Source organism: Malus sylvestris, chromosome 17 (genome assembly GCF_916048215.2).
Source record: "Malus sylvestris chromosome 17, drMalSylv7.2, whole genome shotgun sequence".
Lineage (NCBI taxonomy): Eukaryota > Viridiplantae > Streptophyta > Magnoliopsida > Rosales > Rosaceae > Malus > Malus sylvestris.
The window spans coordinates 8,972,169-9,042,268 of NC_062276.1; the positions used below are offsets into that span (position 1 = coordinate 8,972,169).

Below are 70,100 nucleotides of genomic sequence, written 5' to 3' on the forward strand. Positions count from 1 at the left end.
GAAGAAAAATGAGAAAAGATGATATGAGATACTTTTGCTTTTGAAGAAGTAACTTTCCACATGCTTATTCTTGAACTGGGCTGGAGGTTTTCTGGTTTCCTCCAGAGTATAAGGCCGACTCAAGAATTTGAGAGTCAAAACAAGTCCATCAAATCTAGAGTACGTTCGACCCTGATGATATGGGATACTTTTGCTGTTGACAAAGTAGTGGATGTATCGGCACGTGTTTTCTTACGCTTGTCTCCACATGCTTCCTTGTATCCTTCTCACTTGCCCTATCTGTTCCTCAGACAGATGTGGTATCTTCTCTGGAAGCATAAGATGTTGAAGATGAGTACTTGAGAGCAATGCCAGGTAAGTAATCAGGAAAGGGGTTTCAGGCAGTCAGTTCCTGACTAAAAGCTTGATTCCAAGTCAGCTTGATTCCAAGTGCTGACTGATTGTTTTCTTTCTCCTTGTCTTGCAGGTAAGAACAAGGCTGATGTGAAAATTAACTTGACACACAAATTAAACCCTATGGATGACAATTGTAGTATATGAGCAAATAGGGATCGTTCTAACCGGGGATTAACTAGGGATGCTAATCAATGTAAAACTGACTCAAGAACATAAAAATATAATGTAGAACACTAAACTAGACTCAATTAATGCAAAACTAGGGTTTAAAACACCTAAACAAACTAAAAACTCAAAACAGCAACTAAAAGGCTCAAAACTGCCTTAAAACCACTTTATGGGCAGTTTTGAGTACCTAACACTAGTTTGGACGAATTTGGACTATGACTTGACTCAAAACACTTAAAAACACAACTAAATGGATTTCTAACTAATCTAACACTTTAAAATAGATGGGGGAATGATTTTGACGAAATTAAAACTTTAAAACTCAAACTTTAAAAACAAATGTAAAGCAAAACAGATTGTGATTAAATAGAATGGTGAGAAGCTAGTTAGAGGGTTCCTTATCCACACATGAACATATGCATACAACTCAATCTCCAATTACTCTTTCAACAAACCATGAATGACAATGCCCCAAATTAACTAGATTGCACCAATTAATTCTCAGATTTCCCTAGATTCATTGAATTGAATGGAATACGCATTACAACCAAATTATTATTATCAAGGACCCTAACTATGGAATACGCATGATAGAGACACATATCAAAGATCATTAAGTTTAATGGAAATCATAAGCATTGACGAGGCATTCATAACTATGGGATACGCATGTTACTCTTGCCTAGGATTTACTTAACACAATCGTGACTAGCGACTTTCACTACTTATGAATATAAGTTAATAACGATTAGGTGAAATTCCCTTATACCCTAGCATCAAGTTTAAGCATGCAAATTAAGTGTCGACCCTCAACCCACATACATAAACAAGTTATCAATCAAATAGATAAGTAAATCACATTCACAATTTCTGAAATCATAATTGGAAGAAATCAAATCATATAAAACATATGTCCATGGCTTCAAATTCACCTCTAACTAAAAAGAAATTAGTTCCACATGTCTAACATAATTGAAAAGCAATTTAAATTAAACATGAAAACAGAAACAAGAGAAGAAAAAACTCTTAAAACTCCCAAAGATGCAGATGACTTGCGCACAAGGCCCTCATTCATCAATGGAATGCACGACAAGGCTCTCCTTCTTCTCCAAAAGGTGCGGCAGAGATGTGTATGGATGTAGGATGGGGTTTTGTGATGTAGAATGGTGATTAGGGTTGCGGCAAGGTGTGTTTGAATGGTGTGAAGGGGTGGTTGCGGCAAAATTTTGGGACTTTGGTGATGGAAAGGTGCGGCAGAAATCAAGGTTTAATTTCTGGCGTGAATGGTTATGTATGAGAGGTGATGATCTGATCTAGGGGTTATAATGAGTATATATAGGCATCCAAAACCCTAGGGTAATCAGATTAGGGTTTCTAGAAGCCCAAATCCACCAGAAATTAGGTTAAAACAATCAGATTTTTAGTGGGAATAAGGCCTAAGGTGCGGCTAGGGTTAGGGTTTAGAGATGGGCCTTCTAGAATGCCTTGCAAGGCAAGGAAATCAGATATTCTAGAGGCCTAGGTGCGGCTAGGGTTAGGGTCCACAAGGAATTAGGGTTTAGGTCATCTAAAAGCCCAAAACCAAGAATAGAAACTCTCGAAAATGGAAACCTCCAAGAATAGAAACTTCCAACTTTAGAAACTTTGGTTTCCAAATCTGAATTATTTGTTCTTCACTTTCATTTCTTCATTTCTTAAGCTCATTTGACCTTCAAACTCGTCCAGTCCTTGTGCTCCATTAGCATACACTCCATTCTAGCTCAATTTTGCTCTAAAATGCTCCATTTTGCACTTCTTTGCATACTTCGTCTCTAAACCTGAAATTGCACGAAAATGACTTTAAACACTAAAATAACTAAAGAAAAACAACATAAATGCTTAAGAACAAGCCAACTAAGTCGCATAAATATGCTCCTATCAAAGGCCAAAGGAAAAGACAGGGAAAAAGCATGATATGGGATACTCTTGCTTTTAACCCTGATGATATGAGATATTCTTGCTCTGGTGTAGCTTGTTTGCAGAGGTATTATCGGGGGGGGGGGGGAAGAAAACTGAGTATTTCGAGAGGCTTCGTTGGGAGTGCCCTCTCAGATATGAGGAATAGTTGAGCATTTTTGTAGGTCTGCCTGTCCGTTAAGGATGAAGGACGACATATATTGGAGTCTCCCTAACAACAAGTAGTAATGCTATTCCTTTACCCTTCTTGGTCATAACAATGTAATGGGAGCTGCAAGCTTCACGTGTTTTAACTTTGTCAGAACACTTTGAAAAAGTGGTTTGTGGTATCTGGAAAGCTGATGTTGCGTGTGAAGATTGCAGACAAACTTTATCCAAGGAAATCGGGCTCTCGAAGTTCGGAGTGCGGTGCCTCTTAGGTTTTCGAACAAGCAATCATGTCGAGGATCTGACTCTCGAGATTCGAAGAACGGTGCCTCTTCGATTTTTGAGAAAGCAATCCTGCTGGAAGTCTGGCTCTTGAGATTCGGAGAGCGGTGTCTCTTCGATTTTTGATAAAGTAATCCTGTTGGGAGTCTGGCTCTCGAGATTTGGAGGGAGGTGCCTCTTCGATTTTTGAGCAAGTAATCCTGTTGGGAGTCTGGCTCTAGAGATTCGGAGAGCAGTGCCTCTTTGATTTTTTAGCAAGCAATCTTGTTAGGAGTGTTTTCTCGAATGTGAGTAAAGGTTGGGCATTTTTGCCAGTCTGCCTTGCCACGGAGCATAGAGTTTGACACACATAGGGACTTTCTAGTTATCAAGCAGTGGTGCTGTTTCGTTACCCTTATGGGTAATAGTAGGATAGTTGGACCTTCAAAATTTATGTGTCTAAACTTTGTCAGAGATCTTTGGCAAAGTTATCTGTGGTACCCGATGAGCTGATTTTGAGTGTGGAAATTGGTGCCTCTTCGAAATCTGGAAAGTGGTTCCTCTTCGATTTTTGAACCAACGGCTATGTTGCCCTTTCTTTGCTATTCATTTACCCTTCTTGGTCATAGCAATGTAGTGGGAGCTGCAAGCTTCATGTGTCTAAACTTTGTCAGAGATTTTTGGCAAAGTTATCTGTGATACCCGATGAGCTGATGTTGTGTGTGGAAAATGGTGCCTCTTCGAAATCTGGAAAGTGGTGCCTCTTCGATTTTTGAACCAACGGCCATGTTGCCCTTTCTTTTATAAAGGCACCAATTGTGTGCAAGAAGTACATTAAGAGAGTTATTGCTTGTAAAAATTTCCCCCTTATTTTTGTACTTCGGAGATTTATTAGACCTCATTTCTCCTTCATCATTTCTGAAAATGTCTAGCCCATCTGACCGTCGTTTTGACTTGAACTTTGGTGAAGAGGCAGCTATGTCTCCTCAAGACAACATATGACGCCCATCCTTCTTATCCCGTACTGGTCCTTTTACCGTTGGAGACTCTGTGATGAAGAATGATATGATCGCTGCGGTGGTGGCCAGGAACCTTCTCACTCCCAAAGACAACAGACTACTTTCCAAACGGTCTGATGAGTTGGCTGTTAAGGATTCCCTGGCTTTCAGTGTTCAGTGCGCAAGTTCTGTGTCTAATGTGGCCCAATGCCTATTTGCTCAAACCCGCCAAGTTGAATCATTGGCGGCTGAAGTGATAAGTCTCAAACAGGAGATTAGAGGGCTTAAGTATGAGAATAAACAGTTGCACAAGCTCCCACTTGACTATGCTACAAACATGAAGAAGAAGCTTGACCAGATGCAGGAATCTGATGGTCAGATTTTACTTGATAATCAGAGGTTTGTGGGTTTGTTCCAAAGGCATTTATTGCCTTCGTCTTCTAGGGCTGTACCGTGTAATGAAGCTTCAAATGATCAACCTCCGATGCCTTCTCCTTCTGGGGTTCTGTCCAGTACTGAGGTTCCAAATGATCACCCTCTGGTGCCTTCTCTTTCTGGGGCTCTACCGACTGCTGAGACTTCTCCTAAGCAACCTTTGTGAAGGCTCCCTCTTATTTGTTTATTTTGACTCATGTATATGTACATATTTGTAACTTATCGGAGATATGAATAAATAAGCTTTGCTTCATTTCAACGTATTGTGTTAAATACATCAAAGCCTTCTTCACTAAGTTTTTTGAATTTTTTCTTTTGTTAAAGCTTGTATGTTGAAGCTTTGTGAGTGAAGCATGTAGGTTGAGGTGTTCCTTTAATTTCCCGAGTGAGGAAAACTTCTCGGTTGGAGACTTGAAAAATCCAAGTCACTGAGTGGTCGTGAAACTTCTGAGTATCAAGGTGCAGTAGCATATGGTGGGAGTCGAGGGAGTTGATGAAGGAGGTGTCTTGCTAGTAGCCAAGCTTCTAAAGTAACAAAACTTCACCATTTTCCTTTCTAAGCGGTTGCCCAAAACTCCTCCTTCATATATATTTGTTATGAAAGTTGTTAGGCCCAAAGACGAGGAGGCCTAGGCAATTTTTTTTTATTTTTTTATTTTTTTATTTTTTTATTTTTTTTGCGAATTTTCGAATTTCTGAATTTTCGAATTTTAGAATTTCCAAATATATATATATATATATATATATATATATATATATTTTAAGCTTTGTAGGTGAAGCTTTGGTGTTGAATTTTGGTGGTGAAGCTTTAAGGTTGAAGCTTTGTTGGGTACCATGAATTGATTTTGCTTCACATTATCTTGATCAAGAGTGTGTGAAGCTTTTGTAGGTGAAGCTTTTGTGTTGAAGCTTTGTAGGTGAAGCTTTTGTGGGTGAAGCTTTTATAGGTCAAGCTTTTGTGAGTGAAGCTTTTGTGGGTGAAGCTTTTGTGGGTTAAGCTTTTGTGGTTCAAGCTTTTGTGGGTGAAGCTTTTGTGTTGAAGCTTTTGTAGGTGAAGCTTTGGAGTACCATGAATTGATTTTGCTTCACATTATCTTGATCAAGAGTGTGTGAAGCTTTTGTAGGTGAAGCTTTTGTGTTAAAGCTTTGTAGGTGAAGCTTTTGTGGGTGAAGCTTTTATAGGTCAAGCTTTTGTGAGTGAAGTTTTTGTAGGTGAAGCTTTTGTGGGTGAAGCTTTTGTGGGTGAAGCTTTTGTGGGTCAAGCTTTTATGGGTTAAGCTTTTGTGGTTCAAGCTTTTGTGGGTGAAGCTTTTGTGTTGAAGCTTTTGTAGGTGAAGCTTTGGAGTTGTAGCTTTTGTAGGTCATGTGGGTGAAGCTTTTATGGGTTTTGCTTCACACTATCTTGATCAAGAGTGTGTGAAGCTTTTGTGTTGAAGCTTTGTAGGTGAAGCTTTTGTGGGTGAAGCTTTTATAGGTCAAGCTTTTGTGAGTGAAGTTTTTGTAGGTGAAACTTTTATGGGTGAAGCTTTTATGGGTGAAGCTTTTGTAGGTGAAGCTTTTGTGGGTTAAGCTTTTGTGGGTTAAGCTTTTGTGGGTTAAGCTTTTGTGGTTCAAGCTTTTGTGGTTGAATCTTTTGTGTTGAAGCTTTTGTAGGTGAAGCTTTGGAGTTGTAGCTTTTGTGGGTCATGTGGGTGAAGCTTTTGTGGGTGAAGCTTTTGTGGGTCAAGCTTTTATGGGTTAAGCTTTTGTGGGTTAAGCTTTTGTGGGTGAAGCTTTTGTGTTGAAGCTTTTGTGTTGAAGCTTTGGAGTTGAAGCTTTGTAGGTGAAGTTTTGAAGTTGAAGCTTTTGTTGGGTACCATGAATTGATTTTGCTTCACACTATCTTGATCAAGATAGTGTGAAGCTTTTGAGAATTTGTAGTTGTCCTCCATTGATGAAGCTTTTGTTGGTGAAGCTTTTGTGTTGAAGCTTTGTAGGTGAAGCTTTGGAGTTGAAGTTTTGTAAGTGAAGCTTTGGAGTTGAAGCTTTGTAGGTGAAGCTTTGGAGTTGAAGCTTTTGTAGGGTACCATGAATTGATTTTGCTTCACACTATCTTGATCAAGATAGTGTGAAGCTTTTGAGAATTTGTAGTTGTCCTCCATTGATGAAGCTTTTGTTGAATTTCCTTTTTTTTTTTTTTTTTTTGGGAAACTAGCAATTTGAAAATGTGGGAGAGACAACATATACAAATTTTGCTTCCACACTGTTGAGCAAGAGATTGTGATGCAAGCCACAACTTGTAGTAGTCGAAGGTTTGGATGAACCATATAAATGGAATTTGGTTCGAACAGTCTTGATCAAGAGTGTGTGAAAGCTTTCTACGAGTTGTAGTTGCCTTTCATTGATGAAGCTTTTGTTGGCACCATAAATTGGTTTTGCTTCACACTATCTTGATCAAGAGTGTGTGAAGCTTTTGAGAATTGTGGTTGAACTCATTTGATAAAGCTCTTGTTGGCACCATAAATTGGTTTTGCTTCACACTGTCTTGATCAATAGTGTGTGAAGTTTTTGAGAATTATGGTTGCCCTCCATTGATGAAGCTCTTGTTGGTACCATAGATTGGTTTTGCTTCACACTGTTTTGATCAAGAATGTGTGAAGCTTTTGAGAATTGTGGTTGAACTCCTTTGATGACAACATATACAAATTTTGCTTCCACACTGTTGAGAAAGAGATTGTGATGCAAGCCACACCTTGTAGTGTTTGCATTGTTACAAAGGAGAAATGTCTGAAGCAAATGCAAAAGGGCTGAATAGCTTAATCTTCATATGCCATGCACTGAAGTTGTTGTTGGCTTGCAATAAGACTTTGTTAGTGACTATAACTCTTGTTGGGCATAAGTGCTCCCTTAGTTGAGTTGTAAAACATGAGGGTTTTTGATTATTTGTGAATGCTAGGAGTTCACATGTAAAAGTTGTAACACTCGTCTTCTGGTTGGTGGAATGAATGGTGAGTTGCTTTCATCACCTGGTTGGTGGCACGAAGATGAGTTCCTTCTTCACCTGGTTGGTGGCATGAAGGAGAGTACGGGTTGTATATTTTATCACCTGGTTGGTGGCACGAAGATGAGTTCCTTCTTCACCTGGTTGGTGGCATGAGTGACAAGTTGCCAAATGATACTAGAGTACGGGTTGCACATTTCATCACCTGGTTGGTGGCATAAAGGAGAGTACGGGTTGTACATTTCATCACCTGGTTGGTGGCATGAAGATGAGTTCCTTCTTCACCTGGTTGGTGGCATGAGTGGCAAGTTGCCAAATGATATTAGAGTACGGGTTGTACATTTCATCATCTGGTTGGTGGCATGAAGGAGAGTACGGGTTATACATTTCATCACCTAGTTGGTAGCATGAAGATGAGTTCCTTCTTCACCTGGTTGGTGGCATGAATGGCAAGTTGCCAAATAATATTAGAGTCCGTGTTGTACATTTCATCACCTGGTTGGTGGCATGAAAGAGAGTACGGGTTGTATGTTTCATCATCTGGTTGGTGGCATGAAGATGAGTTCCTTCTTCACCTGGTTGGTGGCATGAAGATGAGTTCCTTTTTCACCTGGTTGGTAGCATGAGTGGCAAGTTGCCAAATGATATTAGAGTACGGGTTGTACATTTCATCACCTGGTTAGTGGCATGAAAGAGAGTACGGGTTGTACATTTCATCACCTGGTTGGTGGCATGAAGATGAGTTCATTTTTCACATTTCATCACCTGGTTGGTGAGAATAAGGGCAAGGTGTCGAGGCACATTGTAGCAAGTGTCGAAGACACAAAGTATGTTGAACCCTTTCGAAGCACAGTTGGCTTATGTATGGATGTGTTGGAATGTATGATGTTTATGTATGAATATGTTGGAATGTATGATGTTTATGTTGATTGATATGAGTGATGCTTATGAATGTTTTGCTATGCATGAAGGGATCCATGCTTTTGATATGTGAACCATGTTGGTTGTAACACTTAGTATCACATACTTTGTGTCAAAGTACGCATGTTGAAGCTCTGAGTTGGAGTATAAGGGTAGGTCAGCGTAGACCAAGTGTTCCAGTGTTAGGAACGTAAAATACTCAGAAGAAGTTGTCTGAATTCCCTCTTCTTTAAATATTTGCCGAATGGCTTGTGTGACAAAAGATCTTAAGCGGTTGAGAGTCAAAACATTTGTAATGTGTATGCCTTCTTATAATAGTATTTCCTTCAATACCTTGTCTTCCACTTTGAAAGAGCGAGGCTTGGCCCCATAGTTATAATAGTCGACGGTACGTTCACCCCTGGTTGTCTTAATACAAACTTTTATCCCTTTTATTGTAATGGGATTGCTGAAAGTAAAAATCATTCATCTTACCAAGAGACATATACATTTAGTGACTTAGCGAGTAGCTAAATGAGGCAGGAGATGATGCAATGGGTGTCTGAATGGCCAAGATCTTCTCACTTGGTAGAACTTGACTTCCATTTCCCACTTGTTGATAGGGGTTAACCATATGGGGGTTCCCTTGGTATGTCATTGCTTCGGCGGAGGCGTGGTTGTAAGCCTGTGCCATCACCTCAGAGTAAGTCTTCCAAGTGTTGACATTGATCATGTACTTGAAGAAACAATCATGTAGACCTTGAGGGCAATCTTGTCATCTGCCTTAGCGCAGCGAGAATACTCATGGCTGAAGCGACCGGCATACTCTCGTAGTGACTCGTTCGGCTTTTGGCGAATAGTGTACAAGTCATCTGTAGAAAGCAAGCGATCGGTCTGGAAAATGTGTTGAGAGACAAACAGTTTCCTCAGTTCCTCAAATGAGTCTACTGTCTCAAGTGGAAGACAGCAATACCAGTTTAGAGCTCCGCCAGAGAGGGTGGAGGGGAAGAGAATACATCGTTCTTCGTCGGTGTTCATCTGATATGCCATGGTGGACTCAAAGAGGTTAATGTGTTCAATTGGGTCCTCCCTTCCAGTATAGAGTTATAAACCAAGCTTTTGTTTTGTCTTCGATTGAAGGGGGTGTCGAAGATCCTCCTTGTGAGAGGGCTAGACCTGGGTTGGTTCCAGTCAGGTATCTCAGCCTGACGTTCGGCCTTCAACTTGTTTACTTCTTCAAGGAGCTGTAGGACAAGGGGGTCCTGAGTAGAGTCATGTATCACTGGAATTTTCTTTCGTAAGTCTCCATTGCCTCTTGGAAGTAGGAAAGTTTGAGCAAGGGCATGTGGTTTTTTCTTGGACTCGCCGTACTGACTTCTAGGGCGAGTCTGTCGAAATACCTCAGAGTCCCATGTACCTTCATGTTCCTCTAGGACCTGTTGTTCCTTCCCTAGATTGGCAACTGGCTTGGGTCGTAGGAGGGGGCCGAGTCTTTTAGAAACCCTTGGGTCATTGATCTTCGAGCATATATGGAGAGAATCCTCTCGACATTGCTTTAGGAAGTCTCGGCAGTCATGATAAACAACTTTCGATCCTTTCAACCCTTATGCAAGAAGGTGTCTTCCTCCACTTCTCCTACTTCTGGTCGAAGTATCTGGGTTGAGAGAAGTCTCATGTTGATCAATGTTTTGATGATTAGCTCGCTCTTTATCAGGGATACCCATGTCGAATGGAGGTGACCCTCCGTGTTGGGGGGTATCCAAATGATGGTTGATGTCCACAGGAGCAACGAGCTCGCGTGTTTGAGTATGCCTAGTTTCGTGGAGTGTCTCAAAGAACTTCTCATACTGCTCTTGGATGACCTATTTCTTCATTGCTATCTTATTGTTCTGAGTTTCTAGCTCATCGACTTTAGCTTTAAGAGCAACCATTTTTCCTTCCTTCTTTCGTTGCTTCGCACTAGGTGCAAGATGGGTGTCATTCTGTGTGTTGTGGCTTCCTTCACTCCCTATGTTAGAGAGGGATGCCTGGTCAAAAAAGAGTGTACGAATGGTGGAAACCAGCTTGGCAAAGCTGAAGAGAGTGGGAATAAGTGTCGTTCCCACAGACGGCGCCAAATGTTGATGCACAAAATCAGTGAGGACTTTGGTACAACAGAAAGTGTTAAGTTTGTGACCTTCGCTAGATTGCTCCGGTCACTAGTGTGGATAAGTATGTAAATGTATAGAGACAGGGAAGCAAACACAAGATGTACGTGATTCACCCAGATTGGCTACGTCCACATAGTAGAGGAGTTCTTATTAATTGTGAAGGGTTTACACAAGTACATAGGTTCAAGCTCTCCTTTAGTGAGTACAAGTGAATGATTTAGTACAAATGACATTAGCCAATATTGTGGGAGAATGATCTCCTTTTATAGAAGATAGTTTCTAGCCTTGTTCTGACATTGACACATGTCGTGTTGTGATTGGCTTCTTATGTTGACACGTGTCGCGCTATGATTGGCTTCTGATGTCGACACGTCTCGCTCTGTGATTGGCCTTCTGGTTTGAGGGAAACTCTTCTGGGTCATTGACGGTATAACGTTGACCGGTGCTCGGTAGTTTCGGGATTGGTCAAGTATGGTACAAACAACAATCTCTCCTCAAATAAAATGTCCTAAATCTAATCCCCACCTTCCTTCTGAATATGGCTAACCACCAAATTCGTCCATCCCACAAGAAAACACCTCAAATCGTTTAATTAATGATAAAAGGCGAATGAAGAAGATGGTTGAACTTTGTAAGTTTATTAAGTGTGCTGTTACCACTTAGTCATGCGATATAGTGGTATTCCTCTTCACTTGTAAGTGAGAGGTCTTAGGTTCAATTCTCACCAAAGGCGAAGTTGAACCACATTATTATGGCAAACCCATTGTAAGGCTTAGCCCACTCCACACCACATTTGCATAGATACAATCGTTTGTTCAAAAAAAGTTTGTTCGTAAGTTTTTTGTATATTTACATTTTTTTTTCTTTGGATTAATTCTAGCCGTTGACATCTAGAAATTTTTTTAATTCAAATGCACCAAATTGTGTCAAGTGGTACAATATATAATTTTCAAAATTATGTTGTCGTTGGAAATCCAACGATCCAGATGAGAAGACCGTTGGAAATCCAACGGCTAAGAAAGGCAGCTAAAGAGAGTCGTTGGGCATTGTAGTGAAGCACATGATGGCCTGGCATGAGTTAGCTAGACAGCCCAATGGGCTTGGTGGAGCCCAGCAATAGCCTTCCATTTTTTGGACCGCTGGACGGGGGTTTTTGGGGTTGGGGCAATCAACCCAATTGTCTAGGCTTTTGGGTTACCGTTGGGGCTGCTTTAAGTATAATGTTTTAAGTTTAACACTAGTGAATGGCGAGTATGACTAGTTTAATGTGTGACTTATATTCCAAGTTCCCTGACCCTTATTGTAAATATATTGTTATATAAAAAAAATTACAAATACGGAAAAGAGAGAAAAAATTAAAAGATTCAGCCATGGCATATAAAGAAGTCAAAATTATACCAAATCACTTCATTGCATAGCATAGAAAAACTCAAGTCATATAAGAAATAGCTAGCAACAATATTCAAGTCATAGTTTAAATTTGAGTCTCTAGAAAATTGTTTCAGTAGTGCTCTCTGGAGATTTCATTGCTGCCTACGTTGGTTTCCAGCTTCTCCTTGCTGACTTTGTTGCACAAAGCTTTACGTTTCTTTTGAGTCTCGGTTGGGAGCTTCACCTCAGTTGCCAAACCAACAGCCTGAAGAAATCTTATCAAGTACCAAGTAGTATCAATCTGCCACCATTCCAGACCTTGTCGAGCTGAGTATTCAAATGCATGGTGATTGTTATGCCAACCTTCTCCGTGCGCTAGCAAACCAAGTAACCTAATATTTAATTAATTAAACAATTCAAACTCTCATTACTTGATTTATTATACGTTAAATTAACCATGAAAATTGGAAAATTAGAAGGTAAAAATACGTACCAGTTGTTTCTTGATGAATCTCCAGTATTCCATACTTGCTTTCCCCATTTATGACAAATCGAGTTTATTGAAAACGTAACGTGAAACTGATACACAACTCTCACACCCTGAAAATTGCAAGGAAATTTCATTTTTCTATAGTTGTATTCTGGATTTAATAAGGAAGCAATTCACCAAATGGAAAACAATACTTCTAGGCAAGTTTACCATGCCCCAAACGAGAAATGGTAGTCCTCCTATGGCATACAGCAGAACTCCAAGAGCCAATGAGTGAAAGGGGTATGTGCAATGAAGAAATACATAGTAGGGCTGCTTTTTTAAATCTCCAACGTTGTCTAGTCGTCCTTCATACTGCGAAATTTTGAAATTGATATGTTATTTGATTTTTCTTTTTACTAACAACTATATATAAAAAATGATACCTTGGATGCGGTCCTTAGTCTTTAACACTCTTTGATTAAAACCTTAATGATATTCAAAATTTGATCAAAGTCCCTTGACTTTGTACACCTCATTATATTACTATTAATATTTATATTTTTATAGTTTTGACATTAATTGTTTGATATTTTATGAGATTTCTAATCCTATAAATTTAAAATACCTCATTATAATACTATTAGAAACAGCTACAATAAAAAAATTCAAACATTTTAATTGAATATAATGGATAAAAACTATGTAACAATAAGAAATAATAAATGGCAAAAGAATGTATCCATAGTGTTAAAAAAATTGGTACATTTCACATATAACAAAGTGGTACATTAATAAAGAAGAATGGGTACATTATAAATAAATTAGGGTACAAATAAAAGATTGAAAAATTATGAGTACAAATGAAATTTTAAAAAATATAGGCGCAAAAAGAAATTAATACATGGGTACAAATTAAAACTAAACATAAAATACTACAAATTAAAAAAAAAAGGTTGCAAATTAAAAGTGGGTACAAACTAAAAGTATAAATATATGATACAAAGTTTAGCCATAAAACATAAATATACCATATGTAATTTTTCTATCATTGATTAATTATACAATGTCACGTGACGGTAAACACAAGGGCACAAATACAAATAAAACTTTAAAAAATATGGGCACAAAAAGAAATTAATATATGGGTACAAATTAAAACTAAAAAGAAAATTGGTACAAATTAAAAAAAGGTTTGCAAATTAAAAATGGGTACAAACTAAAAATAAAAATATATGATAAAAAATTTAACCATAAATATAAATATACTAATTGTAACATTTTTAATACTAAATGAATAATTTTAGGTAAAAATAATTTTTTATTGAAATAATTAATGATGTTATTAATACCCAAGGACCTTGATAAAAAATTGAAAAGAAATAAGGTTTTAATCAAAGAAAAACTAATGAAAATAACTTGAAAACTTTGAGTTTTAACGTTAAGGACAAAATAAATTGTAAAGTGAATAGTACAATGATTGACTTTTTAGTGTAAAAATGTGATTTTTCGTTAAAATGAGTAGTACCGTGGGCTTTTCGTTAAAACTCTCTTTAATCAATGAAATAGCAAAATGAAGGATGAGAACTTAATTTCTCCTATAAAAAAATTGCAACGTTTCTTAAAGACACAAAAGTGATCATGTTTGCTGACCATTCTTTAATACAAGTGGTGATCAACTTTTGTGTATGCATCACGGGTCATATATATATATATAATATAAAATATAGAACTCTAGTATAATTAAGGGCTTAATCAAATAATATTTATTTTAAGCATGAACGTCATCATATATAAACTACAATTGCTTATTTGTACACGAGAGGTGTGTTTGTATGGGAGAGATATTAAAGAGAACGCATACACTTCCAAATCGAGAACGATAGTCGAGGATCCATCCAATATGACTAAACCACAATCCTTTAACAATGGGGCTATGAGGGTCGTTCCATGTATCAGTAAACTGGTGGTGCATCCTGTGAGTGCTCACCCATTCAAGCGGACTCCCCTGCAAACCAAAACCATAAATAGGTTTTCTACTAAACCTTACAACAAATTAAGATAAAGATTTTTAGGTCAAATTAAAATTTGAGTGTTAGCATGCGTCGTCCGCATAAAATGAGTTGATAGTAAGCCGCTAATGTATATATGTGTCTTACAATGCATTAGTGGCTCTATCTGAGAGCGAGGGAGTTTAGAACAAACCTGAAGTGCGAGAAGCGCGCAATAGGCAAAAGAGTATTCGAGCCACTTGGGAAGCTTGAAACTTTTGTGGGAGAGATTTCTATGGTAAGATAGAGTCACACCCACACCGGAGATGGTATTCAGTGCGACGGCCAACCAAACTGCACTCCAGTTGAAGTGGAATGGAGCTAGAAGAGCAAGGCAATGCAAACCAAAAATGACAGCCACAGAGCCCGCGTCGAGGAAGTTCCATTCCCTCCCAAGAAGTTGGAGCCGCCACTTGGCCAACCAGAAGTACCACTCCAGCATTGCTATTGCGTCTGCTTCTTTTCCTTTCTTCATCTGGAGGCTGTAGCTATACTAATTTTGTAGGGAAATACAAACCTAGCCACTGAGCTTGTTTTATACAAACCCTAGCCAAAGTCAATGGAAGTGATACAAGTCACGTGGCGTGCACCCATTTCTCTGCAAATAAAGTTTTTAATATATTATATTCACACACCCCAAATTACTTCTCCCACTTTGATAAAAAAAAATTTAAAAAAAAAATTACTTCCCTCATCTCCTTTTAATTTTTTAATATTCTTCTATCAAGTGTTAGTGGTATGTAGAAAATATTAAAAAATTAAAAATATATGAAAGAAGTAATTTAAGGAATGTGAATATAATTTCTCTAAATCTTTATATGAAAATGGACTGCATGGGAAAGCGTGGAATGAAACAGAATATTTTCCATCCATTAACTATCACCACCAAACCTTTATGTTTTTGGTCACCAAACCGTCCAAATCTTATCGGACTACAATTTAATTAAATTTGTCAGACTGTTAATTATTTCAGTCAAAGTATGAAAAAAAAATTAATATTTCACTTTAAAATCAATAGACGATACAAACGCAACCCCACTAATTTATAAGCCAACGCAAAAACTATTTGTCCCATAAATGCACGTAATTCATTCTCAATAATTCACTTTTCGATCATTGGTTTTTAACACAAAATATAACAATTAATTAATTTATTTTTGTTTTTATAAATACCAAATCTTTTTGCTTTTGGCAAAATTGCAGTTGATCATAAGTTGAGACCAAGTCCACCCCTAAAAATGCGCTAGCATCCAGCCATTTAGGTTGGTTTGAGAGTGAGGTGCTTAAAAAAAAAGCATCCATAAAAAAAAGTTGTGAGGGTTTTAGGTGTTTGGTAAACTGAAAAAAAAGGGCTTGTTTTGGAAGCTGCTGTGAGAATAAGCTGAAATCAAAGAAAAAAGCTGAAGCTGCTATTTGCAGCTTTGGAAAACTGGCTTTTTTTCAAAGCACACGGAGCTATAGTGCTCCTTTAATGAAAAGACCCACTATCAGACTGTTTTTTTTTTTTTTCCAAAAGCACTTTTACAAAAAAGTTTACCAAACACTCTGTTGATTTATTTCACAGCCGCTTATTCTCACAGCACATCCGCTTATTCTCACAGCAGTTTTTTTTCAAAGCACAGCAATACCAAACCAGCCCTTAATTCACTCAAATGAATAGTGATTGACCCTAATAAAAAGGAATTGGCCAAATGCATCTCCACCCATAAAAAATGTGTTGGCACAAAGTCTAGTCAATTCGTATTAAAATATTATTATTTTTTTTTATAAAATAATTAAAAAAATAGTTTTAATTTTAGATAGGATTTTTAACCAATCTTGTCACGCCCCGATCCCGATATACGTCCAGGATCGACACATGACATCACCAAATACCCGTATCTCAACCTACCCCGCCTCCGACATATGTACATAGCATAATTCAAGATCCAAATCTCATAGAAATTTTTGTATATTTTATGGCTGCATCTAACCTCCTCGTTAGACTGCCTACGTACCCTCAATAGGGATCAAGTCATTCGTAGTTCATTGTTTCACTACAATCGAATATTCATCACATAAAACGTTTTGTCCCAACAATATACCACAATGCGTATTATGCGATATATCAAAGAACAACGACGAAACACAACATATTTTCTAGCCATATTTATCAACAAGTCTAATCATAACAAATACAATGATATCCAACATAACAATCCCACATGACGATTAATAGGGCTGGGTTCGGTTCTTTTCGGTTCGGTTTTTTGCCAAAACCGAAACCAAACCGAAATTTCGGTTCGGTTCGGTTCGGCCCAATTTTTTTTCGGTTTTTTTCGGTTCGGTTTTTTTTTCGGTTCGGTTTTTTCGGTTCGGTTTCGGTTTTTTTTCGGTTTTTTTTTTTTTTCTCAGTAAAATAGATCTAAAACGAGGCAATACTGCATCACCGAATACTACAATTTATACATTTTGAAATCACACCACCTGTCAACCACCCACAGAAAAGGATCCTATGTTTTTACTTGATTAACCATCATAGGCAGCAAATTCATTGTATATGATGATGGAAAAGAAACAAAAACCCATAAACATCACTCCTTTTCTTGTTCTTTTTGCTTTTCTGAGCCAAGAGATAAACATGAGATATTGAAACATCAATACTCAAACCAGAAGCCTTCAAACATGAGATATTGAAACATCAGGAAACTCGTCTTTTAGAAGAGAAAGAAAAATAGGCAGCAGCTGCTCTATAGTTGCATCCTGCAGTGAGAGGGAGAAAAATTAGCTTCGAAGTAAGAATTTGAATTAAATAACAGCCCCAAAATTTTCTTGCCTTTCCTAAAACTTGTGCCATTCCCATTATTACTGAAGCCAATGCAGAACGAACGTGCTGGGAAGAATCTGTCGACAATTCCTATGGCAGGCAAACATAGTAAGTAAAAGCATAACAGTATTTAGAACTGCCTAAAAACTACAACAAACTTCTTAGGGAAAGTATAACCATAGGTTAAGTGAGATGTGCAACCTTTACGAAAGGAAGGATCTGCTGAATGGCAAGTTCTGGATTCACAATTCGGCAAAACTTAGTTACTTTTCCTGCAGCATGCTACTAAACAGGTCTACCTTCCTCGAGAATCCAGAACAAAATTGAATACCACATAGTCCAACCACCAGATATAAGTATGTACTTTATAAAAAATCTCATGTTTAACCACCAGTTCGACACACACAGAAAAAAAAATATGTAAACATACAGAAAGAAAAACTTGTGAGGAGTCAATACCTGGAGGACTTTGGGGCCGAGGAGGTGAGAGGACTTTCGGAGGGTATGCGGGTCGGGCAAGGACCTGGAGGAGATGGATTTGAGGTCCATGTCGGTGAGCTCCAACTCCACCGAATCCACCACAGTACGCGTGTCATCGGACAAGGCGGAGTGGATCAGGATCATCGCCTTCACTTGCAGCGTCGGAAGCAGCGCCGGAACTCCCCCCATCCATTTTTCAGCGCCTGTTTACCACGGCGTTTGATTTTTGGGGAGCGAGAGACTGAGGAAGCGCAGCGGATGAGAGAAAGAGAGGAGAGATTTGAGAATGAAAAGAAAATGAATGACGGCTAGGGTTTGTGAACTTTATAAATTTTATAAAACTTTAAGATTAGAATGCCTATAAATATTATACTGGTACAATTATAGCAATACAAAGCCTACAGTCAAGTTGGTTTGAAGGAAGCTATCCCCACCTGGACGGAAGGGGTTCGAATCTCCTCTCCAGCAGGTTTTGAGTATTTATATTTTATTTTCATATTTCGGTTCGGTTCGGTCCGGTCCGGTTTTCATACCTCAAAAACCGAAACCGAACCAACTAAATTCGGTTCGGTTCGGTTCAACAGATTCGGTTCGGTTTTTTTTTCGGTTCGGTTTTTTTCGGTCTCGGTTCGGTTCGGTTGTCGGTTTTTTTCGGTTTTCGGTTTTTCCAACCCACCCCTAACGATTAACATTTCCACTTCATCCATCACATAAATCATCATGTTTCACATATCACCGCAAATCATAGTATGCAACATCTCAAAGAACGGTCAACGAAGCACAAAGTTATTATCTAGCCACATTGGTCAACAAGTCTAATCATAATGGCAACAATCACAACCAACATCATTCACAATCACATCAATCAATATCACATATCATAGACCGAAATGCAGGGCTAGAGCGACACAGTTTGGCCAAAGACTACATTTCTGGAAAAGGGGATTTTGGACCATCCAACAGAATCAAAGCACCAAAGGGGACTCCGGACCATCACTCAATGGAATCCAAATCAGGATACGATTCCGGACCATCACTCAACGGAATAGCAGAGTAGAAGGGATTCCGGACCATCACTCAACGGAATCCAAATCAGGATACGATTCCAAACCATCACTCAACGGAATCCAAGCAGAACTCAGTTTTAGACCATTCAACAGAACTGAACGAAAGTCCAAGAAGCATAACTACGGCTCGAAGGAACAAGACATGATTCAAGTTAGTCAATTCACGAAGACTAAACGAAACGAAACAATGTCGAGCAACAAATCCCCATCACAATGGGTTATCGGTCTATTACCAGACCTCACATCACCCAAGCAATTCAATAAGAATTTCAATCACATGACACAACCATTTCCAATACACAAGTTAAATCACATTTCACTACATCATACCAATCACTATGTTTCCAACATTATATCTCAATCCATAGCTTGTAACATATCAAGGAATCACAAAGCACAATATTAATATTTAATTATGTTAATCAATCAGTGAGATAGCATATCATTTCACGAATTTAATTAAAGAACTCTACATAATTCCCTACTTGGGTTATGAATAATAACATGGTAATTCTAATTTGTATTCACAAGATCCATTGTGGGTAATTCCCATTCACTCGAATCTAGGGTTCTAGACTAATCTTATGGGAATTATCGAAAGTAAGGATTCCGGTACCACTCAACGGAATCCAACAACATCGGGTTCTAGACCACTCAACGGAACCAAAATATCAAGTTGTTTCTCACAATCTACTCAGACATGTTATAGGTAAAATCAATGCCTACATCATAGAAATGGTGCACTGGCCAAACGGAACTCGGATAAGCTACGGAGCTCGGGTGAGTGACAATAATTCAAGTATGAGATATTCAATAAAAACAGACCATCGATCACAATTTATAAACATCAAGTATAGAATCATGCTTTATGGAATCATAATCAAGTCATTGAAAACTCCATAGGAGTCCCCCAACATCCAACGGCTTTTCCCATTCAACCAACCAAGATTCCCAAAAACCATCGTTCATAAGTGCATTAAAAACTAGGGCTAGAGGGACGCGGTTCGGCCAAAGCCTACATAAGTAACCAAATAGGAAGTGGCCCCCCCAATGTGAATTAACCAAGCAGAGTCACTCCTACAACTGTTAGAAAGTGATCACCCAATGCGGATTAACCAAGCATGATCACTCTTAAGCATACATGACCATAAGGATCGCCCAACGCGGATTAACCAAGCGCGATCCATATATAGTATGGTCTTCCAATGCGGATTAACCAAGCAGGACCACTAGTGACCCCCCAATGCGGATTAACCAAGCAGGGTCAAGATAATCAGGTAGGTAGTGATCACCCAATGCGGATATACCAAACATGATCACTTATAGAATGCGTATGGTCCCCCAATAAGGATATACCAAGCAGGACCATCAATGTACAACTACTACATGGTGTAGTAAGATCAACACACAACCCACGTACCCTTATCTCATCCGTTATGATTTACATCGTAATCACTTGCACTATCAACTTCTCATGACCACTATCTTATCATACAAGCATAAAAGTTCTACATAAACTTCTCATAAGATTTTGGGTTCACATCGTCATAAAAACAATCATATACATCATACTAATCATACATATCTAACCACATTTCAGAAACGTTTCCAAGCTACAGTCAATTCACAATTAATAAACATAGATCGATGCTAAAAAAAATAAAGATAAAAATTCAATAGAAAGTACATTTAATAAACACGTATAACTCAATATGGTGCCGCTAATACATATATCGAGACACGTCAACTGGAAACGACACGTCATCGTGATGAGCCAACTAAGCTCCATCAAGCCTCAACAACAAACTAGAGATAAGCGACACCCTAGAGTATAGCACGTTGACTAGAACATCAACCGTCGATAAGGTAGGTCCATTAAGGTCAACAGCCTAAGGTTATTCAATCCGGAAGATCCGCACATCGGATTTTCGATCTGTAAGTTCTCAAAGGTCCAACAACTGACAACTAGAGTGTTCACAAAATTGTACAACAAACCAACGATCGGATTGTCATCAATCACACAAATAAGTGGCGGTCCAATTTGATTACCACACCAAACAATTGAATTTCAGGAAACCAAGCTAGACATAGGTTCACAGGGTCACTAAAAGGTATTTGGTACTTAGACAACACTCGTGGACGGTCCCACGCACCGCCACACGCGGGTTAGTCAAGGTGGAGGGTTTAGAAACCCCAAATTTTCAACATTAACTAAATAAGATCAAATTTATGTGGTAGCTAGAGCTCAGCTAGGGAAACACTTCTCACAACTAGGCCGACGACAAATTCTAACCAGAAACCGCCCAAATTCACCGGTGAAAACCGAATTTCTAAGGTTCTACACACCCAACTCTAAAATGAATACGAAAGCACAAACTAAGCATACCAATTTGAAGATTATGAAGAGTAGATGAAGTTTCATACCTCACTTGAAGGAAATGGTTGCCGGAATCGCCGCAAAAATGACAAAACTGCCGGAAAACCCATGGGACTTTGCTGCCTCGAACTGGAAAAATGGATAAGAAAATGGAAAATCTAACACTACAGAGTTGTAGGGCTCGTCAAGAGCTTTCCATAGACACCAAGATCATCCAAAACGGAGATCGGATGAAGGAGATACAAACGGGTCAAGTTTGTGGTTTTATGGGTCGAAAACGCCCTAAAACGGGTCAAAAAAATCAGACCCCTCCTTCCTTTTTTTCTTCAGAAAACTCCCCCTTTCTAATTGGTCCCTCCCTCTTTTATTAAACTCCCTTAACCTTTAACCCACATGTGAGAATTACATAATTCCCACAATCTATAGTTCACAACTTCAAACGTCTGTAACTATACCATTATAACTTGGACTCGCAAACGGCTTTCGCCTATGTGCTCGTGGCTTCGAGACCTATTCGAAAACATTACTTGTGAGCTCAAAAGGTCAACGAATTTTTGATAATTACCTTCCAAACTTCAAACTTCGTAACTAATTTATTTAAAATCTAAATCCAAATAAATTAATATAATTTCTCAAAAATAATATAAAATCTCAATAATACAAATATGTAGATTATAACAGTGAAATCCAGGAACGGGATTTCACAAATCTTATCACACCACGTGTCATTATCCAAAAGTACTATTTTGTGGATAAATTTCCTATAAGATTTTAAACAAATCCCGACATGCCACATGTCACTATTTGTTTACAATTATTTTGCCAATATTTCGATAAGATTTTCAACCAATCTTGTCACGCCACGTGTCGTTATCCTAAAGTACTATTTTGTGGATAGATTTCTGATAAGATTTTCAACCAATCACGACGTGCCACGTGTCATTATCTATTTACAATAATTTAGCCAAAATTTCGATAAGATTTTCAACCAATCACGTAGTGCCACGTGACATTATCTAGAACCTCATCCTTTCTTTTTTTTGTCCATATAAACCCTACATCCATCCTAATTCATACACCAAACTCAATCTAGTATAAAATCATTCTTCATCGTTTTTAAATCTTGAGTTCTTACAATGTCTTCTTCAAGGAGATTGTATGAAATTGATGAGCAACAGAAAAAATTGTTGGTAGAACATGAAGAATTCTTTAATCTTGAGGAAGGTGGAGATGAGGCTTTCGCAATGGATGAGGATGAGGATGATGAACATAAAAGGTAGAGAGCCTCACATTCCTGTCATGTCATGGAAGCTATGGGTCAGATATCCAAACCCAGACGTGCGGCAAACTTGGATAGAAAGAGGGAAATACGAGGTAAATATCTCTTGGAAGATTATTTTATCCCCAACGGTTTATTCCCATATCATATTTTTAGACGTCGTTTTAGAATGCAACGAAGTTTGTTCAACAAAATCATGATTACTATTTGCAACCATGATATATACTTTGTGCAAAAAAAGAAGATGCTTTTCATGTTCCAGGTCTTCTTCCTGAGCAAAAAATTACTGCTGCCTTGCAGATGCTTGCATATAGAGCATCTGGAAATCAAGTAGATGAGATAGTAAGGATGGGAAAATCCACTATTCTGGAGTCCCTGATGAGGTTTTGCTCCGCAATCGAAGCCCTGTACTGCAATGAATACCTTCGGAAACCCACGACAATGGACATGCAAAGGCTTCTGAAGAAGGGTGAGATGCGAGGCTTTCCTAGCATGATTGGAAGCATCGACTGTATGTACTAGACCTAGAAAAACTGTCCAAGTGCGTGGCAAAGAGCTTATGTGACAGAAAATGAGTCAAAAGTATCATTTTGGAAGCGGTGACATCATTTGATACATGGATTTGACATGCTTTTTTTGGTGCTCCAAGAGCTCAAAATGACCTAAATGTCCTTACCTAATCTCCAGTGTTCGACGAAGTGCTGCAAGGAACAACACAAAAAGTTACATATTGGGTTAATGGAAATAAATACGAAGGAGCGTACTACCTAGAAGACGACATTTACCTAAGGTGGACAACATTTGTCAAAACAATGTCACATCCACAAAATCAAAATGAAAAACACTTCATAGGATGTCAAGAAGGGTGTAGGAAGGATGTGGAGCGTTGTTTTGGTATCCTGCAAGCTCATTGGACGATTGTCAGGGCTGCTGTCAAATTGTTTGATGTCAAGGCTCTTCGATCCATCATGATGACGTGTATCATTCTCCACAACATGATTATGGAATATGAGTATGATTATGATGCCAATGATGAATACGAGCCGGACATGATGAACAACTCCAGAACACGTATTTATTGTGCTCATAACCGCACCAAAGATCTCGTGCAACACGAGCCATTGGAAAGGGATGGACGTTACAATCAATTGATCATTGATCGATACACTGCAATGCAACGACCATACATGCACTTAAGCCATCAAAGTGAGTTGATTGAGCACCAGTGGGGATTGAAACAAGGTAAAGAAACTTAAAGGAGCTTGTGGGCGAAGAATAAAGTTCTTAGTTTATTTGGTGTGTTTATGTAAGTTTTATTTGGTGAGTTTATGTAATTTTATTTGGTTTGTTTTTTAAAGTTTATTTGGTGAGTTTATGTAATTTTATTTGGTGAGTTTATGTAATTTTATTTGGTGTGTTTATGTAATTTTATTTGGTGTGTTTATGTAAGTTTATTTGGTGTGTTTATGCAATTTCATTTGGTGTGTTTATGTAATTTTATTTGATGTGTTTATATAATTTTACTTGTTGTGTTTAAATAAAGTACTAAAAATAAATAAGAAATTACATAAAGAACTAAAAATAAATACAAAATTACATAAAGTACCAGAAAGAAATAAGATATTACATAAGGTACTAAAAATAAATACGAAATTACATAAGGTACTACAAATAAATAAGATATTACATAAAGTACTAAAAATAAAAACGAAATTACATAAAGTACAAAAATAAATTAGAAATTATATAAAAAGTTTGAGGAGCTAGGATATGTTGTGCTAGGATCTTCATTGCTAGGTTCTTGGTTTCTAAGATTTGTGTAGCTAGAACCCCTTCCACTTGTTCCCTTGTTTCTTGCACGCCTCATTCGCACCACGTCATTTTTTTCTGATGTCCAAATAAATTTAGAATTTGGAGACATTCCTTCTAGAGGCTTGTTCATAGAGTAACGATCTGCTTGAGCCATCATTTCTTCTCTAAGCATCTCCATTTCTCGATTAAGTATTTCTCTTTGTCTCTTATTAGCCCTATCACGTCTCTCAATAGCTGCTAAGATTGTTTGCATAATTGCAGCTTTTGCCTTATCTCTAGCCGCTTCCCGCGCCATGCTCAGTTCACCTTGGCGAACAAGTTTGTCCATATATTTTGTGTATTCATTCTTGGAAGAACTTCCTTTTTTCTTTACCACATTTTTACCTTGAGGCCTTAGGGACCGACGAGTCAGCTCCGGCACTACTTCAGGCGTCCCTTCCTGCTCTTTAAATGTATCGCCTTCCTGTTTAGTAGGGTCTGCTTTTGGTGAACTGTGTAGAAGGATGCCGTGCATGACAACTTCTGGACGGGTTGACACAAGTTTGTATTTGGGACAATCTTTGACAACATTCCAACATTCCCATCTGCTGAATGATTTGTTGTGTTTTTTTCGCATTGTACCATGCTTGTGCTTGAAGTGTCTATAAAATGTAAGATAAGACAATATTATAAAATGCGGGTGTAATACAAATAAATAATTAAAAATATTGATGCGGGTGGAATAAAAATAAATAAATAAAAATATTGTCACTTTATCAGCTAAACTTCTCCCACTACTCAGATTAGAGGAAGCATGAGAGATGATGCTTTTCCAACTAGTAAGCGAGTTGTTGAGTTTTTTTCAACGACCTTAAAGACCTTGATTACTTCTTGCGTCTTTTCCAAGCTTATTGTAAAGCACTGCAGTAATTCTACTCCACAGTTCTTGCAACTGCATCTTATTACTTTTAATCGGGTCATGAGTAATTTGAACCCAGTATTCACACAACGTAACATCTTCGATGACCTTCCACTTATTCATTTTTTGCACAGAAAAGTATATGAAAGCTTTGGTTGAAAGTGTTGAAAATATTGAAATGTGGTGTAAGATGGAAGATGATGGTTGGGTATTTATAGAAAAAAAAAAAAATTTGTTTTATTTTTTCTGTATTTTTAAACAATTTTTAATAAATTTTTATTAAGTTAATTAATATGGACCATTGGATTTAAAAAAGATTGAAATCCAACAGCTCAGATTTGGACACATGGCCAACGATCATAATTCTGACCATTGCTTTTCTTTTCTTTTTTTTATGTTTTTTGGCCAAAAATCGTGGACCATTGATTTAGGAATCGGACGGCCCAAAACGCGCCACGTCACTAGATGTCGGTTTTGAATTTCAAATTTTTTTTACCGTTGGAAATCCAACAGTTGAAGACGCGCCCCGTGGCTTCTCCCAACTCCCGATTATTGCGCCTGTAACAGTCGACCCCGCAGCCTTTTTCTTGTCGGGAACGCTCGCCCACACGCCTGAAGCAAAAAAAAAAGAAAAAAAAAAAGTGGCCCTCGCTGACGCTAGCATGATGTCACATAGGCTGGGACATTGCTCAACACGTTTTGGCCCGACCTACAAGCTAGCTTGGGCTGGGTGCCAGCCTATTTGGCTCGGTTAGAGTGGATTTTGATGGTGTCAGCCTATTTTTTTGGCTTTGGACCAGCCTATCTCCATGGACTGGAGTTGCTCTGAGGGTGTCGGGACTCTACTGCTCTGCATATAGCAGCAGGACCTGGATTGTATGCCCTCCCCCATCCCATACCCTTCTCATCCCTTCCTATTTCTGTAGTCATGGTTAAGCCACGTCAACATTTTATATTCTCATTGTTTTTTGTCTTATTATTTCGATAAAAAAAATCAATATAAAATGTTGACGTGGCCTAACCGTGACCGCATAAATAAGAAGGGATGAGAAAGGTATAGGATAAAGATGGCAGACAATCCAAGTCCGTAGCAGCATGCATGCATTAATTAGATTGCTTCACCTTTTCATATCTTCCATTGTCCATCTCAATAAATTCGACACCAACTACTACGATTTTCTTAGCTATACATCTTGACTAGCTTTTATTACTTTTAAACCGCGAACCAAACCCTCCATTTATTTATTTTTTCTTTTTGCATGCATGTCATTAACTATTTGTATTTCTTTGCAATTCTTGGATTGTATTAACAAACATTACATGATCTTGAACCTTATTTAATTTGTATGTATAAATAATAATGGTAAATAAAAAGGATGTTAACAAACTTCGACCCAATTAACTCTAAAAATGTAAAAGAAAATTAGTTGTACCACATCGCCCAATAGTGCATGCACTGGTTGCCTTGGTACAGTTTCACTTTGTGGTTTTAGTTAAACCCGAACCATACTGATCCATGGTTTAGTTTCACTCATTGGTTTGGGGGTTGAAGCTGATCCAAACCCCAACAAGATCCTCTTCGGATTCTCTTTGTGATGATCTCGATGATTTGTGAATCGTGTTTATTCATCATATATCGTGCATTCAGTTTTCGTCAAATATTGTTTATGTTCAATTTTAAATAAAAAAATTTTAAATAATTTCTGACCGCACGATGTATGATGAACGGATACGATACACTAATCTCCGAAATCCTCACAAAGAGGATCCGAAGAAAATCCGGATTTATTCAAACCGGTTTGTATGCCAGGCCTGTTGCAGATGTCTCACAAATTTGACGTATGCATGAAATAGGCCAACTGGTCAAGATCCACTTCTACAAGCAAGTTCTTTCCATACAGATTATGGTTTTCAATTTGTAAATTTAAAGTGAAAATTTTGGTTGGATTGTTTATATGATGTCAGCCCAAACTATAGGTCCACCACTTAATTGTGCCTAACTTTTTGGGCCTTTGGTAACCAATGCACCTCTAAAGAGAAGAGAAATGGTAAAAGGAGAATATCTCTTTGGTAACCAATGCACCTGTAAAGAGAAGAGAAATAGTAAAGGAGAATATCTCAAAGTGAGACTTTTTATAGACCATCTACCACATGACAGTTTAACGTCAATTTCCGTTTCAACATTATAAAACATTGTAATACAAGTTACATGGTAGCTGCCAGTGTTCAAAGAAAGCAGCATGCAAAAATAAAACAACCCAATGTAACTACCTAATCACTTCTTTGGCAAATAACTTATTACACTCTAGTACTCACTAACTACAACTCTAGCTTGCTAGAGTTGTACTAGTCGAAACAATGACAAATGGCATTGAAAAACTTAGTTGTTACGCATTTCATACCATTTTTCTTTGCATCGCCCAACATTACACGTGTTGAGAAATGCTAAAAGATAGGGTATAAGTTCTTACCGTTGATGGTCTTTCCTTCTGCTAAGGTTAAGGACATTCTAGAAAGTAGCACATACGCTTCTAAATCGGGACATAAAACTAATCCATGGACCACCATAATCCACTCTTGTCATGGGAAGGTACTAGACTCCACGTTTGTTCTCAAGATAGCAAAGGACTAGAATCCCTTTACTTCCCATTCCCAACGGGTTAAAATTATGCACCCAAATTTCATTCTCATTCCAACATACAACACCCCAACCGAATTCGTTAATTCAATTGAGATTTGATTAGTGAAAACATGCAAAGGACTTGGTCAATCAAACAAGTGCGAATCTCGATCACGTCCACAAAGGCATTTCCCTTTTCTCCACCACCCAAATTATTTCCAAACTCTGCCAACCTTCTCCACCCTCCTATCAAAACCAAAAACTTGTTCCGCTCATTCGGATTTCAATCCCAAATCCAACAAAAAAGAAACAATTCTACACCAAGGCATCGCAAAACACCTCAACTCACGACCCAATGTTGTTATTTCAATCTCATAATCATCGGACATGAGTTAGGCTCGGTCAGGATATTGTGCATGCCTTCTTGCACGGAACTCAATTTTTCTGCTCATAAACTAGAGTAGTTTAGATTATTGTGTTGTCAGAAGAAAATTTCTATTATAATTAAATTCATCATCGTCAACAATTGTCCAAGAAGCTTGGCTAAGGTGGCGTGTTTGCCTCCTTACGCCTAGTTTCAACCCTGATTAGAGCAATATAGAATATCGCATTGTAAAATCTCTATCGTAGTTGACTCATCAAAATCGTTAGCAAAAAGATGCCAAGCAAGCTAAAGAAGGCAATTGGGGCAGTGAAGGACCAAACGAGCATAAGCCTAGCCAAGGTCTACAACAACAACTCGGCCAACCTCGAAGTCACAGTCCTCAAAGCCACGTCCCACGACGTCGTCCCCGTCGAAGACAAATACATCCAAGAAATTCTCACGCTCATTACGTCCAACAAGTCGTACGCATCCTCCTGCGCCCAAGCCATCGCCAAGCGCATCGGCAAAACCCGCAACTGGATCGTCGCGCTCAAATCCCTCATGCTCGTCCTCCGCATCTTCCAGGACGGCGACCCCTATTTTCCAATCGAAGTCCTCCACGCCATGAAGCGCGGCGCCAAAATCCTCAACCTCTCCAACTTCCGCGACGACTCCAACTCTTGCCCGTGGGACTACACCGCCTTCGTCCGCACCTTCGCTCTCTACCTCGACGAGCGGCTGGACTGCTTCCTCACCGGGAAGCTCCAGCGGCGGTTCACCTACCAGCGCGACCAGGAATTCAATAACAACCGGAGGAGCCGCCAGTCGAACGAACCTGTCGTCCGCAACATGAAGCCGGCGGTGCTGCTTGATCGAATCCACTACTGGCAGAAACTGCTCGACAGAGCGATCGCCACGACGCCAACGGGGGCTGCCAAAACGAATCGGTTGGTGTTGATCTCGCTCTACGCGATCGTTCAAGAGACGTATGATCTGTACCGGGACATATCCGACGGCTTAGCTCTGCTTCTAGACAGCTTCTTCCATCTGCAATACCAGTCGTGCGTGAACGCCTTTCACGCCTGCGTGAAAGCCTCGAAGCAATTTGAGGAGCTCGCGTCGTTCTACGCACTCTGTAAGAGCTTGGGGGTCGGGCGGACCTCGGAATATCCGAGCGTGCAGAAAATTTCGGAGGAGCTTCTGGAGACGCTACAGGAGTTTCTGAAGGACCAGGCTTCGTTTCCGGGTCGGTCGCCGCCTAGTCATTTGCAGATTGGTTCGGATCAAATGGCAGCGGAGGAGGGTAGGGATAAAGGGTTGAGCTTTGAACGGAATGAATTCACTTCTTCTGAGCAATTCGAGGCGTCGGAGAGAGGTTCTGCTTTTGGTTCGGCTTGTACTTCGTTGGAGGATTTGATGAGTGTTGCTGACCAAAACGGGAATGTAAGCCCGTCTTGGTCGGCGGAGCAAGAGTTTTATAACTCCGAGGAACAGCCGAATAAGACCCCGGAGAATGAATCCATCGGACGGGCAAATAGGAATGGATCCACCCAATCCTTGACGGCTGAGGTTGATCGACCTCAGCCAGCGAGTTTTGAGTTTGGTCTTTTTTCTTTTGACGACTGGTCGCCGCAACCGGATCAAACAAAGAAACAAGAAAAAATAGTAGAAGAAATATTCGGAGTCGGAAATCAAGAGGGTTCGGAACAAGGATGGGAGCTTGTTCTGTTCCAGTCTGCAAGTAATCAACCGCCATTGCAAACATCATCGCCGCCACCAGCTTCTGCTAATAATCTGTTTGATTCATCAAACTTTGACAGTTTATTTCAGCAATCTTCAGTGCCCCAACACCAATACAATCCGTTTCTTCAAGACACAATACCAATCGAGAGCTTCGCAACCTCTTCAAGTTCGAATACCGCCAACAGCAATGGCTTTGGAAATTTCGGAGACGATTTCTTTTCTTTCCCTACTACATCTCAAACACCGGCACCAACATTTTGCATGCAGAATTCAAATGGTGGCACAATAGCGCCAACGTTTCGCACGCAAAATACAAATAATACAACGACGGTATCGACATTGCACGCGCATACTACAAATAATACCACAATGGCACCGCCATTTGGCGCGCCAAGTCCAAAAGGGAGCACAATTTCACCAACATTGTGGTCACAGCACACCAGTAAAAGCACAATGACACCAACATTTGGCGAGCCAAGTCCAGAAGGGAGCACAATTTCACCAACATTGTGGTCACAGCACACCAACGAAAGCACAATGGCACCAACATTTGGCGCGTGGAGCATGAATGAGTCCACAACAGCGCCAACATTTTGTGCTCAGAGTTCCGTAGAGTTGGCAGTGGCCCCTGCTAGCAAGCGGAGTATAAATGACACAAAAACAGCACCGCCGGTTTGTGCTCAGAGTCCAGAAGAGAAAACAGCGGCAACACCAATATTTTGGGCACGGGATACAAATGAGGGCACATATGCACCAACATTTTGTGCAGTGACTCATTATAACAAGAGTGTAGCACCAACATTTCGTGCTGAAAATCGTAATGACATTACTGTGACACCTACATTTCGTGCTGAAAATCGTAATGACACAATTGTGGCACCTACATTTTGTACAAACGATGCTAATGAGTTTCTGGCTGCACCAACTTTCCGTGCGCGAAGTGAAAACGGGTGGGGTACTACAGAAAATGACCCATTTGCAACGTTCTCAAACGTTAGAAGTAGTAGTGAACCTATATGTAACGGATTGATGAATCATGAAAGTCTGTTGCATCAACAGAGACTATGGTTGGAACAGCAAAACAAGATTATTGCTAAACACATGTCTTGAGATTAATTTAATTATCTTGTAATTAAAAATCTTGAATCCATTATCTTTGGCAGAGTTGAATGGCAATTGAGAGTTTATAGCATATGCTTCAGAAGCACCTCCAAGAAGCCCGACAAATAGGGACCTAGTGTTTTGAATGCTCGTAGCCGATAAAAGAAACAAAGCGACCCATGAATCTTGGTCTTGACACTTAAGCAAACCTAGTAGCTTGCCTGTTTGAAATGGTTAAGACCGGTTAGACCGCCTAAGCAGCTGGCTGGTCCAACAAGCCATTGAGATGATGCTACGTCGTTGTCAGATATTTTCCACCTAACTATCCATTGACAAGCATATTCACAAATATGTAATTTAGTCTGGGTAGTACCATAATGTGAACGACATATTGATGGTTGATAACGGATCGATACGCTTCATGATACCAAGCGGGAAGCGGTCGGATAGGCCAGATGGTGATCAAGTCGCTTGACCCAGAATTTTATCTCCCAAGAGACTGGAAAAGTACTAAAACACGTAATTGAATTGGTTAAGAGCATACGTTTAATATTGCTTTAAATTAACATACGAAAATACACGAAAATAGGCAAAGCTAAACAAAAAGACCACACAACAGAATGACAGAAGGAGAGAGGCGTAAAGGCTTTACAGCTAAGTTTTGTGCAGTTGCTTTAAACAGAGAGAGCAGGATTCACGGGAAAACCTGACCTCTCCCGGTTTCCCCACTTCCCCCACAGAGAAAAAAATAAAATTAAAAAAGTCACAAACTTTTCTTCTGGAGCATCAGATGCAGATGCAAATGCAATTGAGAGAGAGAGAGAGAGAGAGAGGTGAATGGTGTGATTGGTGGGGAGGCAAGGGCAAGCAACAGCATGTGAAATTGAGAAAATGGACCACACATCCCGCCATATGCATCAGTCTTACCATCATTGTCCATTGTCATTGATTCCTCCACATCCCCATCCCATTACCTGCTCAAAAACAAAGACACAGATACAATACAAGAAGCAAAATGAAAAATCTAACTTCTCCTAAAAGCTTTGGCCTTTTTGCTTTTGGCTCTACACTTCCATATCCACATCCATCATCACCATCGTCATCATAGTACAACAACAACAACAACAACAAAACCTTTTCCCACTAAGTGGGATCGGCTGTATGAATCCTAGAACGTTATTGCGCTCGGTTCTGTGTCACGTCTTTCGTTAGATTCAAGTACTCTAAGTCTTTTCTTAGAGTTTCTTCGAAGGTCGGAGTAATCTAATGATAAAAAATCGGAAATATCTGATACTAGAGCATCATAGAAAATCCCCAGATAACATCACCATTCACCACAAAGAAAACACACAAAAAGAGTTGGCACTCTTTCTTAAGTAACACTCAAGACCCATGTTAAATTCATGTCCATTACAAATATAGCAGAGGTTTCTCTCTGGAACGAAAGCAACGTAAATTAGTACATTATCACCGTGACATTCCGTGTTAAGGATACAACAAATCCAAGGATGTACATTCTCAAACCAGTGGGTGTTAATTTAAAAAACACAACCCAACAAAAAAAAAAAAGGAAACATCATAATGAAATGAACCCCTCTTACAGCTTTTTCACCGAGTGAATCAAGTAATAACATTAAATTACAAAAAAATGAACAGCAAAACGAGGATACTCCCTAAAAACCGCATCCATGCTTTTTCTTCTTTCTTTACCAATACAATATAGTACTAGGATATTTTAATTAATTAATACATAACATACTTAATTAGTGCTTGATTTAGTGACAGATAAATAAATAAATATAATAAGTAAAAAAAAGGTTGGGTATAAGATCTGTGTGTGTATTTGTTGCTTTGTCCAAGCCACGTAGCTTTCACATTCCCTGGACGGTTAGAAAATCCTTCTCCCTCCTCCTTCCTCCTCTGCATTTTACCAACAAACAAAATTCAAAATTTGATTTGTCAGCCAAAAGGGCATCTGTCACTAAAAGCGCACCGCAAATATCTCACGAGTTAAGCGGTTAAAAAATTTATTCGCTGTAAATGTGAAAATTGGACCTTCTAGATGGATTGAAAATATACGACTCTTGTGACTCAACACCTCAGCAGTAAAATTACTACTGGGCCCACTAGGCTCCGTGGGCCACCACACTTTTTCACAATCCTTCGCAATTTTAGGGTGAAGGGTAGAATTGTCATTTGATAGTCTAGAGAATATTAAGGTGGTATCTTTCAAGAGAAATCCAGGTTGCCGTGTGAACATGGCACACGCGAATTGGATAAAACAGTGACACGTCAGGGTCAAAGTCGTAAAGCCGGCAAGTCAAACACCCTAAGGAAAAACTAAAATTCCAAAACTGACCTTCCGTTTGGCGGGGATTTTTTTTTCCTCCCGGTTAATTACTATTCCCTCCAAGTCCGGGAGAAGATGGTCTTCAGCCTACTGCCGGCGAGTCTCTGCAGCGCTTTCTTAGCTCCGGCGACCTCCATTTCCGCCAGTCTCTGCAAATGCGGGTGAGCTCCGGCGGCCACCAGCCTTTTCCGGCAACCATCGCTCCCTCCGTTGAGAACCGCCGCGACCACCGCCACCGGAAACTTGCTGGCCACCATCTCGTGACTCTTGGCGTTCAGCATCTGGACCAGCCTCATCACGCTCTTCTCGTCCCTCACCAGTTCCTTCCGGTTCGACCGGACCGTCAGCAGCGAAACCAGCGATTGGGCCGCCGATTCTTGTAGACCCACCGGTTTTGGCGACTCCATGAGCTTCACCAAAGACCCCATACAGCTGCCCAACGCTCGCTTATTCCCATCGCTCACATTAACCAATAAGTGAGCGAGTAAGGAAGCTGAGATTTTCTGAAGCGTTGTGTTCCCCTGCTTTATGAACTCGCCGAGCTGAATCAGGAAAATCGTCGAAGAAGAAAGGATTTTAGAGCAAGAATCTGAAGCTGAAAGCCATGTGATGGCTCGGAGGACGTGTTCCAATGTGTCCGAATTCGGTAAATCTTGAATCAAATGCATTAATCTCTGCAACCCACGTTCTTGAATGATCAGAGCTCGGAAATACTCGTCGGAGGAGGCTAAAATGGCTATGCAATTGGCAGATTTTTCTTGGGCGGTGATGGTGCCGGAGAGCAGTAACTGGATTAGTACAGGGACGGCTCCTTCTTCTCCCAGAGCAGTTTTGATTTCTTCCACATTGGCCACATTTCTAATGGCTCCGGCAGCATGGGTCTGGGTCGCCGGAGACCCAGATCGGCAGGCTTCGATGAGGACTGAGACGCCACCGTAGGCGGAAACGGCCCAGGCGTTTTCTGGGTCGGCGGTGAGAGCCTCTACCGCCATCGCAGCCTTCTCTTTCAAATGGGTCGACCCGGATTCGAGTATTCTCAGCAGAGGACCCAGACCCCCTTCTTCGAACACTGCCTTGCGCGACGAATCGTCATCCGCGGTGGCCAGGAGACAGACGGCGAAGATAGCCTGCTCGCGGACGGAAGGCTGGTGGTGGAAATCGAGCAAATGAATCAAATATGCGACATTACCTTCTCTGACGACGAGGCCGGACGACTTGTTGTCGCCGTTGAGGAGCTGAAGGAGCGACTCAAGAGCCTTTTTCTTGAACTCGACACCGCCGATTTGCAGCCGGGTGAAGAGGTCTCTGATAAAGAAGCTCAAATCCTCTTTATCCGACCCGGGAGCCGGGTGGGACAAAACGATGGCGTTTGACTGGTGGAGGACTCCAGATCTGAGAAGCAAGTCGAGGTCGCGAAGCTGATTGGAGAGGGAAGACGAAGCCATATCGAGGTCGCTCTGCATCAGGAGCTTCCCGCCGGCGAACTCGGCGTCGGTACATTGGTCGGCGAGGGCAGTGAGGCGCTGGAGAGTGGAGAGGAGTTGAGGTAGGAGGGTGTGGAGGAGGGGGTTCTGGGCCCAGTGGGGGGAGTCGGAGATGTCAGCGACGGAGGAGTGGAGGGATGCGAGCTTGGAGTGGAGGGCGGTCCAGCGGCCGACGAAGGAGCGGACGGTGAGGGAGGAGTGGAGGAGGAGGGAGAGGGTGGAGTTGATGAGGTCGAGGAGGGTTTGGAGTGGGTTTGCGGCGGCGGCGGCGCGATGCATTTGGGAAGTGGGGGGGGGGGGGCGGGATTAGAACCGGGTCGGGTTCGGGTCTGTCTCGGGCACCACGGAACACTGCATGAGAGAAAGAGAGAGAAAGCTTGGAAGTAAAGAAAAATGAGAGGAAGGAGAAAAGTGAAGCCAAGCGATCGAGAGGAGTGTGGGGAAGAGAGCAACAATGGCGGACAATGAAGAGAGAGAGAGTGAGAAGAGAGAAACTGAAAGGGAAGTGAGAGGAAGTTTTTTTTTTTTTATGCTGGATTTTGGGCAACGACTGGAGTGGAGTGGAGCTTAACTACCGGGAAGCGGGTGGGACTCGGAGGGTAATGGGCCTGGCCCAGTGGTGTCCGGCTTTAGTCTGCAATCCCTTTGTGTTTTTTTTCTTGGAATTTTTTAGTTAAACTTTAATATAAATCGGTGACACTCGCGTAATTTACGATGATTGTTGACCCTGAGTTTTCGTCTCCGCTTTGTCTCCATTTGTGGATGCCAATTGCAATTTGGATGTTTGATGTTTATACTCCTCATTTATTCAACTAAGACTTTTCTTTTCCAAACGATAGTGCTTTTTATCATATTTGAATAAAAATATTTTTTGAAAAAAAAAAAGAACAAAAATATTTACATGTTCTGCAATAATATTGAAAAGAAATTTGGCGTTGGCCTATTTATAACTACCACCATTCCGACTAACGAAAAAGCTACAAAGTGAGGGTTGCGGGTCTATTGTCCCTAAAATATTCATTGAGCTTCAACTTAACCCCATTTAGTTTTAGTAAATTGAAAAATAAATACTGAAAAAAAAACAATAAGCCAAAGTTCTCCCACCCAAGCCCGATAGCCACCCCGATGCCATCAAATGGGAGAGAGCGAGGGAGAAAGGGAGGCTTTGGCGGCAACGAGTGGGAGTTTGGGTTGGTGCCGATGGCATGGTGGTGGTTGGTTGGTTGTCGGGCGTGGGTGGGTAGACTTCGGTGGGTTTTTTTTTTTTTTTGATTTTATAGTATTTACAATTAAATTTATGAAATCTTACTTGAGTTTGTTTATTTTATTTTATTTTAAAATAAACGATATTATCTACTTTAAAAGGGTAAAAAAGTGGACCAAGCCTTATAATGGGAGGACAATAATAATATGATTCAAATTCTCTTTTGACGGAAATCAAATCTAAAATTTTTCTCACTTATAAAAATGAAGAGAAAATGATGCATACATGTCAAAAATAAGAGAAAAATAACAAAGGAGATATTATTTTGGCGATAGCAGATTCGTGCCCAGAGTGAGTCGCTCTGTTACACTGACGTGTAGCATAGGAGAACTCTAATGACTCCAGCTATGAAGCTAACTGCCAAACTATCATAGTTATAAAAAAATGTTAAAAGCTAGTCGGACCTAGCTTTAGCATCAATCACATGCGACCTAAATGTTTATTAAACAGCACTTTTATGATTTGATGGAAAACAGAATAATCAAAAGGATTTTCGATAGGTATCATATAAAGGCCAACTAGCCAAGTCCATTCAAACCCAATTAGCACGGTCCGAGTCAAAAATTTCCAACAAATCAAGGATCCAATTATGGTAGGTAGCATTTTCACAATTACACACACCCCAAATTACTTCTCACACACTCTTGTTAATTTCGGTCCATTGATCTTCTTCCTTTCATCCAATCCGACGGCCGAAAATTAGAAAGGTGTGTGAGGATCATACGGATTGATCAATTATAGTCGCTCACCACATATTTTGCAGTTATAAATCATTGAATTTTTAATTCTTTCTCTATGGCATAATGATTTTCAACTGCATAATGTGTGGTGAGCGGTTAAGAATAATTGATCCCTAAGAGTAAGAATCCTCACAACGAGAATTCGAAGAGGATCCAGATCCCAAACTAGGGATGGGTTGAACCATCTAGGTGAGGGGAGTGAGTCGAAGGTGTCCTAAAGCTTTAGACTATTTGTTTGTGGCAAATAATCATGGGAAAATGAGGTACATATAATTTAATTATCTACTAACGATTATAGGTGTGCTAAACTACCTTCTTATAAAGTGATATTTATCTGTTTCAAATTCGAATTCCCTCGCTAATGATCATTTCGTGTAGAGGCGTTGAGTCTCTATTTTATTAGAGAAAGTTATGTGTTTAAGTCTCATGGTACGTAGTTGTCGAATACAAAAAGTTTCAGTCCTCTCCTCGATCTATTGGAGGAAGTTATCATTGTCATTCGATGATCGTTTTAAGTGTTTAAAACAGCATGGTCAATCATTAAATTTAGCAATGCATGTCATATATTGATTTATGCTAAACTTTTTGTAATAAAAATAAATTGTAATACATAGACATCAATTGAACACGTATTTGATAAGGATGCTATCCTCTCCAGACCTTGGTGTCCATAGCATAAGGACCAAAAAATCTGAGCATTTGGTTTGTGTGAAAGAGAAATCGGAACCCTTAATTTGTTTAAAGTGGGCCAGCGGAATAAATTAATGAGGACCGTCAGATTCAATTTGAGTGGTCTGACTTGTGTGGTCCTTAGGCTCCGGATGATGAAATTCAGAGTGGATCTTTATCCTCCCTTGTAAACTTTAAACAAAAACTCAATACCACACAATACCACTCATGTTTTTTGTTACTCTTAATTATTTCAATGTATAAGAACGATGATTCAAATTCGAGTATGATGAGTTGGACACATTATTTTTATAATATGGCTTAACTCGCATTTGTCATTGCTTCAATTTATAAAAATGAGAATTCGAATTAATGAACAAGAAGTCGAGCACACTATCATGACGAACTGAATTAATCCAAATTTACCACACATAGGTAATTATTGTGAAACATTTTGGTCACAAGAAACCAAAAAAAGCAAGCCAAATCAAGGATTTGGGAAAAAAAAAAAGAAACAGTTGTTCAGGTATATTGCGGAGGCCGCCCTTGTTTGGTCTCTAAAACCCTCCTAATACCCCTTTCTTCTTCCACCACGATCAACACACAGTGAGCGAGCTTCACAAATCTCAGAAAATGGTGAACAAACCATGGAAGATCATCCCCCGGCCTTTGCTAGAAACCGTGCTCAACAACCACGCCCAGCACCACCGCGTCCCTCAGCCTCTGATCCTCCACGGCCCCAGAGGCGTCGGCAAAACCACCCTCATCCTCGAACGTAATCACCCTTTTACTATCTCTCTCTCTCTCTCTCTCTCTCTCTCTCTCTCTAGATTCTAACACTTCGTCTTTCTTCAGGTTTGCTTGGGGAGTGGAACAAAGGCCCTCACCTCACCGGCTACGTCGACTGCGCCGAGTCCATCAAAGACCACCATCCGCAGTTCAATCAGTCGTTTCCATGGGCTTCATGGTACAATTGCCCCCCGCCCACTTTGCCCAATTGCCGAACCAAGCTCGAAAACTGCCTCGAATCCATGGCTCACAAGGGCGTCCAGCTGGGTTCCATCAGCTCCCATCAAATCTTCTCCACTCTCAGCAAATGGCACGGTCTTAACACCGCCCTTCGTCGCGTTATTGCCGGCAATGGTGCTTCCAAGAATGCGGTTTCTGAGAAAGTTTCCGGGTCGGTTTTGTGGGATCGGGCGGTGTTCGCGCTAAGTGCTCGATGTAATGCCCAAGAGATTGATGGGATTTTGGGTTTGACTGAGAAGAAGAAGAATGTACCGTTGGAAGAGGCTTCGTATTATAGGGAGGCCGTTGTGGCATTGAGATTGGCAAAGGAGGTGATTAAGCAGCAGCAAAGTTGGAGGGCTAATGCCATTGCACATTTGAATCGGACCGGTGGGTTTTCGAGGTCTTTGGCAAATTCTAGTACTGATTGGCCTTGTTTGTTGTTGGAGTTGTTGTCACAAGCAGCTGAAATTGATCATTTCCAGGTAATAAAGTTCACATTTTTCGGTAGTGGAATTAATCGTAAGCTATGTTCAGCATACAAGGCTTTGTTCTTAAGTTCTAATCATGCTTCAAATTAGGTGTGTAAATTTGAGGACTTTGATTAGTGTTTTGTGTTTATATGAATCTCCAATTGACTGACGGTTGTTATTATATGGAGCAGCCTAAGCTGGTTATTAACAATGTCGAAGTTTTAAAGAATGCGATTCTGTTGGATGAGAATTCATCAGTCTGTGGATCCATGTACCATGACAGTCTAATATGGAGAATAATTGCTTTAGGTGCAAATGAGAGATGCTTTCCTGTTGTACTCGTGACATCGGATAGGTGAGAATCATTCCTAGCCATTTGTGTTTCTTTAACATCATATCACTTGTACAGTTTTATGTCACAAGTTGATAATTAACCTTTTAAACTTCTGCAACTGCCCACTTTTCAAGTTATTTTCTTGCTTGTTTGAATTCTAATTTATGTTGCTTTGTTTCAGTTACTATTCATATCAAGCTTACATGGATTTTGGATTTCCGGACATATTCATCTCTCGTGAGGTATTTAAACTGAGACTCTACATGTGTTTGCATTTGCCTTTACTTCATTGACCAAAAGGAACAAACACTAGTTATTCTTTTCTGCTGTTGACATACTAATACCTTAAGCGTGAAGCATGAAGCATGGGAACATTTGTTGAGTGACTTGCATTGTGTTCAATTCCTTATTTTTTGGGACGTGGTCTTCTAGATTTGAGTTTTTGTTTTTTAAATTGTATCTGCTACATTTTGTGCGTGGGTATGAGTCCGTAGTGTGTTCTTGCCTTGTATGAGCTTATCGTGTGACTGTTCCTCTCACAACCCATTGAAAATGTTGAGCCCCCTGCCAGGCACGACACAACTTAGACTGTCATGTCATTGCGGGGCCTGTTCTAGAAGTGTCATATTCATGTTCGGAATATTGTGAGGATACTGGGGGTTATCATGGGTTTAAACTTGGTTTGTTCTGCAGGCTTTTGGCTGGAGTCCCCAGGAAGCTAAGTTGCATATGGTTAATGATTATTTCAGTAATTCAGAGGTAATACGCTTCTCTAATTTTGAATAAACATACTTTGAAGTACAGTAAAATTGGGCAGTGGCAAATTAAAATCCATAGGGTTTCCTACTAATTCTGAAATTAGGTCCATCAGATTTCCTAATGATTCTTCATTTTCTTGCCATATTTGTTTTCTTTATATCACAAAATGCTGGACATTTTCATGACCTTTAGCATTATTTTTGTCAAAATTCAGTGGTCGGTGATTGCTGAGGTGTTTGGCCCAAACCCACGACACCTATTTGAGCTCTATGCACTCAAGCAGGCCAATTACTATCAACAGTAAGGCTGATATTTATATTTGTTTTTTACCATATCATATCATGTAGATATATGCCACATGTACTAGAAGCTGAATACGTAAGTGATGTGCATCACGTCTTAGATATAACTTCAACTATGTTATCTGCGGATACCTCTTTCATCTTTGACACACATTTTCATCAGTCACAGTTGAAATCAAGTAATATAACTTTGTCATAAAAAGGGAAGTGTAAGGGCAAAGGCAATATCTATGTCTACTTCACCAATCAACCTGTCCCTAATTTTTCCAAGATTGATGCTACATGGTTAATGACTACTATATTTGTATATAGTTTTAAATAGTACATAAATACCGTTTTTGTTCATCTGAAGGTTAGAAGACAACAAAGATAGCACGTTTGAAGACATTGTGGATTCATATTTAGCTTATTTGCAAGTAAGTTTTTTTGGAGCATGATGCATCATACTCATTGTCCTTGTAATTTCATGAACCTTTGTTGTCCTATTTACATTTTGGTTCATTGATAAGTGTATGGAAGTCTCATGATATATTACTTGCAAATTCACCTTGTTGGAATTTCGGTTCACTTCATCATATTCTTGATTTCCTGGACTAATGTACGCACTAACCTGGCCTGTTAACAACTGTGGTTTATTGTGCACCTTGTGCTGCCTTACTTGCTATTCAAGTCTATTCATTTAGATTACTGTAGTGAATCCGGCCATGGACAAAGCTCTGGGGCTCCTTCAAAAGTTTGCTGCTGATGCACGAAGTGGAAAAATTTCAAAAGATAGACTACGCTTTGGGGCACCTTGGAGACATCCTCCACCTAAAAATAATCCCACCATGTGCCTTGAATGGGCAAAGATTCAGCTGATGGATTTTGTGCAGTCTCTAATCAATACAGAATTTGGAGTACGTAGTCCATGGTTTCTTGTTTTATTTATGTCTTGGTAGAACTACTAGTTATGCGCAGTAAAAATTTGTGTTAACCATTTGCTATGTGCTGGGTGCACTCATATTTCTTATGGCTTAGACTTCATTTCTCAGATCTATAATACTGTTTTCAAGAACTTTTTACTTGGGTGCAGATTAATTATCTAGCTGACTGTAGCCTTGAGATCATGGACGATCCTTCTGCTGGTGCATTGGTGGAGGTAGATACGTCTCTTCAATTTCATTCATTTGCAGACAGATAAGCATTGCAATATTAATATTTAGCTCATGCATTTCTTATCATTTCTTAGGTTGGTTTGCTGTATGCTCAACGGGATCCGTCCATCATTCGCCCCATATCTAGAGGCATTCAGCGGTGTATTGTAAGATGGTAAGCTATTTTTCTTGGACTGAAGGTACAAGAACATGATCATGAAGCTCTGTCTGGTCAGTTATGCAGTTATTTGATTTCAGGCTTGTCCAAGAACGGATGCAGATGAGTTTCCCTAAGTTTCTACAATATAAATGGCAGCGTATTATGCGCGGTCGGAGCTATCGCCATTTGATGCTACAAGTAGGCTATAAGTAGAGCATAAGAGAGGTAAACGGTCTAAATACTAAAATTGTTGTTTATTCAAATTCCGTGTCATGGTAAATTTTAGTTTGTCAGCTTTACTACTCAAGGAGATGAGCATAACAAGATTATCTGATTGACTTTTTCGGCTGTCTCTAGGCAAACACACCTTTTAATTTGGGAGTAGCCCCTGCTTCGGGTTCGCATAAATATGTAAGTAATTCCTGATAGGCAGCACAACCACACTTATACACAGGCAGCACCATTTGTTAAACATCGTTGTAGTTAAGCATAGTTTTCTGCATTGTAATCCCTTTGCATAGTCCTGCTGTAATACATTCCTCTATAGTTATATACCTCCATTTCCGGGATTCTTTTGCTTCTTTCGATTCCCCTTTGACAACAAACACATTGAGACTTTGTTTTTCCCAAGTTTTTACAGAGCGCGGACACTGGTAAAATCTTCAAAAGCTGATTTCAAGGAAAGTTGGTGTCTAGTAAGAATCTCTTTCTCATGCTAATCACAACTATTTCTATGTCACTATGATTGAATAATGAAAACAAGTCTAAATGTAATGAATGCACTCATTTGGAAGTGCTTTAAAATGGCTGAAAGCGGTTTTGGTGAAAAAGTTTTTGGAACCAATCCTCAGTAAAAACGCAAGTGAATCCTGAAAAAACACTTGAAGTGCTTTTGGAACCCAAAAACAATTTCTTTTAAAGCGCTTTTAGTTGTTTTAAAAGCATTTCCAAATGAGCCCTTAGGCTTTGTTAGCATAAAACATGGCATAGTCATTCGTTTGCTTGTCTCTCTTTCGCAATTCCGTGTCAGCATAACCATAACTCTAAGCTTCTTCATGTGCAGGATATGCTATGGAGCAACCCTTTGTCAAAGATTTAATTTTTGAAGACTACCAACAGAAAATTTTGATATTTGGAGATGCGTAGAGCATAGCTTGAAGTGGAGTATACGGACCAGCATTCTCATGATTCATATTTTTTCAACACAAATTAAATAGCAAAGAATAGATAGAGCTCCAATGTATGTTTTATGTCACACATTCATGAGGAAATTGGTTCTAGTTTTTTATCGAACTCATCATTTACGAGATTCGATCACTTACAAGTGAAGAAGATGTCACTAGATCGTACTACTAAGTAACAATGCAATAATTTATCCTTCTATCTATTCAATGCTTTGGTCCAAAACAACAAGGTCCAACATCTTGTCAGCTCATTGAGTTTTGACCAACGTAGAGACTAACTCATTGAACCCTCATTTTGTATGGGCTTACATTTACGAGAAGTTCTTTGGTGCGGTCGCCTCAGAACAATTGTAAGGGGGTGAGACCTCAGACCCTAGTTGACGAGGTCTCGCTCCCTGCTAAATGTGCTACCTACCGAGGCAGCCTCAGCTCAAAATTTCTCTTCATTTACACTTTGGCTAAGATTTCATTTCTTTTATTTATCTCGTCACCAAAATAAATCTTTATACTAAAATCAAATTTCAATTTTACGTGTACATGGGCTCAAGATCAAATTAATGCATAATTTATTTTTTTTTTGAAAATTTTATTTGAACCTATTTACCTTGTCTCTACACTTAACTTAACAACTTATTTAGTAAAATTCCAACTTTGCCTGAAATAAATTAAAAAAAATTAACAATTAGAACTTGTAGATGGCTTCCTCAACCATCGGGGAAACCACAAAGGAGTGGTGGTTTTCACGCTACCCACCAAAACAAGACACTCTACCCACCAAAACAAGACACTCTACTTTTTCCTGGTGAACACAATCGAAGCTCCGACGAATTCAATCAGTCCTCTCATCTCTCTCTGTGCGAACTTGGATCAAATCAATCGGGAAAGAGAGAGGTGGATGTGAATCTCTATATATGAGAGGGCAAAAATGGTGAATCATTCATAATACCAAATTTTGCACTTTCTTTAACCAGTTTTCCAAAATATTAAAATTGATTAGTTAGGGTAAAAATTGATTAGTGTGTGGTTACTGTCATTTGTTATTTTTAATATTTTAATAAAAAAATAGATCCAACAAAAAAAAAGAGATTTATTTTTTATAACATAAAAGGTCAATTGACACATGTATAAGTGTGTGCAAAGAGGCTAGTTGGTGTTAAAAGGAGAAAGGTACATAGCCATGTTCGATGCCGATGCCTACAACCGCCAGAGTATAGTGCTTTATTTTCTTCTTAAGGTCAGAAAAGGAAGGAGGAGAAACGTAAGGAAAAGAATCGAAGGAGCTAACAATTGTCGACGACCACGGGGAATATTTTTGCCGATGTTTGGTTTTGGTTCGCCCGAAATAATGAAAAGGTGCAATTGTGTGGTGGTTTTAGGTTCTTGGATGTGTAGGGAGAAAAACACCCGTCTTTATTTACTTTTTCTCATTTATTAAGGGCAAAATTGAGAGGTTAGTAGAGAAAATTGTTTAGTTGCATGTAGAGAAAAAATAAATGGGTCTAAATAATTTTTTTTAAGACAATATAAGTTCAAATTAAGAACTATTGCATGAGGAAAATTACTAGACCAAACACAAAGCTGATTATAATTTTGTTCTAACATAGCGAAAGTATGTTATATGTAGCTTCTCGAAAAATATCGTTATTAACGCATAGAGTTGTTTGTATGTTAAAACTTCATGGAAAGATTTTAGAATCTCATTCAACATATTCCATCTTGAAATTTGATTATGGAAAACGTGACCTTATTACCAGTCATATGTTTGATTAAATCTTGAAGAAAATTCACCAAGGTTTACAAATCAAATATTGTTCATCTAACTCCACCCACATTGTGAATCAATCTCCATCGTCCATTCCCAAGTTCAAACTTTCTTGGCGCATGGGAACTGTTTGGTCCCTCCTAAAATTGAACCTTATTTTGTCCCCATAATGATCCGTGACCATTGGCTAACTAGTCACACATCAAAACCACGACCCAAAAGAGTCAAAGTCATTTGCTTTATTTGATTCTGTCTCAAAATACGTCAATTCAAATACTTAACATGTCACACGAAGTTTGCAGGAAAGCTCCCCAAGAATATATTCGACATTTCTGTGCTTGTCACGTAAACTAATGATCATTTTAAACAAATTGGAATTGAAAGAATTGGGGCAGATACATTGCAGACAGCCACCTTTCCTTCTTTGTGACTAGACAGATATCGATCTAATCAAATCTATGCTTTATGAACCTCACCACAGAAAAATTTCCAGTCTTTGTAAGTTGACCAGCTTCTATATGCAATGCTTGCTTCTTTTTCATTACATATGCCCCGATGATATCAATATGTTCAACGAAAGCCATATATAATTTGGCTTCTTACATCCACATCTTTCACCTTTTATCCACGATCTTGCACCTTTTCTCTCTTTTTTTTAGCCAATTAAAGAAAAATCAAATATTACATAACTAAACAGACGAGGGCAAAAGGTCAAATACTTTTCTTAATGTAATTCACCATGTGATTAAACTATTATTATCATAGATAGGGAAGATAGTCTACACAAATCAGTTAGTATGCCACGATTGCAGTCATGGTTAATACTCAATACCCTAGTTGGTCAAAATTCAATAGTCAAAGCCACCCATTATTTTTCCGTTTTTTCCCTTTTCTTAACCACTAACAAACCAGAAGAACATATATTATATAAGTATATAGCCAATAGCCACCCATGCATATATGAAATACTAGTACAAATAAATAGAAAAATTGACTATTATTGATATCACATGTATCACATTGATGGTATATATTATTGACATCACATGCTCTCACGAACCCTAGAATTTGTTAAGTATGATAACTAGCCCTTCGTATTAGAAAATGTTCTTGTACAATGAATTTTCCTTGGTTGATGCAACATAAGTTACGTATGTAGGTGCAGGGGCATAGTTAAAAAGTTAGATTATCTGGGGCACAACTAAGCAGTGGTCGATGTAGATTCTCGTAGAACCCCAAAAGCAGCAGGCAAAGTGCCAAAAACTTTTTAAAGTTCTTTTAAGTGAGACATTTTATTGAAAACTTGTATAACCAGTACTCATTGTATACTTAACGTACATCCCCATCCTTTTTTGCCATTTTAATTGTATCAATAGATCAATATTGGTATAGTCCACAAAGAGATAAATCATATAGACTTTACTCCAATTTCTTCTTTATGGACTATAACACTATTGATCTAAAGATATAATTAAAATGGCAAAAAGGATTAGGACCGAGTGATACAATTTGTGGTGGTGGTGAGTTTATTATTATTCACCATAATTCGACTCGACGTCATACCAAGCACGGAAGGAATCTGCAATTTAACAGGGCTCCTGCTCAAACCGCTTTTTAAGGACAAAAACACAAGTGGGGCACGTGCCCCGCTGTGGCCCTTATTAAGATTTCCCACATTTGATCGCTATGGAGCTGATAACCTTTTCGTTTATTTGCTGCAACACGCAAGTTTTGTAGAGATTTCCCAACGTGATCACGTTCATAGCTCATGTGAGAGAGTCAGATATACAAATTTAAAGAATTGAAAGTGAGAAGAGAGTGAAAATTTGAGACCTCTTCTAACACCGAAAAGAAAAGCATTGGTAAGTTTCACGAAGAAGAGGAAGACGTGACTAAACAGAGAATGGCTAATTAGGTCAAGCAAAACTACTGCGTAGGGAAAGAGTTTAGCGTGATTGAGTGTGATATGGCGTGACCTTCGGGTTCGAGTTTTTTCGTACATTAATTTACCAGTTAATAGTCAATAGTCATAGTTTTGAACCAGGAATAAGATTCCCAAAATTTCTTACTCCATTTCCAAATGACATAATTAGGTTCAAGTTCAAGTCTGAAACGTCTACTTTTAAACTAGCTAGCTAATTAAAATTTAAATCCCAGAAAAATAGAACTCAAACTTACAGGAGCAGATTAAAGAATGAAAGTGAAAGAAAAAAAATTACATAGGTGTCGAGAATGCTAAATAAAATAAGAATAACCCTAAGAAAATAGCACCGTTGCAATTACTTCTTTGTTATCGATCATCTTGATATGTTATCGATGCTCTAGTTAACATAAATTGAGTATACATATGTTATCGATACTATTTGATAATAACACTACAAGAAAAGTTTTTAATAATTACTAACATTAGTTGTACAAAATGAAATTACTAAAGCATTTAGGGGTGGATAAGCCTTTACCATAATAATACTGTGTATACGTTGTCAATTTTCCGTAAATTTTTTTGCCACTAAAATGATTAATGGTCCAAATGCAAGATGCGATATCTTCTCCATACATGTCCACGTTTTGGTTTAGCTCTTAGGATCTGTCCCCATCCTATTGCAAATTTTTACATGAATTAAAAGAAATCCAATAAGTTGAAAAATCTCATTCCACAAGTAGAAGCTTTCAAATTAATTTCAGTGGACAGGACCTGCAGAAGATGCACAAAGAACTCACGAACAATGTGGTGGGATAGGAGCCACATTTTTCATCAATTAATCGATCATATCACTTGCTGTTGCCACCAATTATCAATATGCATGGCATGTGCAATGCTTTCCAAACGGGCTTGTTTTGTTGTATCCGAATGCGGTTTGACGCAAAACATTACTTTATCCCATTGAGTGCCATAGCATTTACCGACCATTCACGTAGGATTGCTTCCCATAAACTAATACTTTGATTACTTTACACTTTATAAAAGTAGTAAGAGATAATATTATATTTGGATGGTACCATGATCATGGGTGCATTGGATTGTGAAGGGAGCCTAATTAAAGGGACTTCCCAAGCTTACAAGGATCACTCAATCTGTCTTCCACTAGCTATATACCTACTAAGTTTACTTATAAAAAAAAACACATCGAGTGATGAAAAAACCAAAAGAAAAAAGAAGCTATAAATTTATATTTAAAACCGGTGTCAAAGTTGCTTTAGAAACTCAATTTTATAGAAGACGTATTGAATACAAAATTTACCTCAGAGCCATGCATGACAGATTATGGTTAATATCATGTCTCGTATCCTCACCTCAACTGACTAGCACTTTCTCATTTCTATATTTAAAGCTAGAGAGTCTCAAAGTTAATTAACTTTGATGTGATAAATTGAAGGTTACATTATCTAATGGTTTCATGCAAGATTGGCAGAATTTGATTGGCCGCTGAGGTCAGATCAGGTGAATACTATTATATGCTTTGGAGGTATGGGACTGACTCAACCTGTTGTAACTTGTAATATCTGATCTACCTGAGGAGGATGTCTTCTTGTCATGTACAGTGTAGTTTATTTATCACTTTATTGAATGAAATTTATGCAGTTTCCTAAAAAAAAAAAATTATAGTATTCTGTTGAGTATAACCCAAAGAGAGAACAAGAAGGGAAATATTTTTCTTTTATTGGCTCTTCTTAGTATGCATAGTAAAGTTTTGGGTAAATTACACAAAACTACTTTAATTATGGGTTGAACGACACTATCATGCCTTATCTTTCAAAATTGACAATGTCATACCTCATCTTTAGAATTTGTTCAATGTTATACCTCTGTTAGCTTGTCTGTGAATTTCTCAGTTAAATGCTGACGTAGTTTGATCTAGGGCCCAGTTCCTTGCCCAGATGAATTCCACGTGGCACCACACCTAATGTTTTCCTGCTAAAATGGCATCCATGTTAGAAAATATATTTGATTTTTTTGTTTGTTGGTAATTTGAATTTCAAAATTTGAAATTTGAAATTCACTTTCCCGCCAAAATGTGAGAAAAAGGTCAGGAACCATTTTAAGCACAGACTATCATCCTTGACCTCAAATTTGAAAAATCTCACCCAAAAATAATGATATAACCACAACAAAACAAGTATATTCAAGCACAAACTACTCATCATTTCCGAAGAAAAATATGAAATAGACCAAATTATGCATAAAACCTGCTTAATTATCCATAAATTAATAAACCTGTTAAAAAAACTAATTGAATTCATCTAACATCTCCAACCAACATTACGAAACCTACTGAATTCATAAAAACCTGCTACATCATCCATTCAATTCACAAAAGACGTACTAGATGCATAAAGCCTATTCTAACTTTAGAATTCCTTTACAAAAAACAATCATCTGTGCAAAAAAACTGTTGGCTGGATTGGTTGGTATTTATGTGCTTGGTGCCTTTGGATGATTCATTTATTGGTTTGCTTGGTCTTTATATGCTTGGTGCTTCTAGGTGATTTAGCTACTGATTGTGAAGCCTAAATCCAAAGTTCATTAAGAGACAAAGCAAGCTTTTAACTAAATCCAAATGTTTTACAACTAAGGAAATGGTTAAGTTTTTACCTGTGTTTTCCTTGTCCTCTTTTTAGGTGTAGATGTGGATGGTGATTGTCCTTGTGAGCAGATATGGATGCCTACAAAGCAATTTAAAGGATTAAGAGTCTGATATGATGTTAAAGGATTTAAAAAACCACATAAAGTAGAAAATGTTACCTGTTTGTCCTTTGGATGAAGATGTCTATCATGGGTTCTTGCATTATGACATTCCTTTTTGCATATGGTACATTTCAAACTACCTTACCCTTTCCTTCCTAGCTTAAGTGGCTGAGGAGGACCTTGAAGATTATTGGTTGGGTTTGTGAGAGTTTGTTCACCCTCATTGTCCTTCTCAGCAGCTTCCTTGTTTCTTCTCCTCCTCAGCCTTCCAGGTTGCCTTGTATATGTAGGAGGCAATATTAGTGGGTTTTCAGTTTCCTCCCACAAAGACATCCCATTCATCAACATTACTAAATGAGAATACACCTCCAAGTACCGTGCCTTCGAATAATAAGCATCGACATAGTCCATCGGTTTTTTTTTCTTGAAATTTATGGCCGCTATTGCATGGTTGCATGGGATTCGTGTCAAGCCATACTTTCTGCAAGAACATGTTTTCTTAACCAAGTCAACCACATATTGCTTCCCCTTTCCAACATCTAGGGGTGGGCACTTAGAACCGAAAACCGAAACAGAAACACGAACCAAATCGAACCGCACCGAACGGTTTGGTTTTGCGGTTTTGAAACAGTTTCGGTTTTGAAACAGTTTCGGTTTTGAAACCAAACTGCAACATAGAAAACGGTTTGGTTTTGGTTTTGGCTTTTGAAAACCGCACCGAAACTAAACCACACCGCAAATATTAATAAACATTTAATTAAATGTCCATATTATATTTCATGTTTTAATTGGTTGTTTGTTAGAATCCATACACTTAGTATGAGACTCAACCACACTAGAATATCATCATTCATCACTTTCTTTCGTTCATTAACTTGAAGGACCTATATTATTTTATACCATCACACACACATATATGTACAAGGGTGGACTAATCTTGTTATCAAGAGTTGAACAATGATCTAATGAAGTCCACTTATTTGAAGCATGATATCACATATTCTAGTATCAAAGTTTCGCTCACGTTTAATGAATTCAAATTTATTCAACTTGTTTTATGATAAACATGGTGAGGGACACCCTTTTGTTGCACAAACATGTTTTAACATCACAACTGCATGCAACATGTTAATTGTTTACATAACAAATGTCTTTTTCTTATTGCTATTGGGAAATGCTTATTAATATGTTAAATTGCAAATTGTACATTTTTTCTTAAAAACCAAACCGAAACCATTTGAAACCGCACCGAACCGAACCAAACGGTTTGGTTTCATTTTGGTTTTGGCTTCAAAACCGCACCAAACCGAACCGCAAAAAAATTCGGTTTCGGTTTTGGTTTCACTTAAAACCGCACCAAACCAAACCGTGCCCACCCCTACCAGCATCAACTTGAAATTTAGCGCCCCCTAACCATTGTGCAATGCACCTGCCACTTTGAATTTTGGCTTCCTCCAACTTCTTCTTGATTTTAGGACAGAGATCTCCAACCTTGTTCACCATTATATCCCTTCTCATCTGAATTCTCTTCATCAAAAGTATGTGAATAAGGAGTAGCATGGTGACAATAGGTTTTTGTCTTGGCACAAGTATGACAACATTGAAACTTTCACAGAGATTATTCAGCAACATGTCACACTTGAGATATGTTTCAAAATGGGACTTGCTCCAATGATGTGCAGGCTTCTTCACCAACCAATTGTAGGCCTTTTCATCTGGCTTCTTCATATCCTCCATTGCCTTTTGAAGCGGGGAACTGTTGTTGTTCTGACCATTGACCATAAAGCATCCTTCAAAGTTTTCCCCTTGAACATATTTCTGAAGTTGGTATACAAATGTTTCACACAAAATCTGTGGTGGGAATTAGGGAGGACTTTTTTAAAGGCTGGAATTAACCCCTTTTGTTGATCACTGATAAATGTCCATCCCTGTTGATTGACAAATCCCAACATTAACGGCCGGTAACTCTAAGAACCAAATCCAATTAGATTTATTCTCAATTTCTACCACTGCATAAGCTATAACTCATGTTTCATCATTTGGATCAATCCCAACATCACAAAATAGCTAACCTCCACGTACACTCTTTAAATGGCACTCATCTAATCCTATCAATGGTCTGCACCCTGACTTAAACCCTTCTTTGCAAGCCCCTAAGCACACATATATCCTTTGGAACCTCTGCCTATCCAACTTCACCTTCACAGTGCTTCCAGGGTTAGTCTTCTTCACTTCCTTAGCAAAATCCCACAACTTTGTGTATTGCTCTGCATGTTTTCCCTCAATGATCTTCAAAGCCCTATCTAAAGCCTTGTAAGCCTTCCTCTTTGTACAACCATGATTCCACTCTGATTCGACAGTTGCTAAAAAGAAATCCACATGCTATGTGGGATTAAGTTTTATCCTGTCCATGTACAAATCCGTCAGCAAAGAGGACTTCAAGTTCTTGTTTGCCCAAGTTCTCCCACAGGTTTGTTCATCAAATATGGTATTGATCCGTATGCTGTTTGAACTATACATTTTTCCAACACAACACTTCCAAGGGCAGCCTTTTGCACACTTTACTATGACTTTCAACTTCTCATTCCTAAGAAAGTGGATTTCCCCATATCCATTCACTAGGGAGTACATGATAACAGCTCGCTTGAATTGCACATGATCCTTGAAAACAAGCCCTAGTGTAAGAGTGGGATTTTTCATGTTTGTTTTCTGATTGAACTATGGAAAACACTTATGTTTTTTTGCGTCCTTCATCATCTAAAGAGTGTACACTCTTAAGGGCATCAGAGTTATAGTCTGAATCATCAACCACATTTTGTTCCAGAGTTGCAGTATCAAATTCTTCTTCCCGTTGCTCTTCTTCTTTTTCCCTAGTGTAAAGGTGATAAGTTACCATGATGCAATTTAATAGATAATAGTTCTGGATATACTGAAATTCACAAAAACAAACCCTAATTAAAAGCCAACAATAAACAAAAGAAATTGCATTTTAACCTAATCAGAAGCCAACAAAAACCAAAGCACAACATTCTTCACAAAAGAAAGCACATGACTAAGAAAAGCCAAATCATACACACTATATGCAATTAACCATTTCTTGACAAGAATAAACAAAGCAATAAAGCAACAAACCACAACAAATAACCTTATCTTGACAAGAATAAACAAAGCAACAAGGCAACAAACCACCTTATATCGACAAGAATAAACAAAGCAACAAACCTATTGCCCAACAACTCAATAACCATTTCGAATTAAGAAAGCATAAAACCACCTTTTCAAACAAGAATAAACAAAGCTACAAACCCATTATCTGACACCTTAGGAACTATTTCGAATTAACAAAGAATAAATCCACCTTTTCAAACAAGAATAAACAAAGCTACAAACCATTTATCCTACACCTCAGGTACATTTCGATTTCACAAAGCATAAATCCACATTTTCAAACAAGAATAAACAAAACCCACATTCAACCTATTCCAATAAATAAGTTCAGTATGCATTTGGAATCATCAAAAGCACAAAAAAAACTTACAATAGGTAGGCATCGTTTCGTCAGGATCCTCGTGCACGTACCACCCCATGTCGAACCCTTCGATTTTTCTTCGAAGCTAATGGAACTCAGATGAAACCCCTTCCAACACCAACAAAGTCAGGGAAGTGAGTCGACAAGATGATTTGGGTTTTTCGTTGAATTTCTAATCTGATTGTTCGAGATTTGGAGTTGCTGGTATGAGAACTAGGGTTAGGGTTCTTCTTTTTCTGGAATTGGGAATGAAATTAGATCGACAAGGTTTGGGTGTACCGGGGGGAAAACCAATTCGAATGGCACACTTTACAACGTACCCTTACTTTTTAAATTTTAATGGAATATCCACGTGTCATCCGATGAGAAAGCCACGTGTATTGGGAATGTTAGATGGATACCATTTGGCGAGAAAACATTGGGTGTGGTGCCACGTGGAATCCATTTGGGCAAGGAACTGGGCCCCGGATAAATCAACGTCAGCATTTAACTGAGAAATTCACGGACAAACTAACAGAGGTATAACATTGGAACAAATTCTAAAGATGAGGTATGATATTGTAAAATTTAAAAGATGAGATATGATAGTGTCGTGCGACTAATAGTTGAGGTAGTTTTTTGTCATTTACCCTAAAGTTTTTCGTATTCACATTCTGTAGTCCCCTACAACATGAACGAAAATTATCTACTTTGTTTGATTTCTATAAAAAAAATAAATGATTGTCTTAATCATGTAGTAGGTTTTTACAGAGTTTTTTTTTAATTTTTTTATAACTTTTATTTGTATACTATTAGTTTTTTTTTTCTTTCAAAACTTCTTTTAATAGTTTAAAACACTTAAATTCTCGATTTGAAGAAAAGCACTCCTAAATCAAATTGTTATATTGTATACTAAACTATTATTGCATTACAGGTTCAATTTTTACCAAGGAAGAATTTGAACTATATTATTACTAGTTCATTGTAAGGCTTAACCCACTCCCCCATCATTTTAGTGTAAATAATATAGTTTGTTCAGAAAAAAAAATTCTTTGAATATTTTTCACTAACATTATCATCAATTGTCCAAGTGCTTACATTTAGTATTTTTTAATTTATTTATATAGCTTTAATTTAGATTAGAATAAGAAGTTCACTTTTAGTATCTATGGGAAAAAGGGGTTGAAAACAAAACATGACCGCGTGCAATAGAATCGCATTCAGTGTTGTCTTATTATTAGTCCATATTTTGCAAAACGCTAAAGATTTTATTTATTTATTTATTTTTGGAACCAAAAAAAGCTTAAGATTTTACAAACAAAAGAAAAGAAAAAGTGGAGAGAGAAACCCCAAGGAATTGGTATTTAATTTGCACTTTGATTCATCTTTAAATCAAACTCATCAATTTTCTTAGTTCAATGATGAGGCGAAAGTTTTCGACGTCAAAATTCTAATGAAGAATAACGTGAACTAAATCTAGTGGTTTTCTCCCCAAGATTCGTCCAAAAGCAAGTAACTGACATAATTAATTAACAACATTAATATACAATCGATTATCCTTGTAGACCTCTTGCCCTTTTCTCATCATGGGCGGATGAATTATGAGGAATGATCTGTAATGTCCTTATGTCATTGAGGAGGTGGATTTGAACAAGGAATATTAATTACAAAATATTTTTTTTTATTATTAATTAACCATTTAAGTTAGAATATCTTCAAATGAGATGTCAAGTTTTAAACATAAAATTTAAATTTGAAAGCTTATGTGGCACGTTGATCTTTGTTAAAATTTTGTTTCACAGCAACCATATTTGCTGGCAATTAACGTCATGCCACATAAGAATTGACATTTTAGTTGGAAAACCATCATGTTGTCTTTTTACTGGTGTTTCTAATATGGATTTTTTAACATCTTCTTTGGAGGTGCTTTTATAAGTTTATATATTCAAATATGTCTCTAGGTCACACAATCGTTGCGCAAAAATAATAGAAGAAAGTATGAAGAATATAATGCTGGTGTATATTGCAGGTGTGTTGGTGGAGTAGCCTTTTAAAGGCATCGAAGATCATATGTAATTTCCTCAAATTAAATCAAAATTTAATCCATTAAATCTGAAGATAAAACCTGATAAATGAATATAATTTTTTAAAAAGGCTTATTATATTGACATCCAACAAATTGTTGAATAAACCTCACATACTTAATACACCCCACATTTGCTTTTTGAATGAAAACTTATCTTAATACACCCCACTTACTTCCCCATAATACCCTCACACCTCACATTCTCAATATACACCTTGCATTTTCTACATACACCCCGTATGTTCTATATACCCCACATTTCTCAAATCTTATAAAGCTTTTAATTTGGACAAAAAATGCCGACTGAAATTTTGACAAAATATGCCCCCTCGGATTTAAAGCATATGTGGGTTGTTTTCAATTCCACCATTAAAATTCATGTCATCTGTTTTTAATATTTGGTGGTAATTTTAGATGTTTAATTCTTCATGTAATCCCTGTGATCACTAGAAGATGAATACGAACATAGAAACTTGAATAATGCAGCAAAAGCAAGATTAAATAATTATCGATGTCACTAAAACAATAAAAATATGAAGTCTTACCTCATTTGAAGCTTCCGAAAAATCGATTTCGTGTTTCATTCGTCAAAAATAACTTCTCAATCAACATGTTCGTAGTTTCATTGGTTAGAGTTTTGTTCAACAATGGAGGGTTGGAGAGATTTTGATAGGTGAAGAAGATACATAATACGTTAAAAATGATTTGGGGTGTATTTAGAATTTTTTTTAAACCTAATAATGTCAAAATTATCATTGCATAGTAGGATAAATAAATCATTTAATATTAAATTTTAATGTGAGATGCATTCAACATTTTGTGGGATGCTAATATAAAAAGCCTTTTAAGAATTTATGGGAGGAATCTAACATATCTTTATCGTATACATTTCATAATGAAAACTGTTATTTTATTATTTGAAGGTCATCCTTATATATATATATATCATTTGATTTTGAGATTGTTTAGTCATCTAAATGTATCAAATAAATAGACAGTTCATCACGAATATTTACTTAGCATTCACACCGTTGATTTGTTCCACACGTTTGAATGATTAAATGATCTCTAATTAGAATAATTTTGTACAAAGATGATTTCCAAATGAAAATTAAAAAATTGAATGATTCCGATTATAAAATGAATAATGCTTGTGTTCCCTCAATAAAAAACCTACTTACACATTTTTACCATACAAACATTATGGAAACCTGCTTAACAGACTCTATCCGATTTCATAGTTAATGCAGGATATATATTAGATTGGCATATTATTATTTTTAAAAGTTAAAACTATACGATCCAAGAAAATTCTATTAGATTTCGATGCTAACTTAAGCATGGAAGCAGCCCACGTGAATGCATGACGTCCGTCAGTAGATTTGGTTTGTTAAATATTGGTTGTTGATTTGAGGTGAGAAGTCTTCGATTCCCATTCTGTTTTAAACTGCTCATGATATCTCCAAATGGTAATTAACTAAACATTCCAAATACGGAAACTTTTTTTTACCTGAAACACAAAGCACGTCATTCATAATTTTATATATTAAAATAATAATATTAATTAAAATATTAATTTTTCTATTATCATTTAAAAGAAGTAATAACACTACGTAGCTAACTTCTGATATATACTGGAACTTGCTCCACAAACACACACAAAAAAATATCCATGTCTTAATAAGTAAATAAATCAAACTTGAAACAATTTTGGAAAATGCAAGAGCAACAGCTAAGCATCTTTCCTTCCATATCATTTTCAGGGCAAATTCCAAACAGATAGGAAGTTTTGACGAAAATAAAGAATGAAAGTTATAGTGGGGGCCATCTATGCACGCAACTGGAAACGTGGGCCAACCAGCAACCATGGGCGGGTTGGTCAAAGTCACTGAAAGACTCAAACAGGAGAGAGAGAATGTTTTCTTTTACTTTTCCATTTGGTTAGTGCAAAACGAAGACGGAGTATTTTCGCTCAACATCATCAAGGGATGATAATACTTAGTATTTTATTTATTCTTATTAGATAAATTTAAATTTTGAAAATTTTGTAGTAGATAGACACGAATGTTAAAATTTAAACTAATTTGATGATAATAAATAAAATACTGAGCATTATTACTATTTGAGGACGGTGAAGATAACGTACAAGAAAAGATAAAGTAGAACAAAGCAAAATGATTGTAGCCCATGATTGGTCCAAACAAAGATAGTGGGGTTACATAGTTTATCCTATTTAGCAATTTTTTTAAAAATCTTTTTCCTTTTAGAATATTAATTTCCTTATAAAAATTCCTCAAGTAGAAATTAAATAACCTGGCCCTCCACTGTCACAAATATATGCATGTGTTTAATTACTACCATGTTATTTTGTACGTTTTGGGTCGTTGCTAGCTCTATAAATAGCGCGCGCACACACACCAAACTCCGCACCACAAGAACAAATTAACCAAACACTTGTTGAGAGAGAGAGAGAGAGAGAGAGGAGAGATAGTTTAGAGAGAGAAATAGAGAAATGGAGAACTTCCCAGTTATCAACTTGGAGAGCCTCAATGGTGAGGGAAGAAAAGCTACAATGGAGAAAATCAAGGATGCCTGTGAGAACTGGGGTTTCTTTGAGGTAACCATAATTAATTACGTTTCGTAATTAGCTTCTTAATTTCCATATGTTCAGTTCATCTTTCTTTCTCTTAAAAATTTCACATTATAATTAACTTTTTGTGTTTTTCACAAATACTGCAGCTGGTGAGTCATGGGATTCCAACTGAGTTTTTGGACACAGTGGAGAGGCTGACAAAAGAGCACTACCGGCAGTGTATGGAGCAAAGGTTCAAGGAGTTGGTGGCCAGCAAAGGCCTTGATGCCGTTCAGACAGAAGTCAACGATATGGATTGGGAAAGCACTTTCTACTTGCGCCATCTTCCTCAATCCAACATCTCTGAAGTCCCAGATCTCAAGGATGAGTACAGGTATAGCAATCACACAGTAGCACTCCCCTTTTATCCCCTATACTCGGGGAAGTAAAAAACGAGCGTGTGAAAATCATTATCGTTACCCTGAAATTAGTTGGTTTTCGAGTTTGAGGCATAATATGCGATTTCTGATGAGGAATTGTGATGAGTAATTTATATGTGCAGGAATGTGATGAAGGAGTTTGCATTGAAACTGGAGAAATTAGCAGAGCAGCTGCTGGGCTTGTTGTGTGAGAATCTTGGACTGGAACAAGGGTACCTTACGAAGGCATTTTATGGAACAAATGGACCAACTTTTGGCACCAAGGTTAGCAACTACCCTCCATGTCCCAACAATGACAAGATCAAGGGTCTCCGGGCCCACACCGATGCCGGCGGCCTCATCTTGCTCTTCCAGGATGACAAGGTCAGTGGCCTCCAGCTCCTCAAGGACGGAGAGTGGGTTGATGTGCCTCCCATGCGCCACTCCCTTGTTATCAACCTTGGTGACCAACTTGAGGTAATTAAAAGTTAAACCAATTAACTCAACAACTTTGATCTCCAGTGCGGTTAACTGCACTTCATAAAGTTCTTCGATTTTACTTACATATATAAACATACAACTTGAACTCCTATAGGTGATCACCAATGGAAAGTACAAGAGTGTGGAGCACAGAGTGATTGCCCAAACAGATGGAACCAGAATGTCAATAGCTTCATTCTACAACCCAAGCAGTGATGCAGTGATCTACCCAGCACCAACCCTAGTGGAGAAAAAGGCAGTGGAGAAGAATCAAGTGTACCCGAAATTCGTGTTTGAAGACTACATGAAGCACTATGTTGGTGTCAAGTTCCAGGCCAAGGAACCCAGATTTGAAGCTATGAAAGCAGTGGAAGTTAAGGCCAGTTTTGGTTTGAGTCCAGTTAAAACTACTGCTTGAGAGTGATTAAGTATTTATACTAGAAGCTGCTGGAAAAAGGGTATTTAGCTTAAAGTACGGGCGTGTGTGAAAAAAATATTTGGTTGAACTAGACTTCAAGATCTCTGTCAAAAGAGACAAGTTTATTTACTATTAATGTGGAAATCGTTGTAGAATGTAACCAAAGTCATCACTACTTTAGTGACTTGAAGATTTGTTGGTAATTAAATAAACATTATATTATCTGTTTTGCATCGTATTTTATATAGAACCAGTCATTTTACGTTGTAGTTAACTGCATTTGTAGATAATGCATCGACAACATATTGATATTATACGTGTTTGCAGTATCAACGAGATAAACGATAGCGAAGTTATAAATGCAGACATGCCATCAACGTTTAAAATTTATAGTTAACCACAACGAAGAAAAAACTTTATATAGAACAATACTGAAAAGAGAACGCATGGAGCTAAGACTTAAGAGTGTATATCTAATGTGCAGATCCATTAGCAGTAGCATTCAAAGCCAGCTGTGCTTTAACTAAATAGTCAGCAGAATCTGTTAATTTATCACTTGTTGATGTTTTCACCGTAGAAAAGGACTCTAAATTCAGTGGGAAAAGGGATGAAAGAGGCCGAGGGGATAAGGCAGCAGCCATGCCGACATGGTGAACTCAAGCTATAAAGTTTTCTAATTAAAAGCAAGAGCAAGATATTTTTAAAATCATAAGCTACAATATAAAACAATACAGGAGCTTTCAGGATGGGAAAAAAGGGATTGAGGTCCACTCCTTCATCTCTATGTCCCGGAAACGCACAGTGAGAGATCCGAACCACTCAACTTCAATTCTATGGCTTCTATTAGCACATCTTATTGACCCACTTCACAACAATTTAAAAACTTGAATGGCTCGATCTCTTTCTCTCTCTTAAACAGTTTGAATCTCTCAGTCCTCTGGCCACAAAGTTTTAGAGTGGATATCATTCTGGAAAAAAAGTGTCACGATTTACACTTGGTTTATGATTGAACAACTAATTTAGGGTAAAGACCTTCCCATTAGTGCCAATCATATCAGGGATTCAGAATTGCAATGGAAAATAAGTGCTTTTGAATTTATTGAAGCCTGGAATTGCACTACACATTTTGATACATGGAGAGAAACTGTGTTCTATAGAATGATATCCTCCTAAACAACCAATCAGTTAGATTTGAGTTTAGTGTAAAGTTCTGCAATTCCCTGCAAAGTTCTGAATCTTGAAGACAAGGTTATGCAATTCACTGCAAAGTTCTGAATCTTTTGCATCATGTTCAGCATCCTTAATTATAGTGGTAAACATATAGGTCTGTTGAACCGGTATCAAACTATATGGACAAAGATACTCAAAGGAGATGAGTGTCTTAGTTGTAAAAATGGTTTGGCTGTTTGTGCGTTAAACTCTTAATATAATAGTAACCAATCATAAAATACCCCACTTTGCCAAGAATGCTCATAAAGTGACCTATTTTGGTAAGGAATCAAAGACTTTTCCCTGCAGAGACTTGAGATAAATAGCCAGTCACATGCTTAATAAGAATACCCATCTATCCAGTCGGTCAAAACTTCTACCCTACGCTTCGGTTCCGTCTATCTAGTTAGTCACCTTCACTGGTTGCATTGGACAACCCCGTCTATCTAGTTGGTCGTCGTCTGTAGGTTGCCAACCCAAACTCGTCTATTCAGTTGGAATTTGTGCTGACGGTTAGTGAATCAGTTAGTTTTCACAAAAGAGTGTGAAAGAGTTTCGCATAGAGCAGTTGATTTGTGTTGAGTTGAAGGTCCTCTTTACATTGCCAGTCCTCTTGTATTTATTAGGAATAAATTGCTTGATGCCCAAGATTGTCAAGTTGTAGAGTTCCGATAGTATTGCAACTTCTCAGCATATTATGTGAATACACTTGGTATTATCTTTACAAATCCTTTCCCATTGAAACTCCATCACTACCCAACCTCAGTTCTTCAACTCGAACTACGATTCTAAACCTAGACTTATATATGATTAATTCAACTTCACCAGAAGGCCAATCCTGATCTAGATCAATCCTAATCTTCGAGCAATCCTACTCTAGTTAGGACTCGATCACATCAGAAACCAACCCTGATCTTTAAGATCTTACTCCGCCAAGGGCTCGGCCATCCAACAATAATACATTACTGGGCCGAGACTCACATCCTCCTTTCTGGATTGAAATCAATTCAGGCCGAACTAAAAGTTCATGCTCAAACAGTGTCATTCTGTTTCACATATTTGTGGAGCCAAAAATAATTACAAGACGACACGTGGATTTTTGGATAAAGAAGACAAAAATACCCTTGAGGAATAACAGGATTCCTACGCATGAGTAGCGGGTGGACATCTTTCAACCGAGTCAAAAATGCTCCAAAAAATGTAACAATTCAAAATCCATCTCATCAAACCTTTTACAAGGTAAATCCCAAAACCTAATTTATTCCATATATCTTATATTTCATTATTTAGCTAATCAATTAGCTAAATAATATATTCCTTTCATATTTCCTAAAATCTTTAAAATCATAATAATTGACTAATTAAGGGATTAATTACCTAACAATCCCCTAATTATCAATTAAAACACCCATTCAACCCCAAAAACAAGTTAAAGGCCAGCCATCCCTATTAAAAAAGAAGTCCACCATACTTTCTACCCTTTTTTATCATTTCCCCCTTTTAATTACACTAATTAGCTAGCCAATTAATTTCATAACCACCAAAACATTCCCTTTACATTTTATTAGCCAATTAATCATAATAAATTGGCTAATTAAACCAAAAGTAAACCCAAAAACCCTACCTAATGGCCGGCCACTCCTTCAAAGAGGACCGGCCTATCCCTATAAATAGTCTCCCATTTTCACCAAAAGATCATTCCAACACACTTGCAAAATTCCCAATACTCTCTAAACACTTTTTCTTCCTAAATTCTAACTTTGGCATTGGAGGTTTTTCGGCCTAAGCCCCCCCATTCATTGTGGGCGTGTGAGGCTCTTGGCCTTAACTCTAAGGTGTTAATTGTTTTGTAGGTGCAATTTTGTCCAAGATCAAGGAGGAAGAAATTTGCATCCACAAATTGGTGCTTTCATTGAGAGGTGAAATCCATACTCATAGAAGACTCTCGCATAAAAAGGTTTTTCTCTATTTTCTAGTCCATTTGAATATTTTTCGTACGTTCTTATTATTAGAATTTTTTACTTGCAAAGGTTCTTTGATAAAACGTATAAGAAAAATATAATGGCTAGAAATTTAGAAAATTCCATAAGTGAAAATTCCAATACTCAAGAGATGGGATCACGGAGATCCACGAGGAAAAATGCGGTTGTAAGCAGAGTGACACCACCACTACAAGTTTCCACCATGGCCCAAGCCATGCCATCCAAGCTTGCACGGGCTCGAGCCCAAGCCTCGCATTCGCATGCACCACGTATTGAGCAGCTTGATCCCGTAGCCCAGCCTGTTCCTGTGACCCAGCCTGCTCTTGTGATCCAGCCTACTCCTGCAGCCTAGCCTGCTCTTATGGCTTCCCAAGCAGCCCAAGCCGGCCCGAGACTATCTCACCCATCTGAACCAATTGTCGAGCCGATGGCATTTACACCGTATTTCTCCACGGATATGACATTTCCCAATTCAAATCTCTTACCCGAAGTTTACTACCCTTCCATTGCTCAAAGATGTACTTTCCATCCAAGCTCTTCCAATCCAAATGGCGAACAACATTTGTCTCGACAAGTCGTATAGTTGACGAGCGCTTTTGCACAACAAACAACCTTGGTGAATCAACTTTTGCAACTTACCGAGATCCAACGTGCCCTAGATGAGGGGTCCCGAAGTAGGATAAGGGCAGACGAGGAACCTCTCAAGCAGCATCCTAGGAAGCAGCCACTCAACTAACCACAAACCAAGCATTCAGGCAGTGCACACTCTTGATTGGGCCTCTGAGATACCGTATACCCCCGTCTTAATGCGCGGAGGAGCGTGCACTCTCGACTAAGCCCACAGGAAAGTATACTTTCATGGTTGGGGCCACGCTTCGATAATCAACATAAGTAGCCTTCTAGGCAAAGCGTTCATTCTCGGTTAGGCCTGCAAGGAGCATCATCCATATCATATTGAAGCATGCAGCCTGACGAACGGAAGGAAGCAGTCATTCAATCCGGCTCTAGTTCAACTGGTAGCCAGCAAAGAAATCCCTCGCCTGCTAGGAACCTATCTCATACACCGCAATCACGACATAGATGAGCCGAGCGTGTAGAAGAGCAGCCTAGACCGACAGGTCAAGACCAGAGGCAGCCGAGAACTCCGTTACCCCAACAAAAGCAAATCTAAGAAGAGGTAGAAAGACTTTTTAATGAATGGATACATGATTTCCGACGCAACGAAATGGTTGATGAAGCACTAAGGTGGGATATGACCAACATAAGTAGGTCATTTTTCATGGACGAGATCGAACAGGCAGAGCCTCTAGCAAGTTTAGCATGCTGCACTTCATATCTTTCAAAAGAGATGGAGATCCAGAAAGGCACTTGAAGCACTATTGAAGCGCGATGGTCCTTTATTGGAACAATGACGCCCTTATGTGCAAAATATTCGCCATCACTCTACAAGGCGAGGCACAAGATTGGTTTCATACCTTGCCATCGCAATCCATCCAGAATTTTGATGATCTTTCCTTGGTTTTCACCAAAGAATACTCATCTTATCGTTCGATCAAGAAAAAGTCTGATCACTTGTTCAACGTAAAGAAAAACCCAAATGAGTCACTTTGCAACTACGTGAAGAGATTCAAAGCAGAGAAGGCAAATATCGTCTGGTGCGATAACTCGATAACAAATGCAGCTTTCCAAAAAGGACTCCCAGTAGACCACCCACTGTTCAGAGAAATGATCATGAAAGAAGACCTAACTCTAGCATATTCCTTTGCCTTGGCAGAGAAGCATGCACTTTGGGACGAGGCTCAACAAGCAGAAAATGCGCCCGAGCAGCCTCGAAAAGAGTCGATAGCTGTTCAAAGGAAAGAGGACGGGAAGCAACCCAACAAGGGCAGGCAGAAAGTCAAGCGTAGGGACCGACCTACGACCAAAGAAGGCCTGATAACCAAGAATTATTCTAAGTTCTCAATTTCAATTCATCAAATCCTTCATGACATCAAGAACGAACCATGGTTCAAGTTGCCGAAATAATCAAAAGGAGATACTTCCAAGTTGGACCACACCAAGTATTGCGCATTCCACCGAGGTCCTGGTCACACAACCTACGACTGCTACACTTGGAAGAACTACCTAGAGAAGCTCGTGAAAGAAGGCAAAGTCGATAGATACTTGGACAAGCCAGCTGTGCAACCAAGAAGGAATGCAGATGGTGATGAAGAGCCGTCAACCAAGATGATTCGAATCAATGACATTTTCGTCGAATCCGAGCACTTGAGGGCCACTAATAACTCCAAAAAGAGGAAAATTCAACAGGCTTTACTAATCTCACAAGTCCAATCAGTCGATACCCAACCTGGACCCATTATTGGCTTCACTGAGCAGGATGCAGAAGGCGTCGATTTCCCACATGACGATGCACTAGTAGTATCTGTCCAATTAGCCCATGCTATAGTCGACAAGATGATGGTTGACAATGGAAGTGCAGTTAACTTAATTCAACTCTTAGTCATTCAGAAGATGGGCCTGGAAAGCACAATCATACGTCGAGCAAAGGTACTTACCGAATTCAACGGATACACCTCAACTATCATCGGCCACATCACACTTGATGTGAAAACACCGCCTGTCGTCTCAAAGAAAACGTTCACGATTGTAAGCGATCCATCTCCCTACAATGGGATTCTTAGGAGACCTTAGTTGATCAAGCTGGATGTTGTCACTTCTGTCAAGTATCAAAAAATCTGATTTCGTATCCGGGAAGGAGGAGTTGGAGAGATCAAGTTTGACCAGGCTTCATCTCGATGATGCACTGTGCAAATGTTAAAAGAATCAAAGAATAAAACATTTACCCCCGTAAAGGCTACCGAAGTCCAAAAGGACAAAGAGGCTACCAAATAGCAATTACAGCAGATGGATCGAGAAGATGGCGCCCAAGTAGACGAGATAGGATGGAAACCTGAAGAGGATGTCGAATACATCATTCTTGATCCCCAGCAGCCGGAAAATACGGCTAAAATTGGCTCACGACTAAGCCCAGACAAAAAGGAAGAACTCATGACTTTTTTTAGAGAAAACCGAGACGTCTTCGCATGGTCACCATTCGACATACCCGACATTTACCCCAAGGTCGCTTGCCACAAGCTGCACGTCAACCCTACAGCCAAACCGGTAATCCAAAAGAGAAGACATTTCGCACCCGAACGAGTAGCGATCATTGAGGCGGAAATCGACAAGCTATTGGAGGTCGGATTCATAGAAGAAGTAGCACACTCGGCATGGCTTGCCAATGTCGTACTAGTCATGAAGAAAGAGAAAGGAAAATGGAGGGTTTGCATAGACTACACCGACCTCAACAAAGCATGCCCAAAGACCCCTATCATGTCCCCCGAATCGATCTATTAGTAGATTCAACTTCTAAGAACCAGTTGCTTAGTTTCTTAGACCCATACTCTAGCTACAAGGCTATAACCAAATAGCCATGTACGAGCTCGACAAGGAGAAAACCGAGTTCGTGATAGAGTGGGGCACCTACTGCTACAAGGTCATGCCCTTTGGCCTCAAGAACGCAGGAGCCACTAACCAAAGACTAGTAAATGTGATGTTTAAGAAGCAAATTGGGGTAACCATGAAGGTCTATGTTGACGATATCATGGTAAATGGCAAACAGCGATCAGATCACATTCACAATTTGGCAAAAACTTTAAATATCCTTAGAAAGTACAAGATGAAACTCAACCCTACCAAATGCACGTTTGGAGTATCTTCAGGCCGATTCCTAGGGTACTTAGTAATCCAACAAGGAATTGAAGCATATCCTAAGCAAATCCGAGCAATCATAGAGATGAAGTCTCCTACTACCTTGAAGGAGATCCAAAACTTGACTGGACGAGCAACTGCCTTCAACCGCTTCCTCTCACGATCCATCGATCGATGCAAGCCTTTTTTCAAAACTATCAAGACGGCATAAAGAGACAAATGGGATGAAGAGTGCGAAAAGCTTTCCAAGACTTGAACAAGTATCTCACATCACCTCCGTTACTATCCAAGCCGGAAGCAACGGAGGATTTATACATTTACTTAGCAGTCTCCGAAGTCGCAGTGAGCTCTGCCCTTATACGAGAAGAGATAGGGGCCCAACTACCGATATTCTACACTTCTAAAGCTCTTCTTGATGCGGAAACAAGATATCCAAAGATCGAAAAATTAATTTTAGCATTAGTTGTTGCGGCTCGAAATCTCATACCATACTTTCAAGCTCATACAATCATTGTTATGACTCAGTATCCTCTACGATCAATCTTACATGGTCTGAACGCTTCTCAACGAGTGATGAAATGGGCATTGAAACTTGGCCAATATGGTTTAGTTTTTCGACCTCGCACAACGATAAAGGCCCAAGCCTTAATAGATTTCATAACAGAATTTGCACCTAGCCTAGGTGATGCAACAGAGCAGCCTAGCAATACTTCAGAAGCCAAACACACCTTAGCCATGCTTACACCTCAAGCGAAGATTTCTGGCATTTGCATGTTGACGGCGCATCCAACAACAAAGGTTCAGGAGCAGGCATGGTCCTTGTTACTCCAGATGGCTCAATGCTCGAGCAGGTGATCACTTTAGGCTTCAAATCATCCAATAACGAAGCAGAGTACGATACCTTACCAGCAGGCCTCCGAATGGCAAAAGACTTGGTGGTTAAGAAGCTCGCAATTCATTCTAATTCCCAACTAATCACTAGCCAGGCTACTGGGGAATACATGACAAAACACCCAAGGATGACACAATACCTAGAGAAAAGATGTCAGCAGCTTGAGGCATTTCAGACTTACACTCTCACTCAAGTTCTGCGGGCAGACAACGCCCATACAGATGCGCTAGCTGGTTTAGGCTCCGCATTTGACCACCAATTTAAACGTTTCATTCCGGTGGAATATCTAGACAAGCAAGCATAGAGATGGAGTCGACAGCCGAAGTGTCACAGGTTAGTGTAACTCCCAACTGACAAAGTTATATTATAAACTACTTGGTCAGCGACACACTACCCATAGAAAGATTGAAGTCAAGAAAGCTCTAAATCAAGGCGGCGCGCTACTATATATGGAATGGCATTCTCGTCCGAAGATCTTACATCGAACCGCATCTCCGCTGCCTAGCACCTCCTAATGACTTGAAGGTTCTAAGCTCAATCCATGAAGGCGTTTGTGGGAATCACTCCGGAGACTGATCCTTAGCACATAAGGCTCTTAACGCAATCTACTACTAGCCTACCATGCACCAAGATGCTATGGAGTTAGTACAAAAGTGCAATCGCTGCCAACGTTACAAACCGGTACCAGCACTGCCTGCCAGCAAGCTACACCCGCAGATGAGTTTTTGGCCATTCATGCAATGGGCAATTGACTTGGTAGGGCCTATGCCGCCTGCTATTGGGGGCAAATGCATGATGATCGTGGCAACCGACTACTTCACCAAATGGATAGACACAGAACCCATGACGACCACGACTCAGACGGACATAGAGCTCTTCATATGGAGGAACATCATTTGCTGATTTGGCATCTCTCAGTCCATTGTCACCAACAACGGCCCGCAATTTGTGGGAAAAGATTTGGCAAAGTTCTTCCAAAAGTACGGCATCAAACAACACATATCCACACCAAGATATCCTCAAGGCAATGGGTAGGCCAAAACATCAACAAGACGATCCTCGACTGCCTCAAGAAATCCATCACTGACAAAAAGGGAAAATGACCAGATAAGCTCCTCAAATGTTTATGGGCATATTGCACCACCAACAAATGAGCGACTGGTGAGACTCCTTTCTTTTTGGCATTTGGTTCGGAAGAAATCATTTTTCCCAACATCATCGTGCCCAACATCAACACTTTATTGCCAAGCATTGAGCAAAACAGTAAAGAGATGGCCACAAACTTGGATCTGGCAGAAGGACCATTGCAGGAATTGCACCCCCTGAAGGACCAACCATGCTCTCCAAAGTGGGAGGATAAACTCAACACTCTGAATATCCAAACGTGGATGAGCCTGGCTGCCCTAGTATAACTAGATGCACGATGGCTTGCGCTGGTATTCTTAGAAGTAGCCACAATGGTCTTTTTCAAGGCTTAGCTAGTTGAAGGATTTTGGGTCTCTTGGCCTAATTCGCAGGGAACTAGGCCCTAGAGACATAAAGGGCACATTACGTAGTACACCCTATGGGTGGCTGCTTTGGAAACCTAAAACTGCTACGAAGTGCACTAAGGCAGCCTACGGACTTTTAGAAGACTGCCTACGGCTTGCCCTTCAAGCAGTAAAACCACGCTAGGCTTATACAATCTCACATTCTTGTGAAAGGTTAAACAAGCTAGCATGCATATACGAAACTTTATCCATTGCCGACATGTTACGTAGTCGATAAGCTTCACCTCTGCCTGAAGGAAAAATTTTGTCCTAGCTAAGAACAAGTATGAACATTTGAATACATATGCAAGCTATTAACACTTTAAAGTAGACATGCATCCAAAAACAATTCATAAAACCCATGACTTTCAAAGCCTAGTATATGGTGAACCAAAATAAACTCTTTAACAACATTAAAGAGAAGTAAAGATTTAGAATTTCTTTACCCTTGAAGCTCATCCTTGTTTACACAAGGGATTCACCCAAGTGGAGGGCCTTCAAGTCACCTCCAAGCTCCTTGAATCCTCCTTGTGTTTTCCTCCCTTTAGTGCTCCTTTGATGATTTGAGGAAAAAGGATTTGTTCTCCAAAACACCAAAAGCTTGATGTCTCTAAGTCTCTTCACCAAGGTTGTATCTTGTGAAGATGATATGGATGACTTAGAGAGATTTTAGATGCTAGTAAAAATCCTCTAAGTGGCCGGCCTCTATGTAGAAAATGAGAGAAAAATGTTTCACCCAATTTCTATTAGAAAACCCTAATGAGAAACAAAGCTATAAAGATGACTTTATACTTCATCTCTTAGGTTAGTGGCAAACTTGCAATTAAGCAAAATTTCCCACTACCCTTGCTATGGCCGGCCTCCTTTTGTTATTGGGCTAAATGCCCATATTTGTTTTAGTTGTCATACAACTTAAACATAATGGGCCTAGTGGACCAAAACAATTTTGGACCCCGAAGCCCAAACTAACTTAAAAGCCCAATACGAACCTTTCGTATAATTAATTAACTAATTAATTAACTTTGACCATTCTTCAATTAAACCATTTAATTGCTTATCCATTTCATATAATTTCTTCACTAACATCCTTATGTGGTGTGCGATCCATTAGGTTCCAATTAGCGAGGCAGTGGGCGATGTTACTCTTAACGATCGATTGTGAATTGAAACCACATTTCAATTCTCCCTTAAGATTAGTGTTTGCTAATCTTCAGGGCTTCCACAAACCATGAGTGACACCTAGCAGCATATCATGGTTACCCAAGCTAAGTAGAATTGATTGGAGAACCTATCCAGTTACAACTACAAAGCAATACGGTCCTTCTCTAATACAATACTCTTAATCACATTGTTTAAGTGATAGTTTGTTTCATGTCTACTATCCAATGTGATACTTTCCTATATGATTCATTTGAATATGATTTGGAACAAACTTCCTAAGTCATATTCATTTGCTTTGGCCAAAGACTTTAGAATCATATCTTAGAGTATTCTCCCTCCACCATGGAAGGTTAGAGATCCCTTGTTGTGCATTCATATGCCTACATGACTAGATAGCTTGACCCCAACAATGCCGTGGACAATCCAAAGGAATGCCATTGACATGATCAAAGATCAAGGACCTAACCATTAGACATCTATGATGCCTCAGGTCAAAGGACTACTTTGCATATTGTAACTTTAGAGTTCATACATGACATGTATGTTCGAACTCTCTTTTGATCGTCGTTCAGTGTACTCGATTACCTTTTTCGAGCACCTATGTGTTTGTCTTAGTGTCCAACACCAAATGACTTGAGACTAGTTCATACTCACGTTTGAGTCAACATAACACATACTAACCTTAGCAGATTGTCAATGCCCAATTGGCAATCCTATGGCTAGGAACGTTTTAGGAATGAACATAAGAGAATGGTCTCGATAATCTAACTCACTTAGATCACTTGTCTCTTAGATCAAATACATCCCTTGGATTCCCTTATTGCTTAAACACATGATACAATAAATAGTGATTAACAATAAGCTTTGCCCTTCATTAAACATATAAAAGTTTAATACAATAAGTATTCCAAAAGCTATTACATCAAATGAGTGGCTTTGTGGGCATACTTCCAACA

General features: G+C 38.9%; 7 protein-coding genes across 11 annotated transcripts; 4 read left to right on the top strand and 3 right to left on the bottom strand.

Annotated features, from left to right (window-relative positions):
- Nucleotides 1-11,783: 11,783 nt before the first annotated feature.
- Nucleotides 11,784-14,787, bottom strand: LOC126612353 (palmitoyl-monogalactosyldiacylglycerol delta-7 desaturase, chloroplastic-like). The gene is made up of 5 exons (XM_050280744.1): nt 14,437-14,787; nt 14,096-14,239; nt 12,463-12,606; nt 12,256-12,362; nt 11,784-12,154 (listed from the first exon to the last, which is right to left on the bottom strand). The coding sequence occupies exons 1-5, from the start codon at nt 14,755-14,757 to the stop codon at nt 11,893-11,895; spliced, it is 978 nt and encodes a 325-aa protein (XP_050136701.1). The 5' UTR covers nt 14,758-14,787; the 3' UTR covers nt 11,784-11,892.
- Nucleotides 14,788-16,681: 1,894 nt separating this feature from the next.
- On the bottom strand, nt 16,682-17,861 carry LOC126611425 (protein phosphatase PP2A regulatory subunit A-like). Of its 2 annotated transcripts, none has more exons than XM_050279714.1 (3): nt 17,548-17,861; nt 17,098-17,178; nt 16,682-17,024 (listed from the first exon to the last, which is right to left on the bottom strand). In XM_050279714.1, the coding sequence occupies exons 1-3, from the start codon at nt 17,755-17,757 to the stop codon at nt 16,941-16,943; spliced, it is 375 nt and encodes a 124-aa protein (XP_050135671.1). In that variant the 5' UTR covers nt 17,758-17,861; the 3' UTR covers nt 16,682-16,940. The 2 variants fall into 2 exon arrangements, 1 of the variants encoding a protein (XP_050135671.1); XR_007618866.1 differs by lacking the exon at nt 16,682-17,024 and adding an exon at nt 17,290-17,387 and having other exon boundaries at nt 17,096-17,178; nt 17,548-17,687.
- Nucleotides 17,862-27,657: 9,796 nt separating this feature from the next.
- Nucleotides 27,658-30,913, top strand: LOC126610457 (clathrin coat assembly protein AP180-like). Its single transcript, XM_050278510.1, has one exon. It carries the CDS (start codon nt 28,280-28,282, stop codon nt 30,836-30,838), a length of 2,559 nt encoding a protein of 852 aa, XP_050134467.1. The 5' UTR covers nt 27,658-28,279; the 3' UTR covers nt 30,839-30,913.
- Nucleotides 30,914-32,222: 1,309 nt separating this feature from the next.
- Nucleotides 32,223-35,246, bottom strand: LOC126610458 (uncharacterized). The gene is made up of 2 exons (XM_050278511.1): nt 33,189-35,246; nt 32,223-32,749 (listed from the first exon to the last, which is right to left on the bottom strand). Exon 1 carries the CDS (start codon nt 34,940-34,942, stop codon nt 33,230-33,232), a length of 1,713 nt encoding a protein of 570 aa, XP_050134468.1. The 5' UTR covers nt 34,943-35,246; the 3' UTR covers nt 32,223-32,749; nt 33,189-33,229.
- Nucleotides 35,247-37,832: 2,586 nt separating this feature from the next.
- On the top strand, nt 37,833-42,892 carry LOC126610460 (uncharacterized). Of its 4 annotated transcripts, none has more exons than XM_050278512.1 (14): nt 37,834-38,111; nt 38,192-38,829; nt 39,009-39,172; nt 39,333-39,393; nt 39,845-39,910; nt 40,125-40,210; nt 40,565-40,628; nt 40,896-41,108; nt 41,285-41,350; nt 41,441-41,520; nt 41,604-41,730; nt 41,863-41,916; nt 42,137-42,200; nt 42,569-42,892. In XM_050278512.1, exons 1-11 carry the CDS (start codon nt 37,970-37,972, stop codon nt 41,716-41,718), a joined length of 1,695 nt encoding a protein of 564 aa, XP_050134469.1. In that variant the 5' UTR covers nt 37,834-37,969; the 3' UTR covers nt 41,719-41,730; nt 41,863-41,916; nt 42,137-42,200; nt 42,569-42,892. The 4 variants fall into 4 exon arrangements, with proteins under 4 accessions (XP_050134471.1, XP_050134469.1, XP_050134470.1 ...); XM_050278513.1 differs by having other exon boundaries at nt 42,146-42,200; XM_050278514.1 differs by lacking the exon at nt 41,863-41,916 and having other exon boundaries at nt 37,833-38,111.
- Nucleotides 42,893-57,140: 14,248 nt separating this feature from the next.
- LOC126610461 (1-aminocyclopropane-1-carboxylate oxidase-like) lies at nt 57,141-58,843 on the top strand. The gene is made up of 4 exons (XM_050278517.1): nt 57,141-57,349; nt 57,472-57,698; nt 57,867-58,200; nt 58,319-58,843. The coding sequence occupies exons 1-4, from the start codon at nt 57,245-57,247 to the stop codon at nt 58,619-58,621; spliced, it is 969 nt and encodes a 322-aa protein (XP_050134474.1). The 5' UTR covers nt 57,141-57,244; the 3' UTR covers nt 58,622-58,843.
- A 4,694-nt stretch (nt 58,844-63,537) lies between these two features.
- Nucleotides 63,538-64,503, top strand: LOC126611756 (uncharacterized). Its single transcript, XM_050280125.1, has 2 exons — nt 63,538-63,715; nt 63,845-64,503. The coding sequence occupies exons 1-2, from the start codon at nt 63,538-63,540 to the stop codon at nt 64,501-64,503; spliced, it is 837 nt and encodes a 278-aa protein (XP_050136082.1).
- The last annotated feature ends 5,597 nt before the right edge of the window (nt 64,504-70,100 follow it).

What these genes read in the sequence shown, in the direction of transcription:
- LOC126612353 (XM_050280744.1), bottom strand. Translation starts at nt 14,757, where the DNA reads ATGAAGAAAGGAAAAGAAGCAGACGCAATAGCAATGCTGGAGTGGTAC. An exon ending in ATCGTTCTCGATTTGGAAGT is followed by an intron (nt 12,607 to 14,095) that starts GTATGCGTTCTC and finishes AAAATTTCGCAG; the next exon opens with TATGAAGGACGACTAGACAA. An exon ending in GATTCATCAAGAAACAACTG is followed by an intron (nt 12,155 to 12,255) that starts GTACGTATTTTT and finishes ATTAAATATTAG; the next exon opens with GTTACTTGGTTTGCTAGCGC.
- LOC126611425 (XM_050279714.1), bottom strand. Translation starts at nt 17,757, where the DNA reads ATGGGGGGAGTTCCGGCGCTGCTTCCGACGCTGCAAGTGAAGGCGATG. An exon ending in TCGGCCCCAAAGTCCTCCAG is followed by an intron (nt 17,179 to 17,547) that starts GTATTGACTCCT and finishes TGCCTGCCATAG; the next exon opens with GAATTGTCGACAGATTCTTC. An exon ending in TGGCACAAGTTTTAGGAAAG is followed by an intron (nt 17,025 to 17,097) that starts GCAAGAAAATTT and finishes CTCTCACTGCAG; the next exon opens with GATGCAACTATAGAGCAGCT.
- LOC126610457 (XM_050278510.1), top strand. Translation starts at nt 28,280, where the DNA reads ATGCCAAGCAAGCTAAAGAAGGCAATTGGGGCAGTGAAGGACCAAACG.
- LOC126610458 (XM_050278511.1), bottom strand. Translation starts at nt 34,942, where the DNA reads ATGCATCGCGCCGCCGCCGCCGCAAACCCACTCCAAACCCTCCTCGAC.
- LOC126610460 (XM_050278514.1), top strand. Translation starts at nt 37,970, where the DNA reads ATGGTGAACAAACCATGGAAGATCATCCCCCGGCCTTTGCTAGAAACC. An exon ending in ACATATTCATCTCTCGTGAG is followed by an intron (nt 39,394 to 39,844) that starts GTATTTAAACTG and finishes TTTGTTCTGCAG; the next exon opens with GCTTTTGGCTGGAGTCCCCA. An exon ending in CAGCGGTGTATTGTAAGATG is followed by an intron (nt 41,521 to 41,603) that starts GTAAGCTATTTT and finishes ATTTGATTTCAG; the next exon opens with GCTTGTCCAAGAACGGATGC.
- LOC126610461 (XM_050278517.1), top strand. Translation starts at nt 57,245, where the DNA reads ATGGAGAACTTCCCAGTTATCAACTTGGAGAGCCTCAATGGTGAGGGA. An exon ending in GATCTCAAGGATGAGTACAG is followed by an intron (nt 57,699 to 57,866) that starts GTATAGCAATCA and finishes TTATATGTGCAG; the next exon opens with GAATGTGATGAAGGAGTTTG. An exon ending in ACCTTGGTGACCAACTTGAG is followed by an intron (nt 58,201 to 58,318) that starts GTAATTAAAAGT and finishes GAACTCCTATAG; the next exon opens with GTGATCACCAATGGAAAGTA.
- LOC126611756 (XM_050280125.1), top strand. Translation starts at nt 63,538, where the DNA reads ATGATCATGAAAGAAGACCTAACTCTAGCATATTCCTTTGCCTTGGCA. An exon ending in GGGCAGGCAGAAAGTCAAGC is followed by an intron (nt 63,716 to 63,844) that starts GTAGGGACCGAC and finishes AATAATCAAAAG; the next exon opens with GAGATACTTCCAAGTTGGAC.